Source organism: Lycium barbarum, chromosome 12 (assembly GCF_019175385.1).
Source record: "Lycium barbarum isolate Lr01 chromosome 12, ASM1917538v2, whole genome shotgun sequence".
Lineage (NCBI taxonomy): Eukaryota > Viridiplantae > Streptophyta > Magnoliopsida > Solanales > Solanaceae > Lycium > Lycium barbarum.
The window spans coordinates 74,026,283-74,087,452 of NC_083348.1; the positions used below are offsets into that span (position 1 = coordinate 74,026,283).

Here is a 61,170-nt window from a genome sequence, read left to right on the forward strand (position 1 = left end):
ATTAGTAAAGCATAAAGCAGAGGTATCTGAGGGCAGACGACTCGCATTAGAATCACAGGAACCTGGCAGAAATTTGTATGTGTTAGATAATACTTATATATGAGTATTACAAGTGAAAAGACAAAAAGGAGGACAAAATATCTGTAGTAACCCCATCATATAACTGGAATTTAGCAGCACCCTTTTTGTGTAAAATCATCTATCAAGATTCTAATTTGCTCAAAGAGAGGTGTGTGATATAACTTGAAACTACATGTTACGAGAATAACAGAAACAGAATCTTTACATTTTCAAAGATATAGCAATTCAAAAGCTCCATTAGATCAACTGAAATCAAGTATTGGCAGTTAGGGAGCTTCCATCACACATAAGCATGTCCTTCTAACCCCTCAAACGTGGAGGGGAGTGGTTAAGAACCTAAAGCAAAAAAGCTAAAACAAGAAGAAAGGATAGCATTACAACAAATAAGCAGCAAAAAGGGTTACTTACACTGAGAGATAAGCTTGCTGTAAAAAGCCGAAACATACGTGAGGACTCTTCTAGATCTCTGGAAGCCATTCTTGTATAAGGGTTCTTGACAAGTAACTTAAACTTGCCACTGCTTCCTCCTTCAATGCCATCAACCAAAGATCTTGAGCCGAGAACTTCAGGATCAAAGACAACTTCAAGCTCACTTGATACTCGATCAAAATAAAATTGTTTAACCCCATGCAACTTTGAAAGAATTCCTTCTAACAACTGAGCATCCATCTCACCAGAAATACCAACCACCCCAAGTACAATCTTGTCCTGCTCACTGCTCTGCACAAAGGAAGCCTCAAAACCGGCATCTTCAATTGCATTTGCTATATCATCCTTACTGATTATGGATGAATCATATTCAACCTCTCCTAGTGACGTAGCCAAAGCAACTACAGCCTTTCTTACACCTGGGAGCTTTTTCAGGATACCTTCAACAGAATTTACACAAGCTGCACACGTCATACCACCTATTATGAACTGGCCTACTACAGTTCCATGTGGATTTGTACGAGATGCAGTCGGTTCTGAAAGAAGCTCTGCCTCAAACCCAGCATCTTCTATAGCACTTGTAATCTCTTCATCCTGAAAATGAATGCAGACAGGTAAAGTTAATTTGTCATATTTTTAAATCAGGCTGTTTCATTAAGAACATTATACCAGATTGGACAACATTAACGGTATTAGCAAACACTACAACAACATCAGCAAGGACCAGCCAACATCAGTAACTCATGTTTGGTAATGACAGTTTTTGGCAGAAGAGACTTCGTCAAGCCTATCCTTATTGGATTAACTAGAGCATGTACGTTGTTTCCTAACTATGTCGCTTCCCTCTTTTTCATATTTAAGATGAAGTACAGACAAGATGTTGACATGAACCTGATGTTGTCAGTCCAACCATTTTAACTGCCTACTGATGTTCAAAAACGAATATTTTATGCTCAGTAAGAGGACCAAATCATTCGAAGTGTTTGTTGTGCCATGTTCTGGTTAAAACAAATGCTACATTTGCTTGACCAGTTAGAAATCTTGATCTTAAACGTACTAACAGTACGTAGCTTCATATTGCACAGGGTATGCACATCAATGTTTAATCTAAGCGCCAACAGTAAGTCCTAAAAGAGAGAATTCATCACATCAGACCCTTTATCATCTCCCAGTAGGGCGATGGAAGGAAGTATGCCTACCTATTAGCCTCAAGCACTTTCTGTTCTCAACTAGCAGAACTACCTCATACACTTTTTGCACATCGTAATCTAAGGACTAAGAACTTCAGTGATTATCAAACCTTTATCAATCAAGACACAAATCCCCCCAAAAGTTGGACATATCCATTTTGGTTTTGATCACAACTGCATCACAAGTCCATGAAACATAGTTTAATATCATCTAGCAAAAGAAGCGCATAGGAAGTAATTTCCAAAAAAAGGAAGCATCCGAAAGCTGATTTAGATCAGTTCAAGGGTGTGACATTAAATAAATACAATAAAGTTAGGTAGAATAACCATGTCCAGAAATTTCCAAATCCAGAAAACGAAAAAACTAGAAAAGGTAAAGAAATCATCAATATAACACGGTTATCAGATTTGGGACATGAAGTTCTTTAGATAAGCAAGCAGACCAATAAATACAACTAAATTTCCCAACACCCAAAACGAAAGTAGACAAATATCAAGCAGTTAGTGCCAACCCATTTATCCCAAACAGCTCAAAACATAATAATCAAAATTTAGCAAAACTTCCAAAATCATCAAAACCCCAGGATTATCTAGAAACTAAGCAGTACAACTAAATTGTTATTAAATGAAAGCCAACCCATTTAACCAAATACCTCAAAAACCTCAGCAAGATCACAATTTAACTTAGAACTATACTAAAACCAATAAAAACCAAACTAAAAAAGCTCACTAAACATCATAATCCAAACTTGGCATAACTTCCAAAAATCATCAAAAAAACCCCAAGATTATATAGAAACCAAGAAGTACAACTAAATTTTCATCAAATGAAAGCCAACCCATTTCACCAAATAACTCAAAAACCTCAACAAGATCAAAAATTTAACTTAGAACCAACAACACCCCAACTAAACAAGCTCAATAAGCACTCTGTTTCAATTTGTTTGTCTTACTTTCCTTTTTATTCCGTCTTTTGGTAACTTTTTAATTACAACTTTCCACACGACATGTTTAAGATCACTAGATTAAAGCGGGTTTAAGACCACATGATTCAAAAAGTCTTCTTCACTTTTCTTAAACTATGTAAGTCAAAACCAGACAAACATTTCGAAATAGAGGGATTAGAAGACAAAAAAAAAAAATCCTCTACCTTGACCAAGGTAGGATCAAAGACAACATCAGCTTTATTCTGTAACAAAGCAACAGAAGCTTTAACAACACCATTTACAGCCATTAAAGCTCCTTCAACTGATGCAGAACAAGCTGCACATGTCATCCCTGTAACTCTAACTTGAATTCTCTTCAAATTCTCATCCAAATTACCTTCTTTGTCAAACGAATCCAATAACCTCACTTCTTCTCCAACACCATCTATGTCAATCTCTGTTAACTGCACGTCCCTCATGTTCAATCCCATATCAAATTTGGAGTTTAACCCAATTCTTGATATTCCCCGGTGTGTGTATATATATGTGTGTGTGTGTGTGTGTGTATTTATAGGTTTGACCGGAGAAATAGATATATGGGTTGGAATATGTATAGATTTGTTTTGGCTTTTATTAACATTTAGAAAGAGAAAGAGGAGAAGGAAGAAAATATGGAGAGGGAAAGTGGGAACGACAGCCAATTTGTAAGTAAACAAAGGGGAGGGGAGACGGAAAGTAAAATGACTTAAATGCCCTTCAATAATCTGTACTGGATTTCTTGGGGGTAGGTGTACTGCAAAAATTGTTTTTTTTTGGGGGGGGTGGGGCGGGGGGATTAGTGGGACCATGATGACTTATTGAGGAACTTTGTTTTTTTGGCTTTAATATATAGGCAGCCTATTAAACTTGTTGGATAAATTTTATTTAAATATTCGAATTACGGCTTATTTTAATTTAACGTATGAACACATGATAGAGTATTCAAATTAGATGTTTCGGATTCGAATTTTGAAAAACTTTTGTGTGTGTTTTCATTCGTCTATCAGGTAGTTAAGTTAACTGCATAAAATATGTTACCTATTTTAATTATACGCATCAAACTCAATAGAAATTGTCTGGATTTTACGACTTATTAAGGCGAATGTGTATAACTAAAAGAGATGATATGTTTTATGTGGATAAATGAGAACACACGCAAAAAAAAAAAAAAAAAACTAAAAGTGTTTAATTAAATTACTGTGATATATTTAGATGCTCAATTGAAATAAGTACTAATTCAAATGTCCCAATAAAATTTGGACGCTGCCATGTATTAAGCTTTTTCATTTTTTTATAGGGACTCGGATTCAATTGGTTATTTTCTCTTTTGGGCAACTAGGGGACCCAAGAAAGATTTAAGGGTAATGAGAACCAAATTAGGAGTGATTAATTGGTCAATGATTTGAAATGGTACCAAGAAAGACAATTTTTTCATGAAAGAATTTTTTAAAAAGGTATTCAAGGGTTTTGACTTATCGGTTAATATGGTACTACTAGAAGATTTTGGTAGCAATTGACACTCTCCTTTTTCTTTCCAAAAAGGAAAAAAAAAAATAGAATTAGCACTTCCCTATTTTATTTTTCTTTATTTTTTCTCTTTTGTGAGAAAGGGGTTAGATTTGTCCAAGGAAATGCACTTTCTTTCTGCTTTTTCTTTAATTATTTAAAACATCATAGTTTAGTTGCTTTCTAAAATTTGGAAATTGGATTTATGTTTAAATATTTTAAATTATTCTTTGCAGAGAAGGATGGTTGAATGTCAAATGAAATGTAAAGCGCACATATTATCATACAATTTTTGTTGCTTTCCTCTTCATTAAATATAACATTTTACTGAATTGTTGCAAGAGCTTATAACAATTACTCGTATTTTAACGAACTATGTTGCCCTACATAACTATAAGAAGCCAATTCTTTTTGAAATCATAAAGTAAAACGGCAATCTCGCAAGCTGATCTGCACATTACGGTCATTAAAAAATATCAATATTCTACTTATTAAGAATTATGTGGGGAGGGTTGGTTAATAAAAATTGTTTATTTACCCCCCAAAAAAGAAAAGAGTCATGTTGTGTAGTAACATAAGAATTATTTTGCACCATGTGGCCCCTTGGGGGTAGGTGAATATTTTGCATTTCCTTTATTGCTTACCGAGTCCCAAATACCTTTCTAGATTTATTAGTAGTTCTTAGTACTGTACATTTTGGATTCCTTTCCGGGAAATGATTAGTGTTTAGACATTTAAGTGCACAGAAAAATATTGCAGACGATTTTTCTCCCATTCTTTTTCTACATTAAATATTTCATTCGAGTCGCACAAAAAAAAAAAAGTTCACGAAACATCATATTTTTAATAATATATAACATTGGGTATACTCTAGTTTGTTGTATCAATTAATACTTCAAAAGTGGTTATACTACCTAGCTCGCCTTAACATTATATTTTGATTTTGACGACATCGTAATATTCCTCCTGCTATTATATATTATACTTATCACTTATCGCCATATATAGAATGAGGTTAAATGTAGAAAAAGTTAGTTACATAATTAATGTTAAAAAAAACACACTAAATTAATGTCATGTTGAAACTAGGAAAAGAAATTCCTTCCACTTTCGAAAGATGGACATAATTAAATATTGGATGAAATAAGAGATAAGGGTTAAAAACACACTTTAACTGTCACTTTTTTTTTAATTTCATATTTAAACTATCATAAGGTTGAGAAAACTATCTAAACTATCACTATCTAGTTTGCAAAACACAACTGAACTAAATTTGTGAACTCACTCTCCAAAAGGCAAGCGAAGCTGAAATTTTCTCAAAAAGATGGTTCACATGGCATAAGTAATGCTATGGTGGCACCTATATGAAAATTAAACAATAACATTTTTTTTATTAAAAAAACTTTTTTTAAAAATTGTATTATTTTTTTTTTAAATCTGGATTTTTTAAAAAAATATTAAAAATTAAGAAAATCATAAAAAATGATTTTAAAAATGGAAAAATTGATATTTTTTTAACAAAAAAATGTGAAACTAATTAATCAGTTTCTTCTTTTAAAAAAATAACTTTTCCATTTTTTAAACTATTTTTTTTATTTTCTATAATTTTTGATATTTTCTTAGAAATATTATTTTTCAGTTTTTTTTTAAATAAATAGTTTTTTTATTTTTAATTTCCCTTTAGGTGTCATTGTGGCATTATTTATCCACGTGGACAACACTTGGCAACATTTTTATATAAAATGGAGAGTGTAGATCACATGTCATTCAAGAATAATTTGAGATGTGTTTTGAAAACTAGATAGTGATAGTTTAGGTAATTTCTCAAGCTTCTGATAGTTTAAGTATGAAACTAAAAAAAAAATGATAGTTAAAGTGTGTTTTTACCCTTATCTCATAAAATAATTGAGATATGTGTAAATTGATCTAAACATTACTGTTATAAAATACGTAATACTTAAAATAAAAAGTATGTACTAGCTAGTAGTACTACAGTAAAAGAAAAAAAAATCATTGCTCCTATATCCACATTACCACATGATCCTCGTCTGCTAAGGTGGCTTTCTTTTGATCATGACTTGGTCGATTATTTTTGGGTCCCATATATATCATCTTAAATTGCCTAGAAGAAGGGTGCTTTGGGAATTTCAAACAATTCATAGTTGAAATGTTAGAATAGTTTACATCGCACTGTTGCGGCGTGTTCATTTTTGGTCATGGCAGACGGCAGTCGTCGAAAGCCTTGACCCATCTACGTTTACTTACAATAAAAATTAAGAACTTTCCAATATTTTCTCTCTGTTCTTTTTTCTTTTTATTTACATCCAACTAGTTTTGAAATTGAATCGTAATTATTGTTAATGATATTTTGTTAGAAAAGTGATTGTACTGTTGGAGTAAAGTCAACCAATCCAATGGGTCGTATAATATTCATAGTGCATAAATTGATCGAGCAATTAATTAAAATTACAACATTTATTAATGATTTATCTTTTTCGAGCTACTCCTTTTTTTTTTTTTGGCTTCAAAATAACATATACATTGTAGTGCGTTTTGCATCTCAAAATCAATTTAAAGCAAGAGCATTAATCAAGTTGAGATTAATAAGACTACAATTCTTATGAGGTAAGGGGAATCTTATAATTAAGATCACTCATTTGCAAACTATGATGGTTGACTATCTCATCTATCCAATTCTCAAGTATTGATTCGTGCCATTTTTGTATTTTATTAATGAACATGTGTATTATTATGGAATTGTAATATATAAGTTGTATTGTATCGTAACAAGATATATCGTCATCAATGAAGAGAAGCATTTGATATTCAATTGACTTATTCTATAATATTATTAAGATTGAGTTTAACTCTTATACATTGACATGAACAAGATATAAAAAAACTTTACACTACCAAATTATATAAAAGATTATTATAGATCAGTGTATTTATAATAAGTGAAGTAAGATACCTAGAAAATAAAGTAAACAACATGCTACAACCAATTAAATTACATAGTATAAGTTTTTTATTGTAAATTAAAATTGAGATTTAAGCTAGGTTATTTACCCCTACATTTTGTTTATCTTCTTCTAATTAAGTTGAAGTTTTACTACTTCCAGAAGTCATGGCTCTCAGGGTATGTTGGGATGTCATGTTTGACCTGCCTGCTGCTGCTGTCTTTCTTGTACTACAATAGTACTTCCAATTTGGAAATTTTCAAAATAACGACTTCTCCAATTCTTATCTTCAAGCTAAGTCGTTGAACCTAATAACACCAAAAAAAATTGATATTGTTCAGTAGGCTTTCATTACAAGATTTTTTTTTTCTTTCTTAGAAGTACCAATTCGTTGTTGGTTCTTAACTGCGATTAATTAACCTACTTAAAGGGGCACTGCAAGAAAAAATATATGTGGCAACAAAAATAACCTACTTAAAGGGGCACTACAAGAATAAATATACAAAATTATTTTTGTTGCCATAGATTGATTATTGTTGCAAAAAAATATTTTTGACAATAATATTTTTTTGTTGCATAGACTTTTCCCAACGGCTGTTATTGCAACAATGTGCAATAACTTTTTTTTTTTTTGTCAAAGGTACTTTTTGCAACAATAATCAATACTATGACAATAAATTAAATTCTTTGGCAACAATAAAATTAAGTTGTTGCCAAATATTAAATTTTTTGTTGTCATTTCTATACTTTCTTGTAGTGGGGGAATAATTTGACTGTGACTTGCCATGAACAATAGTAACAAATTAACAATATTACAAGCCAACTGCATCCAGATATTCTCGACGGCAACCAGCTATGTTTGTTTCTGCATCACTTGTTGGGGAATTAGAAAGTAATTGAAATCACAATAGTATTGACTAGTGCAACATACTATAGTGTTGATGGGATGACATTGTTAAATTTTGGCTACCTCTTGTAGCCAAAATTTCACCCTGGTTTCTTTTTTATGCAACTCTTTTACCTTATTAATTTCTTTTAGTACCGCAAAGCTTGAAGTGAATCCGAGCCATTAGATTGATTGGACATGTGGTAAAAATCCAATGGGTCATTGAATAAAATTGGATTATAGCTAGCTAATCCCAACCCTGTATAGCGCGGGGTCCAACTTTGAGAATTTTAATTTTTGATTTTTTTTTGGTGTCCGGTAACCGCATCAGAGTCCGACTATATCCGGATTTACGCTGTGTAGGACCCATTTCTGGGGGAAATCAATGTCTACCGAGGATTTTTTTCATACCCAGAGCTCGAATCCGAGACCTCTAGTTAAAGCAGGAGCAACCCTATCCGCTGCACCACATTCTTTGATGATCAACTTTCAGAATTAAATAGTTGAACTAATTAATTAATTATGTGATATAAAAAAACAAAAGTGCAGGACTATGGGACTAATAAGTTATATTGAAATAGATTTTGGATAACTCGACGGCTTAAAAGACCCATTCCCATGCATCTATTGGATAAAGAAAAGGCGTTTGTAGATCCTCCAAGCTTGGTACAACTATTACAACACGCAGTACAAAAGTTATTAAACACGTCTCTCTCTCTCTCTCTCTACATGTGTAACCTATATCACGCGCTTAGCATGGCAAAATTAGCTTGACAATATAATCAATCATGAAAGTGATGTTAGCATCCATTAAATAAAAATAATTATACACGAGGCAACTATAAAAGTTTAACAAAAAATATATCAGCCATGACATGTTATTATTATTAAAGGACAAGTAAAATATTTAGTCTAACTAAACAAACTCATCCACTGTGTCAGTAGTGTTTTCACTTTTCTGAGTACTCACCGGCCATACTTAAGCAAACTATATATGCTTTACAATATCTATGCAATTTAAATTTGATGAAATAGTGATATTGTACTTTTTTTGCTCATTATCATGAAGATTAATGTGAATGAAAAACATATTCTTACTTAACGTTTGTATCAAATCACGTCAATTTTAATTCGGCTAGCTAACAAGCTAAGTGATAGCATAATTCATGTGAAACATGCTAATTGTAAGTGATTTATATATCAAAAAACATATATCATGTAAACCTAGTACAAGTAATATATTGTCAATTCTCATCCCACCAAATCGAAAAGTGATGCGAATGAAAATAAATCAATATTATTGCTCGTATTGACAAATATAATAAAAGGCAAACATATCTACTGTTTATTTGGAAAGCATTGATTCATTTTCCAATTGGAAACATGACTTTGTTTCCATTCAATAAAGGATATAAGAAACAAAGATAATAGAGGAGCATATATCATATGCCAATCCATCATCCACTAAGGATGTGCAATTGCGTATTTATTTATCATACAGCAATCTCTAGCAGTGCCAGTCTGATGTGTAACTCGTATTTTTTTGTAGTAAAAAAAGAATCTCAGAAAAGCAAATTTTGAAAAATAGTTGAAATAATTGCTAATTAAAATGAGACATCGAATGTTTAGTGAAACCTAATTTAAGGCATGCGTTTGTGCTAATTTAAGAGGGAAAGTTGTGCTAAACTGCTCATGCATGCTTAGGTTCTTTTAAATGACGATGGTATTTGGATCAACTTGAGTGCACCTCAACTAATTTCATCGAGTACATGTTCAAGGTTAATAACATGCTTGAGAAAATAACTTGTATAATATTTAACTTATAATTAAACTTGGACCCAGAAAAACAGATCCTTGTGATTTAGACTGTAATTACTGATTATATATGTGGAGTGAAAATGGCAAATGGTATCTACAATTTATTTGTACAATTGTACTATATACTTCAAAACTGGGCAAAGGGTAAGCTAGTCCTTTTACCATGAAAGTGATTAGTTGATCCAGATATCTAACAAAAAGTTAAACTAGTTTATTTATTTCCTTTGGTTACGGAAATAAGCCAACCATTTACCACATTACCATTTAGAAAATTAAAAATTGGGAAATATCAAAATCAATAACCTTTTAAATTGTTGGAAAGATGGGCACAGGTGACCTAAGACACCATATAAAGAGCAGTTAGTTGGTGCAACGTCAGCAACCTAATTTTAGTTATGTCTGTAACAAAAAGACTTCTCACCAATAATAAGACAAATTAGGCCAAGGGATTGCTGACCAGATTTTCCTTATAGTGAAATTGTTTAGAGAATTAAACCGAAACCACATAGGGTTATTATAGTAATAAGTCACTCTCAATGATTGGTAAAACTTTGCTGTCTATTTCTACTGAAAGCTTTTGTTAAGGTTGGAGTCGTAACGTCTGTTGCTAGCTAATTTTACTTACTTTATTGTTTGTGACCGGAAAGATGTGTATCTTATATGCTTTGGTGAGTCCGAAACGAAAAGGAGGGAGAGAGAGAAGAGGGGGGAGGGGGGGGGGGGGGGGGGGGGAGAGCAAGTTTTAGGGTGTGATTGGTAGGAAGGAAAATGTTATAACTTACTTATTTTTGTAGTGTTTGATAAATATATAGCTTAAATTATTTCAAAAACATTTGTATATAGTTTATACAAACACTAACCGCAATGGGTGTTGTTGTGATCGAAATAATCAGGGCGTCATGCGAAAGCTTATAATTGCAAACCTTAAACGACGATAAATCAGACGACAAAGAAAACTATATTAAAAGAAGCATATTAATCTAATATGGTTTGGCCAATTGGCCTACTTATGAGAAAAATAATATAAAAGCATAAAATTCTATTGAGAGAATAATCTCTCCCATAAATAAGATTTTTTTAATGACTACACTGTGGATGCTATTGTGTTTTTAATTGCAATAAAATGATGTTTTTAATTTATAGATGCCCAAAATTTTTCCTCTAACAGCAGATTATTCAAATATGGAAGAGTTCTTTTCCACCAAGGAAACTTTTCCATCAAGTAAATCTTTTTGAAATAAAACACAATTATGATAAAATCTAAATAAGGTACGAAATTCAGGGCAAACCCTAACAAATCTCCCCTTGACCTGAATTTTCTAGCAAAATTTTTTTGATTCTTCTTGTACACATAATCTTCATCAATGTTGCTTGTCATGTTTAAGAATAAGATTAAAAATATTATGGGTTAAAAATAATTTAAAATATTTTTGCTCTATTTTTAAAAATGCAGCAGCAGCCAGCAGGGATGTTGAAAATATGGTTGAAAATTCATCTCCACATTTAATAGTCAGACAAAATCTTCTTTATCGTCAATAGACCGCAACTTGATCTGAACCACTGAACTTGTCTTCAACCAACGAACCATCGGCGCTGATACCACTTGTTGGGATCGAAATAATCAAGGCGTCATACGGAAGATAATAATGTGCAACCTTGAGCTACGATAAATCAGACGACAAAGAAAACTATATTAAAAGAAACGTATTAATCTAATTGGCCTACACAGGGGCGGACCTATGCCCAATATAATGGTGCTCTAGCACCCGTTAAACCCGACACAGACTAGATATAGTTATATAAAAAATATATGAAAATTGGGTATAAAAACTCAAAAAGCACCCTAGAAACCAAAAACATGGTTGGGTGCTTTCGTTTCCATGTGGAACTTTAAAGATTTGGGTGGCCGGGAACCTGGGTTCAAACCTCTACTCAGGATTTTATTTTTCTTAATTTTAATAAGGCACCCACGACCCTTAAATCCTGGGTCCGCCATTGGGCCTACATATGAGAAAACTAATATAAAAGCATAAAATTCTATTGAAAGAATAATCTCCCACTAAACAAGATGCTATTGTGTTTTTAGTTGTGAAAGGATGTTTTAAATTTTTATATGTCAAAACCTTTTCCTCCGAGAAAAGATTGCTCAAATATGGAAGAGTTCTTTTCCACTAAGAAAATCTTTTCCATCAAGAAAACCTTTTTGAGATAAAACACAATTATGATAGAATCCAAATAAGATAAGAAGGCAAACCTTAACAGGTGCGAGGGGTGCGAGTGAAGTGAGAGGAGTGGGAAGGAGACAAATAGCTAGCATGCAATAACACTTATAATTATTATTTTTTGGTTCTCACATGAAAGCCATTTTCCCAGAAAAAATTATTTTACGACTCAAACATGAAAATCTCCATTCCAAATACACCCGAAAACAAAAGGACTAGTAGGAATTTAGGAGCTCAGTTGGTTGGCTACTGAACTGTTGTCTTGTTGGTGAGGGTTCAAATTCTCATATTGTAATCCCTCCATCATTTCCCCTTCCCCTACCACCCCTATGTAATAAAAAATAATTAAAAAAAAAGGACTACACTTAAGAAAAATATAAGATGTGAAACCTTTTAAATCCATTTCCTAAAATGTATTTAATCCTCTTCCCCAGTTAAAAGATTTCATCGCTCTATGATATTTTTGTCGTTTTCTTCCTCGTTTCGCTTTCATGTATTTTTAACGACATTACTTTAATCTGATTGTTCTTGACAATCATCCACCCAGCACTGATTAACATAAAAATCGAGTTTAGTTCCCTTTCATTTATATTCGTTACTTTACTTTTGCATCTTTGTAATTATCATTTGTTTATGAGTGTTTTTTATCACGTTCTCTTTTATTTTATTGTTATCACATTTCTTCATACAATAATAATTACTACGCCTAGATCCTAAAAAAGTTGGGATCGTTTATATAAGTGTTCATTGCCATATTTCATCATTTAAATTCAACTATTGTCATCATCATACCAAATAAAATAAAAATAAAAATAAAAATAAGTTAAGTATATATAAAATAATACTCCTAATAATTATAATAATAACAATACTAATAATAATATTAAAAGCTTTGTTCACCAATTATCTCTTGTATTCTTTAAAGGCTTTTCTGTCTTCCTTTATGGCAACTTCCAATAACACTCTTTTTTTTGTCTTTAATAATTATTTGTACCTCCTCATTATACTACCAGAAATTTCCTTCATAATAATTCTAAATTTGTATTTTTCAATGTATTCGAACCAAATGAAGCACGGCTTTTAGAGAGGGGTTCTGCTTTCTTTTGGTATATGATTGATATCTTTGAAACGGAACTTAATGCAACTTTTCTAAAGTTATCTTTTAGTGCTCTTAAACACAAGGGAGCTTGTAGGGGACTCTTGTGGTGCATCATTCTAACTTTTTCTTTCATATTGTTACTGGAAAAAAAAAAAACAATCAGAAGAAAAAGTTAGTGCATTCCTAATTAAGTTGCAACAAAATGATTCTGTTAAAAAGTTTAAATAATCTTTTAATCGAAAGATCACAAGTTCCTACTATGAAAAAAGAAAATACAACATACGCAATAAAATTTGTCATATCCAATTCTCGTGAGCTAATATACTGATAATTCCGTTAAATGAGATTAGCCTCAGTAAATTTGTGACTTAGAGATGATGCATTCGGATATGTAAGCATGCATAAGAAATCAGTGCGTGCAATTAATGACACAAGAATAATTCTACTCTTTTTGAGTCCACAATAAATCTCGATAATTTTCTAGGATCCACTAATTAGTTCATATACCCAGTGCGTTAGAAACAAACCCCCTGAGGTGTTAGCCATCTTTGCACAAGTCTTATGCATATGTGAAAAGTATTAGAATAATTAACATTAATTGATTGCTGTTATAAAATAAAAACTATAAAGTAAATACACAGAAGAAATATGTAGAGAGAATATGTAGAGAGATATCAGATTATCTTACTTCTACTCTTTCAACATTGCATCTGAGCATCCTATTTATAGGAGCAACAGGACATGAGATATTTTGGGATATTTATGGGATATTTTGAGATATTTCCAAATAATGGATATCCACTAATATTGGGATATTTATAACACTCCCCCTTGGATGTCCATTAATAGATGATGCACCTCGTTAAAACCTTATTAAAAAAAAAAACCTGTGGGAAAAAATCTTAATGAAGGAAAAAGAGTGCACATATCTAGAAATACGCTTTGAGAGCTGCCTCATTAAAAACCTTACCAAGAAAACCCAATGGGACAAAACTTGGTTAAGGAAAAAAGAGTACAACGCGTATTTCACTCCCCCTGACGAAGACCAAGATTCAGATGTCGGAGTCTTCGCATTCCAATCTTGAATATCATCTTCTCAAGAGTTGAAGTTGGCAAAGATTTAGTGAACAAATCTGCAGGATTGTCACTTGAACGGATTTGTTGCACATCAATATCACCATTCTTCTGGAGATCATGTGTGAAAAATAACTTTGGTGAAATGTGTTTTGTTCTATCTCCTTTTATAAAACCTCCTTTTAATTGAGCTATGCATGCAGCATTATCTTCATATAATAATGTGGGTATTGTTGTATCACACTTCAAGCCACATCTTTCTCTGATGAAATGTATCACTGATCTCAACCACATACATTCTCTACTTGCTTCATGAATAGCGATTATCTCAGCATGATTTGAAGAAGTAGCAACAATTGACTGCTTGGTCGATCGCCATGACATAGCAGTACCTCCGCATGTAAACAGATAGCCCGTTTGAGATCGAGCTTTATGTGGATCAGATAAATAACCTGCATCTGCATAACCAACAAGATCTGTACTACCTTTGTTAGTATAAAACAGACCCATATCGCTAGTTCCCTTCAGATATCGCAATCTATGCTTAATCCCGTTCCAATGCCTCCGTGTAGGAAAAGAGCTATATCTTGCTAGCAAATTAACAGAAAATGCTATGTCTGGTCTTGTAGCATTAGCAAGATACATAAGTGCGCCTATTGCACTAAGATATGGTACTTCAAGACCAAGTAGCTCTTCGTTTTCTTCCTGAGGTCGGAACGGATCTTTGCTCACTTCAAGTGAGCGAACAACCATAGGAGTACTTAAAGGATGAGAATTGTCCATGTAAAACCGATTTAAAACTTTCTCAATATAGGCAGATTGATGGATAAAGACCCCTTTTGCGAAATGTTCAATTTGCAGACCAAGACAGAGTTTTGTCTTTCCTAGAGATCTTTCATCTCAAATTCTTTCTTCAAATATTCAATCGCCTTTTGGAGCTCTTCTGGAGTTCCAATGAGGTTTATGTCATCAACATAAACAGCAAGTATTATGAACCCTGATTTTGTTTTCTTAATAAAAACACATGGACAAATGGCATCATTTATATATCCTTCATTTATCAAGTACTCACTTAGGCGATTATACCACATACGCCCTGATTGTTTTAAACCATATAATGATCTTTGTAATCTGATTGAATACATTTCCCGAGACTTTAAACCAAATGCTTCAGGCATTTTATATCCTTCAGGAATTTTCATATAAATTTCATCAAGTAAGCCACATAGGCCGTGACAGCATCCATCAGTATAAATAATGTGACATCTTCTGTTGTTTGGACTGCTGGCCCAATAAACATTACATCTACCATAATGATCTTTGTAATCTGATTGAATACATTTCCCGAGACTTTAAACCAAATGCTTCAGGCATTTTATATCCTTCAGGAATTTTCATATAAATTTCATCAAGTAAGCCACATAGGCCGTGACAGCATCCATCAGTATAAATAATGTGACATCTTCTGTTGTTTGGACTGCTGGCCCAATAAACATTACGTCTACCAAGATGCATCATTTTACTTGGTAATTATTCTACGTCAACATGCTTTAAGAGACATAGAAATCAAATCCTCACAACCTTATACAATATTGCGCGCTATATTGTATATTGTCGAGAAGATATCATGTTGTATCGGTTCGCAATTCGACATAACTTACTGAGATCTCATCACTTCATTATTTTCAGGTACCTGAACCTCCCATAAGGTTTATGAAGTGTTATGTCGTAGCTCTTCAAGAGCACATTGCCTCCTTATTATGATCATTTGCTCCTCCCTTTTTCAAGGATTATTATATTTGGAACCGATTGGTCTACCATGCTCCATGCACGCTGTAGACTTTGTCCTTCAGGGACATTAAGAGCATATTTTGCAGATGAAATATGAAATAGTTGGGTCAGGAGGCATCCAATGCCAAACCAACTTAGATATAAACCATCATTATCAAGATGATTGTCTTGATTACATATTCTGAAAATTGTGCTTCCAACTCAATTATTTTGAGCAAGCAACTTTGTAAATGTCAAACTGCCAGTTGACAATAAACATACATGTGACCGTCTCATAGATGCATCTATTTAAGACATCACATTGCAGGTGAAGGGGCCCACACTCACCTTTTATATTTTTCAGAATTTTGGGGATTCAGTCCCAACATTAGCTGGTGTAATCAACTTATCATGAGAACAAGCAACACAAACAAATTCTTGAAGAATCTTCTAGTTCTTCAATATGTTTTTAATACTCAATTAGCACATCAGATTTAAATCAGGACGATCAAAATGGTCTTGTCAACTGATAAAATTATCTGTACCCGTAAACTTCAAGTTTACTATGACGAGTGCTATTTCTTTTAATAAACTTCTGGTTTACTATTGCATGAAATTTTATGTCAAAACTTCTGGTTTATTGTGACATGCGATCTCATCATGCTCGGGTAACGCTTTACACACGTGACCCTACCCGTAATAAGTTGGAGATATTCAATCTTCCAATCATCTGTAGTCTCAATATGATGACCATTTTTCTCGCTAGTAAACTTCAGGTTTACTATAATTTATTTTCCGATCGAAATAATTATGATCTGAGATGAATGGTACTATCATATATAAGCTCTTCGAGAGACATTAATTTGTTCACCATAATCATATATTATTTGGACACTGCTAGTGTCATGATACTTGTAAATAAATAATTAGCTCTTCTGGAGCCTTTGATCATTAATTTCTATTACCAAAAATTGTATTAATATTTCCCCTTTTTCTACGCAAGTAAGAAAAGTATTTCTCATTTTTGAATATAGCATGCGTTGTTCTACTATCAATTACACAAATATCTTCATGATTGGTCATTGATCCAAATAATATTTGAGGATTTTCCATATATTCTTCAAAACGAAAGAATAGGCAAAGTAAACATCGAAGTAGATATTTTGATTAGACAAAGTATTACACACACTTTATTACATATATATGGAAACATAACCACAATAGCTAATACAAACGACATGTATGAAATATCTAAGTTAATACAGATCCATCACCGATCAGATGATCTATTTTCCTTCAGGGAATTCAAAGAAATCTGCCACATCTAGATGCATAGGCTCAACATTATCTTCAGAAATAAAATTTGCTTCGGCATCCTTTTCTGCCCTTTTGAGGGAGGCTTGATATAGCTCAACAAGGTGCTTTGGCGTACGACAGGTACGTGACCAGTGCCCTTTTCCTCCACATCGGAAGCAATTATTTTCTGAATTTTTCTTTTGCACAACTTCATGCTTTTCATCCTTCCTTTTACACTGCTGGTGGTCAAGGGTATTATATGGTGCAAAACGAGAATCATGATTAAAATCCCTTCCTCGACCACGACCATGACCACGACTGGGGCCACGACCTCTTCCACGCCTAGAATGGCCAAAATTTGCCTCATTCACTTCAGGGAATGGGGCAGTACCAGTGGGTCGGCTTTCATGATTTTTCATCAGTAATTCATTATGTTGTTCAGCCACTAGAAGATGTGAGATTAGATCAGAATATTTTTTGAACTTCATCTCTCGGTATTGCTGCTGCAGGAGCATACTCGAGGCAGGAAAAGTGGAGAATGTTTTCTCCAGCATATCAAGATCAGTAATATTTTCACCACATAATTTTAATTGAGAAATAATTTTAAACATAGTAGAATTGTATGCCTTAACAGATTTAAAATCTTGGAAACTTAAATGGAGCCAATCAAAACGTGCTTGTGGAAGTATGACCATCTTCAGGTGATCATATCTATCTTTCAGATCATTCCACAACGTAAGAGGATCTTTAACCGTGAGATATTCCATTTTCAAATTCTCATCAAGATGATGGCGGAGGAATATCATTGCCTTAGCACGGTTTTGGCTTGATGCCTCATTTTTATCTTTGATGGTGTCTTCCAGACCCATCGCATTAAGGTGAATCTCGGCATCAAGAATCCAAGACATATAGCTATTGCTGGATATATCTAAGGCTACAAATTCACGTCTAGAAAGATTTGCCATTAGTAATGGAAAACAAAGAAATCAATACCTTCGAGGCTTGTAAAGTATTTGCTCGAGATGACAGAGTCTCGTGCTGATAACGTGTTATAAAATAAAAACTATAAAGTAAATACACAGAAGAAATATGTAGAGAGAATATGTAGAGAGATATCAGATTATCTTACTTCTACTCTTTCAACATTGCATCTGAGCATCCTATTTATAGGAGCAACAGGACATGGGATATTTTGGGATATTTATGGGATATTTTGAGATATTTCCAAATAATGAATATCCACTAATATTGGGATATTTATAACAATTGCAGATTTATTAGCCTGGTGCCCTGGTCTTATATAAATATCTAGAGTCGTCAAAATAAATTTGCTTCCCGGGGCTCGTCCAACCTTAACCTAACCTTCTAATTAGTAGCTCAAATATTTTAAATAAATAATTAGGCTACTGGCTAGCCTCACTTAGCCCTGATCCCAGTTGGGTTGGGTTGGGCTAAAGAATAAAAGGAAAATTTCATAACTACCTAATATAGAAGAATTAATTATTATGTGCAACCAGGTCTCTCTGTTCTAGATTCCTTTTCAATGAATTTCTTATTTTTCTGAGCAGCTTGAGTTTTTGCTTTGCATGCATCTTTATAATGACCTGTTTGACAACAATGAGTGCATAGCCAATTTTCAGAAGTAGTAACATACTTGCCATGTGGATTATAGGGAGATTTAGCTTTTTGAAATCCACACATGACTAAAGTATAGCCAATTTTTTTTCATGACTAAAGTATAGCTAAATTTTTTTTCATGCACTTAAAATGTGTGTGTTTGAAGTGTTTGAAGTGCAGAGAAAAATAAACGCATTTCAGTCATATGCTGTGATTTGTGAATTGTCAATTTCGGACAAAATTTGTTACTCCAAACATTGATTTTGCTACTTCAGTCACGTTGTATGAAATGAAAAATTTACGATTTTTTTTTTTAATTTAGGACACAACTTTTTAAATAATGGTCCTAAAATCAGATACTTGTGCACTTCCGCCTCTTCCTTGCCATTGATAGCTTGTTTATTGGGACAGAAATAAAAGAAAAAAATTGTCCGATTTCTTCAAATGGGTCAGTCTTTAACTCCGGCTCTTCAAATGGCTAGTCTTTTATTTTTGTTCTTTAGCAATTGAATTTATACTTAGCGGGACACAAGTTCTTTAAGGACAAAAGTCAGGCGGAGCATAACTTCTAAGATATTATGACGAAGTATAAATTTATGCTCCGCAAAAAAATTATTTGTTATGGGGGACAAAAATTAAAAGGAATTTTTACTGGTTGTAACTTCTTTTAAGACCTAATTATTAATAATAACTACCCTTTTATTTAATTATCACTAGTAGCTAATTTACTTTTCTAAATTACAATTGGTAGCTATATAAAAAAACATACACAAATACATATATCTTTCTCTATTCCCACTCATTACCCATTTCATATTTTTCATTCTCAAAACCCTAAAAAACTTTCTCTCTCTCCTTCTCTCATCTGCGCCGCCATAACCACCACCACGGCGTGCGCCGCCGCTGCCCCTGCCCCCACTTGATAGGCTACGGAAACCCTCAGATCTTGAGGTTAAGGGATTTATGAACAAACAGATCTTCGCCACCATCGTCATCAGATGATTCCAACCGTAGTAGACGTTATCGACCATACTAGAACGGTCAAATATTGTAGTCGATGGTACTTGTTTCTTGAATTGAACGCCCGACCAGTAACCCAGGACATATGTTTCCTACTTCCTCTTTATTTACAAAAAAAAAAAAAAAAAATGTTAGACCAATCTCAACAACTTAGTGTGCATCGTAACTAAACAAGGATGTTTGAGATGCATTGGGCATTCCATAATCTTTTTTTCTGCTGGACTTTTAGTTCATAAATTGCTTCTCTAGTGTTAGGGTGAATGTTCGTGAAATGTTTGAACAGTGTTCTCAAATACACAGAAATTTGAATGTATTTGGCTTTATATGTAATTTGAATGTACACAATGTATTTGAAATTTTGTTAAAATTCATTCAAATAAGTGAATATATGAACAGTGCTCTCAAATACACAGAAATTTGAATGCATTTGGCTTCATATGTAGTTTGAAAGTACACAATGTTTTTTATTGTTATTGATTAGATATGTATCTGAAGCCCTTCAAATACACGCGTCCAAATATATAAAATCATTGTTACTGATTAGTCATGTATTTGAAGGCCATCAAATACACGCAAAAAAATACATAATTTTAGCAAAGCATTGTTATAAATGATAATATTTAAAAGGATAGCTACAAATTGTAGAAAGCTACAATAAAGTAGTCATTTGAGTAATTTTACCAAATTAAAATCCAGCACAAAATCCCTTAAGTGCCAATGACCCAAATAAAAGCTTTGCAAATGAGTCTAGGCCGCTGGATCAGCTCTATAATTGCAAGCCCAACAAAATAAACGCTGTATCCCCAACCCTATCTTTTGCCATGAAATCTTGTTTAAGGATGGCGTATTGACAAAAATAATGGGTCATTTGCACGATTGGCCGTCAAAGGCACTGATCTTTAATTTTCGTCCCTCAAATTGGTGGTCTTTAATTTTTATCATCCGCTAATTTTTTTTTTATTTCGTGTTCGAATCCCCGCTCAGTCAATTTTTTTTTTTAAAATCGCAAAGTAGAATTTGAATTCGCAAAGCAAGATTTTGCATATAAAATTTTATCTACCTCATGCAGAGTTTCAAAGGTAGAGTTTTGCCTTCACTTGCCTTAAGGCATAAGATAAAACTCGCTTTAAGGCATTTATTTATTTAGTTAGTTGTAATTTTACAAATCTCTGCCTTAAGGTCTAACTTTTGTCCGAATAGGCCTAACTTTGCTACAAACCTCTGCCATGTGATTTTTTTTTACTGAGCTGAGTTCAAACTCAGAACCTCAACGTATTAGACGAAAGACAAAAATTAAAGACCACCAATTTGAGGGACAAAAATTAAAGACCAGTGCCTTTGAAGTCAATCCGCACCAAAAAAAAAAAAATTGAAATTAAGTCCATACAGTCAGAAGCCCATAGAACAAAATCGTCTTCACAATTGACCCCAATATTTCCTCTCTCTCACCATTTCACTCCCCATTTTAATACTTCTTCCAAACTCATCCTCAAAAATTCCAAAAACCCTGTGGTAAAAACCAAAACCCTTCAAAAAATTTCAACAAGCACCACAATCCGTAAAGATGAGAGGATTCTCAGTGATGCTACGTCGTTTGATTGGTTGCAGACCATCCATATCATCAGGACGACGTTCTTCTGAATTAGGTCAAACATTAATGGTTTCATCAGCAGCCACAGTATCATACTCTACAGTTACTCTATTTGAGAAGCCTAATTTACTTTCCGGATCCCCAATTGCTGCAACCCTTTTGCCTGATTTGCAATCTCTTCACGTTCTCAATCATTCTAGGAATTACTCCACTCCATCTTCCTCAGGTTTGTTAATGAAATGATTGCCCTGATTGTCAAAACAATCTAACTTTCCGTTTATTTTCCCATTAATTTGTAGAGTGTTCAAGGGTTGTTACACAATTGTTTCATAATGTATCGTATTATATTTCTTGGGCCGAGGGTTTATCGAAAACAGTCTCTCTACCTCCCAAGTTATGGGTAAGGTCTGCATACACTCAAACCCTCCCCAGACCCCACTCTGTGGGATTTCACAGGCTATGTTGTTGTTGTGGGTGTTAGATGGTATTGTGTAGTATTGTATCGTACTATATTGTTTTGATGGATACAAGTTTGGATAGATGGTATCGTTTCCCGTCGTTATATAAAGGGACACATCAACAATTTGAAGGATAAACCTACAAGTAAAAATAGGATACGGGTTAGAGTTAGTATAAATCAGTAGGGTAAATGATAAACTAAGATTCTTAGATAGTAAAATTAAATACAAAATGAGAAAAAGGATAACGTAATGACGCGATCACACCAAATCGGTCGTTACATAAATTGAGACTTTTCGTCGTTACATAACGATGGATTTAAGGATACGATACAATAAAATTTAAGTAACAACCAAAACAAACATTATATTTAAACTAACAACACAGTACATTACAATAGGTAACAACCATCCAAACACACTGATAACATAATAGTTCTAATTAGAAAATAGTTAATCATATCATAATACTATTCTAAAAGTGGGAAGACTCTAAGTTGTAAAGTTGAATTTACCAGAATGTCCATTAAAAGTTAAACTAATCTAAACACTACTTCTATACTATTTTTATACCAAGTAGTAAATTTACCTACCAATAAATGATAAATAAATCAATTAAATGGGAAGTAAATTAATTAGTAAATGGCAAGTTCCATGCATGTATCTGCCAAAGCAGCTTATTTATTTATATTATAAAAAACTTTAGTTAGCAATTTGACATCTTCTTCGTTGCTAGAATTTAAGGACTTGAATTGATCAATTAAATGTATAACATTTCAATTAATAAATCCGTGAATGGAAAGATCAAAACTCACCAATTAAGGAATTAGAGAGCGATTTTAACTTGCGAACATTTTCTCTTTCCTTGTGCTCTCGGCGTACGATAGCTAATCCTGCGCCGACGTGTCCGGCATGAAGAAGGGAGCCAAAAGAGGCCGTGGCCAGCCAAGGAAAACGACGACGGACACTGTGGAAGCGACTTTGGGACTTCAATTGGCCTCTGGGGGATCAAAGGGCAAACAAGTCCCTAGGGTTTCATCGGCGGAAGGTCCAAAGGAGATGAGTAAATGGATTTAACCAGTTGAATCTGTGATTCAGCGCCCCACGCCCATGAAGAAGCTGGATTTGAGTTCCCCTTCCTCCTCTGCTCCTCTCAGCACCTTGGAAACCCCAATTACTGAATGAGGAGCTGCTACACTGAGTAACTAAACAGTGACCATAAATGAGGAAGATGCTGCTCGTGATGAGGAACCTGTGCGCATTAAAGCTCCTTGGAACTCCCTGTTCAAGAATAACAGATCTGCAATGTGTGGTATGGCTTTTTCTTACATTCCTCCTCAGATAGTTGATGGTAAGGTTCTGGTACAACTTGAGAAAGCTGATGTTGATAAGGAAATAGAGAAATGGAATTGTGCCTTGATTGCCTATCTTATTGGTACTAAACCAGGTTATAATGCTATACTACATTATATAGCTCAGAATTGGTCAAGTGTCGCTGAACCTGAACTTTACTTGCATGATGAGGGATACTATATCATAAAATTTCAATGTCTTGACAATAAGAATGAAATACTTTACTCTGGCCCATATTCCATTAACAATAGACCAATCTTTTTGAAACAGTGGACACCTACATTTGACTTTTCTGTTGAATTTCCTACTGAAATCGCTCTGTGGGTAACTTTTCCGCATTTACCTATGAGTTGCTGGGGTGAGGAATCACTTAGCCGTATTGGTAGTGCTGCGGGGAAAGCTATTTATGTTGACGAATGCACTACTAAACAAACCAGAGTCTCATATGCTCGAATGCTAATTCAAGTAAATATTATTCAACCCCTGCCTGATGAGATCATGGTAATGGATCCTAGTGGATGGCAATTCCCACAAGATGTTGATTTTGATTGGCCTGATTATTATGCCCTCCTCAATCAAAACCTAAACCTCCACCTCCAAAGAAGCAGGTAGGGAAGAACATACCTCAAGAGTGGAAATCTAAGGGACCTGTTATTGTTGAAAATCCGGAGCAGAATGTGACTGTAGTTGGTGATCATGTGGTAGCAGTTGTGTCAACTGCACCTCTAGTTACCAAACCACCTATAGCCAATACTCCTACCCCTATACACAGACCAGAAAGTGGCACCAATGTGACCCAACTATCCCAAAAGTGATAAAACTGCACTTGAATACAATTTACAGAATTTTCCTACCTTAACTCCTGCTTCTAGTAGAATGGGATTTGGGACACAAACCAAGAGGACTTGTGAGGTCATTCATCCCCCTGATAAAGGGGGACTCTCTCACCCTTCTCAATGAACTGGTTATTTTGGAACATTAGTGGAATCAATAAGAGGTATAAGCAAAAGGAGCTCAGACTATTACCCTAGGAATAAAGCCATTAAGTTGGCTGGGCTTATAGAAACAAGAGTTAAAGATCATAATGCTAAGAGGGTTCTGAACAACTTTGCTTCAGGCTGGAGCTACTTGCATAACTATCATCAGGCAAGCAATGGGAGTGTGGATAATGTGGGATCCCAATTGGTACCAGTCGAATATGGTTAATACTGGAGCGCAATTCATTCATAGCAACGTCAAAGACAGAACTGGTAAGATTGACTGTTTTCTAACCGTGATACATGGTTTTAATGTTCTGGAGCATAGAAAGGCACTTTGGAATTCACTTGAAGCTGCAGGTGCTAATGTAATGAAACCTTGGTTAGTGTGTGGGATTTCAATGCCATACTCTACCCAAAGGATAGGCTCAGAGGCAACCCTGTTAGCTATAATGAGATGCAAGACTTTGCTGATTGTATACATAATCTTCTCCTCAATGAACTTCCTTGGAGAGGTGAGTACTGCACATGGAGCAATAAACAACAAGGTGACAGTAGAATTTGTAGCAGGTTGGATAGAGCTTTTTGGGAACTGTGAATGGATGCTTCAACGAGGTCATGGCACTCTGGAATATGACATGCCATTTATGTAAGACCATGCCCCTATGATGCTAAACGTGAGCACTATCATCTGGCAGAAACTTAAAGCTTTGAAGCCACATCTGAAGAACCTCAATAACCAAGAGGTCAAAGAAAATCAATGTTCATTGTACTGCAACACTCATGGATCAGAAAAGTTCTTATTGCAAGACTTGGAGAAATGCTCTCTATTAGAGGAAAGTGCACTTAAACAGAAATCTAGAGCTACTTGGATGAAACTAGGAGACTCCAATTCTAAATATTTTGCTGTAGTGGTCAAAGAGAGGAGTCAAAGGAAGATGATTGCTGAACTAAATTCTTTGGCAGGGGTTAAACTTATATCTATTTGAGGATATTCATGAAGAAATAATCCAGTTCTACCAGGGTCTTATGGTAACTGCTGCCCAGGTCCTTCCTGCTATTAACAAAGTCATTATGAGCAGTGGCCTTGTTCTATCTCATCAGCAAAGGGTGGATTTGTGTTCAGGTGTTACTGAGCAAGAGGTGATTGATGCTTTGCAAGCCATAGGGGATGACAAAGCACCTATCATTGATGGTTTCAATGCTAACTTTTTCAAAAAAGCTTGGCTCATTATCAGGACTGAAGTAATTGAGGCTATAAAAGATTTCTTCAACACTGGGATTTTAGATAAGTCAATCAACTGTACTGCAATAACCTTGGTTCCTAAAGTACCCTCACCTGATACCATAAAAGATTTTAGACCAATTACTTGTTGCACTGTTCTATGTAAATTGATTGCTGAAGTGTTGTCTACCAGACTACAGAAGGTCATGTTAGCTATCATAAGTGAATCCCAAGCTGGGTTCATACCAGGGAGGAAGATTGCAGATAATATCATCCGAGCTCAAGGACTAGTTAAAGCTTACACAAGGAAAAATACTTCTGGAAGGTGCATGATCAAGATTGATCTCTAAAAGGCATACGACTCTGTGGAGTGGCCTTTCATGGAACAAGTAATGCTGGAAAATTGGATTTCCTACTCAGTTTATTCATTGGATAACGCAATGTGTCCAATCAGTTAATTATACTATATTGTTCAATGGGGAATCTTCCAAGCCATTTAAAGTTGCTAATGGACTGAGGCGGGCAGATCCTGTCTCACTTTTCCTTTTTGCCATCAGTATGGAATGCCTGAGTAGATGTCTTGCGGGATTGAAAAATGTAAAGGAGTTCAAGTATCATCCTAGGTGTGCCAAACTAGGTATTACACACTTGTGTTTTGCTGATGATCTTGTGCTTTTTGCAAGGGGTGATTTGCAGTCAGTTGCTGCAATTCATGACTACTTTCAAGTATTTTCTAAGGCTTCTGGATTGCAACCAAACCTAGGGAAAAGCTCAGCTTATTTTGGGGGTGTTTCAGCTGGTGAAAAGGACAAAATCCTTCATCATCTAGGATTTTTCCTTGGGGAACTTCCATTCAAGTACTTAGGCATCCTTCTCTCTACAAAGAAACTTTCTTACTTGGGCAGAGTTCAATTGGTGCAGTCAGTACTGTTTGGCATGCAAGCTTATTGGGCCCAGCTTTTCACCCTGCCTACAAAGGTAATAAAAGTGGTATTAATACAATCACTAAAAAGACCTTGGTAGCTTTGGGATAGAGTTTTTTTGCCAGTATCAATGGGGGGTCTTAACCTGATTAATTTGAAGCTATGGAACAAGGCAGCTATAGCTAACATTACTTGGATGTGGTTCACAAGCAAGATAAATTGTGGATCAGATGGATCCATACTTACTATTTGAAGGGCAAACAGGTTGAAGAAGTGCCAATCCCTCAGCAAGCAGCATGGATGATCAGGCAAATCTTAGCTGCTAGGGATGTAGTGACATTAGTGGAGAGTCGTTTGAATCCCTCAAAGAGCTTAATCAGACAAATTTAGATAGCTTAGCTTTGCTACCTGAAGAATCAAGGTTATAGTGGAAATATGTTTTGTTTCAAAATGATGCCAGACCTAAGGCTAGATTTACTATGTGATTTCATTTTCATGGTAATTTGCTCACAGTGGATAGGCTTATTAAACGGGGTATGCATGTGAATCCCATCTATTCTTTATGCCAGTTACATGATGAAAATAAACTCAATTGTGACAGAACTCTCACTTGGATTCAAAGAGATCCATTCTCAGTTTCTTCTTGATCACTATGTTACTTGGGCTGTTACAAACTCCAAAGGGAAATCATAAGCAGCTCGAATTTTCAGATTGATATTAGCTGAATGTGTACATGCCATATGGTTGGAAAGGAATCAACGAGCTTTTGAGGACAAGAGCAGATCATGTGAAAGAATTGCCAGAGATATTGCTTACTGTTGTTCTGTTAGAGCCAAAGCTGGGATTAGTACCCTCTTGCATAGTTATGTTTTCTAGTTCTGGTAGGTGTTAAACTTGTTTACTTAGTTTCTGTGTTTGTGAGTTCCGACTTGAATGTTTGAGATAGCCAGCTGAGATCAAGCTTGGCTATGGTCCTTGTAACGTTTCATTTGGTGTAATGAAAGTGTTAGTTAACCAAAAAAAAAAAAAAAAGGGACTTAAGAGCAAATCAATACATTGAAGAAACTTTATTAAGCCACTTTCCAACCTCTTCATTACTAGAATATATATGAGGAATTGCATTGGATAGTTAAATGTATATTATAATAACTGTGTGAATGGAAAGCTCAAAAGACACCAACCATGAAATTACATTAATTATTCAGCAAAAAAAAAAAAGAAATTACATTAATTGAAGAATTATATAAAGGGTACCCATTTCCCTCAAGCCTTCCTCACTGATCACCATCTTTATGGGCTCTAAAGCTATCAAATATTCTCAGGGAGTATATCCATAATTACTAAGTAGTTCTTTCTATCAAGTGGGTATATGTCAAAGTTGTTGCATTGAAACAAGCTCTTAGAATTTTGTCGGATACATGCAAAGATTTGTTCTCTTACTGCAGTGTAGCATTTTCTATTTAGCTAAAGCAGATATGCTCATGGCACATGTTTCTTATTCTTCTTGCTTCTACTATACCTTCAAATGATTTTTTAAAAAAAAAAAAAAGAAAAAGAAAGAAGAGGGCATAGAACGATGGCTTGTAAAAGGACCAAAATTATACCTTATTCCATAAATAGCAAGCAATGTGACATTTTAAAGTTTTTTGCCTCAAAACTATATTGATCCTTTAACAGGCCAGTGTTTGAAAGATTGTCTGATATAGTTAGTACCAATTTAAAGTTGGTGATGCCGAGCCCACAGAACATTCAGTCGGTGGAAAAAGTAGACAGGTTGTACAACAAGGGATATGTTGTAGACGTACACCACAAGTTCAGATCTTGCTGTGGACCAAGCTTCGTATTTATGTGGAGAAGGGTAGATGGATAGGCTCATTGTCGACTGCAAAGCTGCAACGGGCCAACTTCTCGGCTTTTTCGAAAAATAAGTAGAAGATTTCATAGGACAGAGTTGACTATGACAAATTGCAGAAATATTGGTCCATTTTTTGACCTTCAATTATCGCATTAGTCTGAAAAGTCATAAGATGTTCTGATTAGTTGTTGATACACTTACCTGCTGAGAAAGAAAACGTTACTCCCTCCGGATCAAAAAAAAGTGTCAACTTACACTTTTTTTTTGGTTCAAAAAGAGTGTCTACTTACCAAATCAAGAAACAATTAACCTTATTCTTCCAAAATTTCCCTTATTAAGAGCCTGTTTGGATGGGCTTAAAAAAAGCAGCTTATAAGTTGCTTTAGATAAGCTAAGCCAAACGGATCCAATTAATTTTTTGGGCTTATTTTAAGCACAAAATGACTTTAAGCTGGCCAGCCAAACACTCAAAAAAGCTGAAAACAGCTTATAGGCAACTTATAAGCCAATCCAAATGGGCTCTAAGTATTAAATGATCAAATCACAATTCCTGGGGTAGTTTAGTCAAATTACCAATTTTTGCCGAGGAGTTAGTATTTTCTTAAGGGGTGTGTAAATGGCTAAATGGACACTCTTTTTGATCCGGAGGGAATACCATTTCAAATTAAAAAAAAAAAAAGAAGAAGAAGAAAGAAAGAAAGAAAGCAAGAGGAGAAAGAGAAAATAGCTCCAAACATATGCGATCCGTGACTGATTGTTCGACTGAATTACCTACTTGTGGATGTGCTGAAGAATTGGTGATATTATTGTGAGAGCTATGTTATTTTAGGCGTCGAAGTTGATATAGCAATTAGCAATAAACCTTGTCATTTAAGGATATAGTAGAGGGTGTATGTTTATACTCTTAGAGACTGAAGGATATTTGAGAAGTAACTAAATATATACTGGTTGTATCTAGGGTTACTAATAGAGATATGTGCTTAGCATAGAATGGCTCACATTAGGATCATGCAAAAGTTTCCTAGTGTACTTTGCTCCGACTATGACCAATTTTGTCCAGAAAATATAGACGTATCATCCTTTTTGGAGTCAGGATAAGCTTGTAAGAATCACGTGAAGTTTAGGCTCATAGGGAGGAGCTAGAGTTATCAGCCGATTATTGTACTGATGAATACAATGTGTATCAAGAACACTGGGCAGATGTAAAGGTGCACCTTTTCTTGCAGAGTAACAGGTGTAGTATGGGTGGATTAGATCAGTGAGGATCCGCAGTTACTGATGTATGAGTTCTCTAGCCTCATTTTAAACCCAAGGAGAGCTTGATAGTTTTAATATTAGATAATAATGTTTTATGGCCCCCCCCCCCAAAAAAAAAAAAAAAAAGGGGGAAGAAAGAATTCCATAGGAGTTTGATTCTTTTTCCACACATTTTCTCTTCTATTACATAAGGAAAATACTTTATATGCAACACGGAGGCCCTTGCTGCTTGTTGACCATTTTAGAGTTGGTTAATTATAGGTCCATCGAATATTGTATCAATTGAGTCCGAAGAGCAGTTCAATACTTCACTTCGCAAAGTGCAAGGTATTTCCTTGTCTCCATAAAATTCCTGTTTAATTTTGTGTAAGTTATGACTTGTGGCTCCCTCACTTGCTCAACATCTGTTCATATGTTGCAGATGAGTCTTTGCCTGCAATATTCTACTTTACTGCTGTCTGGTGTGGGCCCTGTAAGCTTGTTAATCCTTTTTATCAATGCATATATTTTTGATAATTGTCTTTTTATCGGTGCATAATTTGAAGAAAGGAATAGTCTGCATACATTTCTCTGCTCTTCATTTACGTTTCCTTGAAGACCGCTCATTGTGCATGTGTCAAAGCAATTAAAAGGACAATGCCTTGCTTTTCAATTAGCTTTTCTTTAATAAGTAATTCACTGAAAAAGCATCTCCTGGGTGCTGTTAATTATTACTAATCTGCTCTATTTTTTTTTTCAGGTAGGCTGCTATCTCCTGTAATTGGCCAATTGAGTGAGAAATATCCTCATGTGACCACATATAAAGTTGACATTGACAAGGTAAAGAAACGTCTTCCTGTTGTATTGTCTCTTAGATTCCTTTCAGGAACCCTTATTACTGCATCATGAATCACTTTTTTGCGGTGCTGATATGTGTCAATTCTCCCTTTCTTCCCTTCCCCCTTTTTGGGTAAGTTATAATTATGTTTTTATTAAGAATGCACCAAATTGGTGGTCATACACAAAAGAAGCTACATCAGACCGCTCAGATGTATCTATATACTAAAGTACAATATCAGACCATCTATAGAGTAGTGTAATCCTCCGTTCGCCAAATAGCAACAAAAACAGAGATTTGGGTCTCCATTTGCTGATGCGGTGATTGTCCAGATCTCTACAGGGGGAGAAGCAAAGCTTCGTAGACAGCTTCGCTTTGATGCCCCTACTCCCAAGAAGTTGCTGGTCGGGATCGTGGAACTATCGCTCGAGAAGTAAGAAGCTGATCCTTGTTAGGTTCAGCACTGTTTCAATTGTTTTCAACAAAAAAAAACTCTAACGAAAAGCATAACTATATATTTGCTGTTAACATGTTCGAATCCTGCAACCCTTCCTTTCAAAGCTGGCCAACCCATATTCTGTTATAGACGAAACCTGGAATTGCCACCTACCCTAATCCCCCGCCTACACCATCACCTTCTTCTTATTCAGTAAGGTTTACTTGACAACTACCTCTCTCGTCTTTATGCTCCATATTCGGTCATAATTCACCAGGATGTCAATCTCTTTATTTCCAACATGTTCCTCCCTTTCCTTTCAGATTTCTGATCAACAAAGGATTACAATACTTGGTCTGCTGCGTGGCCTGAAATATTTAGCTTGATATCCATAACGTTAACTTTGACATGTTGTCTGTCTGGGATTCCAGTTTATCAATGTTGCTTTATTGTCGTATATATGTCACTTACAGTTATTCCAAGGTTTTGAGTCTTTTGGTATTCTTCCTACATTGGAATTGGATAAAATAAAAAGAAAAATAATAATACGAGACACAGATAGTTATGTTAGATTCTTAATAATGTAACTCGTAAGAAATCTTTTATTTTTCTACTCTTTGTGCCTGTAGAACTCTTTTTAGTTTATTTCTATCCTTTTTGGTCTTCTGGTCAATGTTAAAATTAGAAGTTAGCGTATGATACTATGTTCACAGATTAAAAATGGGTCTTGATTCCTGATTGTGGCTGTTTAGCAAACTGTGGAAGATCACGGAGAAACTCTTGTGGAGATTTTTGCGAAATGGATAATGGACCTTCTTGAAATTGATAATAAGTTGCATATGGCTTGGGTTTAATATCTAATTTCTTTAGATTGTTCCAACCATGGGTCCTGATTATATGACATTAGACAATGGAAAAGCAACTACCCAAACCAAATAGAAGAAACCCTGTTTCTTGGACAAGTCAAAAACAGAATTTCTGAACTACTGGTTTGATTGGGAAAAACAGCTCTTTATTGTTGCTTTCGCATTGAATTCGGGTAATATTTGAAGGTTAGGGTGGGTTTTTAGTTACTCTCATGATGCTCTCTAGCACACCTAAGTCACTAAAGTTGTAGGCTCATGGCCAGCAGTGAGTCATGTCTACTGATCTTATTTGATCACAAAGATCCCCTGAACCTGTTGGACGTATGTTGTTCCGCCTATATTTGTATAGCTGCTTCTTGAAAATAATGCTAGGGTAATCAAGTGATCGGCTCCAACAATTATTCTTGTGGATGCTGATTTTACTTTGATATGCTGACACGTTGAAGTGCTGAATAGTAGCTGGCATATTTCCATATTAAGACTTGCATTTGAAGGAACATCAGTTGATGGTGGTCTTTGTTTGAATAAGCGAGGTATCTTGGAGTTTGTAGCTTGCCATCCCTTTCCTGTGGGTTCATTTGGCATGTTTAGTTCGGGCATTTATAAGTTTGTCTGCAGATAGCAATTGAAGTACTTTTGTTTATGTTTAATTTGGACATGAGTTTATCTGCAGATAGCAAGTGATGAATTTATATTCATATTTCGAAGAAAAAGGACGAATTGAGAGAAAGAACATCATATGCATAATTCTTTTAGATCGTGGGTTTGCCTTTTGATAAAAAGATGAAGTCTATGCATAATTATTTAAGATCTTGGAAGAGGTTGTGTGCAGGGGTATGAAGTGAATGGATCCTCAGATTTTGTGCTTTCTCAGAAGCTCAGAATGTTCAAAAAGGACCTGGTCACTTGGAACAAGGAAGTATTTGGTAGCGTCAACACAAAGATCAACAAGGCTTTGGAGGAGCTGCAAATGTTGGATCAGGCTGCTGAAAATAGAGTGTTGACTCAAGACGAGACTAACAAATCCTTGTCACTAAAATTGGAACTTCAACAACTAGCCAAGGCTGAGGAAATCTCATGGAGGCAGAAATCTAGATGTTTGTGGTTGAAGGAAGGGGATAGAAATACTAAGTACTTTCAGAGAATTGCCAACTCTCATAGGAGGCACAATTGTATTGACAAGCTGCAAGTGGCAGATGACATTATTGAGGATAAAGAACATATTAAGCAAGTGATCTTGGACTTCTACCAAGAACTACCAAGAACTATACTCTGAGAATGAAGAATGGAGGCCTACTGCTGATTTTGAAGGTTTGAATTGTCTTGACAATGAAGACAAAGAAACCTTAGAATGCTCTTTTGAAGAAGATGAAGTCCTCAATGCCATCAATTCTGGTGCTCCAGATAAGAGTCCTGGACCAGATAGATTTACTATGGCTTTTTTCCAGAAATGCTGGTCCACTATTAAGCAGGATGTCATGAACACCTTCAACCATTTTCACACCAACTGTCATATGGTGAAATCTTTTAATGCCTCTTTCATAGCCCTTATCCCTAAAAGGAAAGGGGCAATTGCACTAAAAGACTTCAGACCCATTAGCTTGATAGGCAGTGTGTACAAGATAGTGGCTAAAGTGCTCTCTGAAAGACTCAAAAGGGTAATTTGGAAGTTGGTCTCAGGCTATCAAAATGCATTTATAAAAGGTAGACAGATCACTGATGCTTCCCTTATTGCCAATGGAGTATTAGATTGGAGACTGAAAAGTGGTGATCCTGGTCTGCTTTTCAAACTGGAAATAGAAAAGGCTTTTGACAAACTTAACTAGAAATATCTAATCTCTATTTTGAGGCAAATGGGATTTGGAGATTGGTGGATCAGATGCATCAGGTTCTCCTTTTCTACTGTCAAATACTCTGTTCTTGTTAACAAGAGCCCAGTTGGATTTTTTTCTCCCAAAAGAGGAATGAGGCAAGGGGATCCTCTGTCCCCTTTCCTCTTTATCTTAGCAATGGAGGGATTCAGCAGGATGCTTGACAAGGCAAAAGAACTTCACTGGTTGGAGGGATTTGATGTGGGCAACAGGATTGGTCAATTAATCTCTATCTACCACCTACTACTATTTGCTGATGATAGTCTTATATTTTGTGGTGCTGAGAGGTCCCAGGCTCAATATCTTAATATTACCTTAATGATCTTTGAGGCTATATCTTGCCTCCACATCAATATGTCTAAGAGTGTAATCTATCCGGTGAATATGGTTAATGGTTTGGAAGATCTGGCTGAGATAATGTGTTGTAGTACAGGGACTTTTCCAACTACCTATTTGGGACTCCCTTTGGGTGCTAGCTACAAATCTGTTGAAGCTTGGAATGAGGTGGTTGAAAAGTTTGAAAAAGATTGGCCTCTTGGCAACAACAATACCTCTCTCTCGGAGGCAGAATTACATTGATCAACAGTGTATTGGACATCATTCCAACTTATTTCATGTCCTTATTTCCTTTACCAGGTGAAGTCTTGCAGCAGCTTGATAGGCTTAGGTGCTTATTCTTATGGGATGACAAAAATGAGAACCACAAACTCCATTTGGTGAATTGGGACAAGGTCACCATCCCAAAATCTCTTGGTGCGTTAGGAGTGAAGGATTTGGCACTTCATAGCAAAAACATGCTCATGAAATGGCATGGGAGGTACAACCAAGAGAACATGGGATTGTGGAAGGAAGTGGTCCAAGCTAAATATGGAAATGATAGCCATTGGGTCTCCAATCTTAGCAGATTACCTCATGGCTGTGGATTGTGGAAAGAAATTAGGAAGTTGTGGACTGACTTCTCTTCTAACTCATCTTTACATGTAGGCAATGGGAACCACATCCTCTTCTGGGAAGACAACTGGCGAGGGCAGAATCCCTTGAAGGAGCTCTACCCTATGATCTTTTCCATTGCCTCTAATCCTAACTCTACTGTCTCTCAAAATTGGGAGGGGCATACTTGGTGCCCCATCTTGAGAAGGAACTTGAATGATTGGGAATTTGATGAACTTGCAGCGCTTCTGGGAAGACTGCAGTCCAGTGTGGTTAACCCACTGAGAAATGACATGCTCAAATGGGGCAATAGCATGGATTGATCATACTCAGTTAAGGCTAATTATCAGCTCTTGAGTTCCAACAAAATTCTAATTGATCAGTGGCCATGAAGCTGATATGGAAGGTCAAATTGCCCCCCAAGATCAGTGCTTTTTGCTGGATAGCTTTGAACAACTCTTGTTCCACTATAGATAATCTTAACAGAAAAGGCTTCAGTACAGTCAACAGATGCTATATGTGTTTAAACAGGCTTGAAACAGTCAACCACCTTTTTTTGGACTCCCTATTGCTAGAGACATTTGGTCAATGTTCTGTTCCCTTTTTGGTCTCCAATGGGTTATGCCAAATAGTCTTAGAGAAGTTTTTGTCAGTTGGGGCAATTGGAAAGTTGAGAAGTCCATCAGAAGAATCTGGTCTACGGTTCCCGCTGTTGTTGTGTGGGGTTTATGGACAGAAAGGAACCAAAGATGTTTTGATGGCATTGCAACTAGCAGCTCCAATTTTAAAGGCAGATGCCTAGTCTTACTCTTTAGTTGGGTTAACCATACCCCTGTGTATAACCCTGATCAATTCTTGGATTTTGTCAGCTCTCTAGTTTTATGATAGGTCTTTATTTTTGCCTTTTCTAGAGCTGACTTTCCTACTTTTGTAAATCTCGCATCCCATGCATGCTTTGTTATTAATATACCACTTAATTAAAGGAACCTAAAAAACAGAAAAAACCTTCAAACAGGAAGATAGAGAGATAAAAATGCTCCCAGGCACATTTACCAAGGATTTTCTCTCTACTTTTTAGGATTGCAGAAGCTCACTTTTTTGGCAAGGAATACCGGAATTAGACCTTTTCTTTCAAGCCAACAATAGTCACCCACTATGATTATTGCCAAAATCCCTATTTTTTTTAGTCATCTTTTTCAGTTCTGATTTGGAAGTAGCATGGAGGAGAACAGAATTTATTTCAATGCTGGTTTCAAGTCATTTGACATCACTAGGTGTATATCAGGCAATAACATCTGGTTCGATTGGGTGGAAAGAAGCAGGAACAGGTTGAGAAGGATAACTTTGAGCAAAAAGATCATGGAGTGGATATGCTTCACTTTCAAGGAAGCTTCAAATGACCAAAAAAAGTTGGTGAGAAGATGGAGGACAAAAGGTCAGGTGGCTGACTTCTTTGCTACTAGGAAGTACAATGAACATGGCAGATACATGAGCATTTTGTCCCTCAAAGGTGAAGCAAGATCAGTTATTATTGTACCTGAACTAGCCATCAATGCAGGCTGCAGAGATATAGCTTATAAGATTGAAAGATTCATTAATTTCTCTTCTCAACCAACAGTCAGGCATCCCCCCAAACTGACTAACAAAGATTTTCCGTATGCAAAGGTTGTTGAAGACAGTAAATGGCAACCCCAATCAACAACAAAGGATAGCATAGTTAATGAAGAGGGTATATTGGGAAGATGCATAACTGGTTTCTTTGGGGAAAAGGAAACCCCCACCCTTTCAGATATTAGAAGGTGGGCATCTTCCACATGGAAGAAAGCTTTCGGGGTTAATATTTACCAGATGGCTGGACATTTGTTCCTTTTCGAGTTCCCAAATAGGAACATGGCCGAGCAGATTTTACAAGGGCAATGGATTTGGAAAAATTTCAAGATCAAGCTAGAGTGGTGGAACCCTTTTGTTGGCTGTATACCAGTCCAACAGAAGAAATTTTCGGCTTGGATCAGAGCAGTAGGGCTGCCACTCCATTTATGGTCACACGACACATTCAAAGAAATTGGCGACAAGTGTGAAGGGTGGAAGAAGACAGAAGAAGAAACTGAAATGAAAAACCACCTAAAATGGGCTCGAATTGAAGTCGTAGGCGAGGCTCGATGCGTACCCAGTGAGGTCACCCGGCCAAAGAACCGGCTAGGGTTCAAGAAGCTGCTGTAGAGATCTTTGATCAAAGAAGAGTACAAGAGCAGGTTAATATCCCGAGGTCCAAAGCCTCATACGAGGTTATTAACCAAGTCTGCTCTATGACAGTTGTTGACTGGAGAACCTGCAGTCACATGGATGTTGAAAATTTTTTAAACAATGCTGAAGAAGCACGTGAGAGGCAGGTGACCTATTCAGAAAACATTAATAAGCAGTTGGGTCAGTCCAGCAACTTCAGGGCCAGATTCGGCCCAAGTCATCTTTAATGACTTAAATTACCAGCCCAATCTGAAAATAACAAGAGACATTATTTTTGAGGAATTAGCTGCACACAGAACATCCTCTTCAAAAAACCCACAAGGCTTATTACTTACGGCTGAAACGGAGGGTACATGCATGCAAAGACTCCTAACTTTTTAGGAGTTTCAGAAAGAGAGAAGGAAGCAGACATACAATTGACAAGGGCAGAGGGGGAAAATATGGTGGAAGAGGAGGAGGGGGTTCTTGATTTCCCCAAAGAACAGCAGTTGGAAAATCTCGATTCAAGCATTATTGGGGAGTTATGGGATGTGGAAGAGGCCGTACCTATTCTAACAGAGCAGGAAATTCTTGCTATTGACAAGGAGAGAGTTACGACTGTTTGGGTTCGCCAAAATATTATCAAGCTAGGCAAGATTTTTGGCGCTGACTTCAAGGGACATGAAGAAGCCCGAGAACTTCTTATGCAAATTGATGCGTGCAGGCAAGCTAGAAGGATGGAACCTGCCATGGAAATTTAAAAATCCAGAGCCAGAGGATCACAGGAGTTAAAGAATTTAATTGATTTTGATGTTAAATTCAAAAGTAACGGGAGCAGGAACAAGGGGAAAGGGAAAACATAGTCTAAGTAATGAAGCTCAATCTTGTGTCATGGAATGTAAGGGGATTAAACAATGTGGGGAAAAGAAGGAGGGTAAAGAGCCTTGTAGATCATTGGAGAGCAGACATTCTTTGTTTTAAGGAAACCAAGCTAGAGGGGAACATTCAAGATTTAGTGAAACAAATTTGGGGGGGGGGGGGGGGGGGGGGAAGATGGGTAAGATATGCTTGCCTAGAAGCAAGTGGTACTAGAGGGGGAATTATTATGCTATGGGATGGTAGAGTTTGGAAGGGGGAGGTTCTACAAACGGGTGTTTACACTTTAACTTGCAAGTTTGAGGCCATGCTTCAGAATTTTAATTGCAATATATCTGGGGTCTATGCTCCAAACTGTAAGGTGGAAAGAAGAGGTGTATGGGATGAATTGGGGGCTGTTAGAGGACTTACAGAGGGGCCTTGGGCAGTTTGTGGTGATTTTAATATTTGTAGGTTTCTTTCTGAAAAGAGGAATTGTCAGAGGAGATCTTCAGCCATGGTAGAATTTTCAGATCTCATAGAAGACTTGGAGCTTATTGATTTACACCTAGAAGGGGGTACTTACACCTGGTTCAGAGGTGATACTCACACCACAGCCTCTAGAATAGACAGGATCTTATTCTTATCTGATTGGAATGATCATTTCAGTAAGATGAAGCAAGCAACTCTTCAAAGGCTGACCTCTGACCATGTTCCTATTGCTCTCTTTTGTGGAGCTTGGGAACACAAAAAATCATATTTCAAGTTCAAAAATTGGTGGCTAAATACTGAAGGTTTTGTTGATAGAACCAGTGCTTGGTGGAATTCTTTTGTGTTCTATGGGAGATCGGATTACATTTTAGCGTGCAAACTGAAAGCTCTCAAAGGCAAGCTAAAAGAATGGAGCAGAAATGAACAAGGGAACCTGAACATTCAAAGGTCTAAATTGCTAAGTCAAATGGCAAGTTTGGACTCATTATTGGATAGTAGAGCATTGACAGAAGAGGAATCAATCAGGAAGGCAGCAATAGTTATGGAGTATGAGGAACTTCTCAAAAATGAGGAAATTGCATGGAGACAAAGATCCAGGACCCTATGGTTGAAAGAAGGGGACAACAATACAAAGTTTTTTCACAATTCAGCCAATGCTCATAAGAGAAACAATTATATTGACCATCTGGAAGTGCAAGGGGAAACCATTGTGGAGCCTGAAAGAGTTAAGGAGGAGATCATTCTATATTACAAGAAGCTCTACACTGAGACAGAGAACTGGATGCCTGCAGGGAATCTGATTAACTGTCCCTCAATAACAGAATCAGAAAACAACAATTTACAAGCCAAATTTGAGGAACAAGAAATGTATAATTGCTTGAAAAAGTGTGCTGCTGATAAAGCTCCTGGCACTGATGGATACACCATGAGATTCTTTATCAAATGTTGGGAAATCCTGAAACAAGACATCATGGAGGCTTTTCACAATTTTCATGACCAATACATGTTTGAGAAGAGCTTCAATGCTACTTATATTGTATTAATTCCCAAGAAGACAGGGGCAAAGGAACTGAAAGATTTCAGACCTATAAGCTTGATAGGTAGTTTCTACAAGCTTTTGTCTAAGGTACTCACTGAGAGGTTGAAAGGGGTGGTGGATAAGCTTATAGATTCTCAACAGATGGCTTTCATCAGAGGAAGACAAATCATGGATGCAGTATTGATTGCTAATGAAGCAGTAGATTCAAAAATATCACAAAATAAGCCTGGCATTTTGTGTAAGTTGGATATTGAGAAAGCATATGATCATGTTAACTGGGAGTTTCTACTTAGAATCCTTAGGCAAATGGGTTTTGGGGAGAAATGGATCAAATGGATCAGGTTCTGTATATCTACTGTGAAATTCTCTGTCCTAGTTAATGGAGCCCCTGAAGGCTTCTTTGATGCTCAAAGAGGAATTAGACAAGGGGATCCCCTATCCCCGTTTCTATTCATTCTAGCTATGGAGGGTTTAAATAACATGATCAAGACGGCAAAAGTAAATGGATGGATCACAGGTTTTGAGGTTTCCACAAACAATGAGAGGAGTTTGGAGGTGACTCATCTCCAATATGCGGATGACACTCTGATTTTTTGTGATGCAAATGAGGAACAACTAAAATATCTGAGTAATTCTGGTACTCTTTGAAGGCATCTCAGGGCTTCACATCAACTGGGGGAAAAGCCATATATATCCCATCAATTCAGTCCCTAATATAGAGCTTCTAGCCACAATCTTGGGAGGTGAAGTAGGTTCTTTACCCACTGTCTATCTTGGGATGCCATTGGGTGCTAAATCAAGGTCAAAGAACATTTGGGATGCAGTTCTGGAAAAGTGTGAGAAGAAGTTGTCTAGATGGAAAGCACAATATTTGTCTTTGGGAGGCAGGCTCACTCTGATCAATGCAGTTTTTGATGCTCTTCCAACATATATGTTATCCTTATTTCCTATTCCCTCAAGTGTAGTCCAAAGACTGGACAAGCTCAGAAGGTCCTCCTTCTGGCAAGGAAACAAGGAAAGAATAGTTATCATTTGGTTAAGTGGAAAGTTCTGATCAGCAGTAAAAAACAAGGTGGTCTTGGTATCAAAAATTTGAAGAATCAAAGTAAGGCTTTAAAATTGAAGTGGCTGTGGATCTTTATGGGGAAAAGTGATCAAATTGAAGTATGGGGAGCTCGATTTTTGGGCTACTAAGGAGGTAAATAAACCATATGGTGTAACTGTCTGGAGATCGATCAGAGCATGGTGGCCTTTCTTAAAGAGCCACTCTGTTATCAGAGTATATAATGGCAACAAAACAATTTTCTGGAAGGATAGGTGGTTGGGAAACAGAAGTTTGGAGGAGCTATTTCCTGATATGTTTGCTTTGGCAAAACATCAGAACAAAACAGTGGCTGAAATGTGGTCACCTCAAGGCTGGGAGTTGATCTTAAGAAGAATGTTGAATGACTGGGAAATACCTAGACTAGTTGAGCTTTATAAACATTTGGAGTCTTTCCAAAGGCTGAAGGATGGGGTGGACTGTTTGTGGTGGACTGAGCATAACAAGGGGCACTACAAAGTGAGTTCAGGCTATAAGATCATGAACATGACTGGGCCACAAAACTCTAACTGGCCATGGAGACAAATCTGGAAAGTTAAGATACCTCTTAAGGTTGCATGCTTTACATGTTTGCTAGCCAAAGAAGCTGTTTTGACACTTGAAAACCTGAGAAAGAGAAGGATTATATTAGTTTCAAATTGTTGCTTATGTGGGGTAGCAGCCGAGACAGTAGGGCATCTGTTTTTGCATTGCAGAATTACTGATCAGCTATGGAAGATTTTTATCAATCTCAGAGGCATATCTTGGACAATGCCTAGCAAGATTGTTGACACTCTTTCTAGCCGGGAGGAGGCTGGGATTGGGGCCAGGAATAGAAGCTACTGGAGGATCATTCCAGCTTGCATATGGTGGACAATCTGGAAAGAAAGGAACTCCAGATGTTTTGAGGATAGAAGTAGCACTCTACAGAAGATCAAGCAAGACTGTATGTTGCTTTTTTGTTTTTGGTGTACAAAGAATTCCTCTGTAGATGCAGAATCAATCTTAGAAGTTCTTGACTCATGTTAGGATTTTACTTTCTTAGCTTCTTAATTATCTTTTCTCTTTTCTTTTGTAAAGGGGTTTTCAGTACTACCTAAGTACTGGTCTATAATACAAAGTTGTTACCTGTTCAAAAAAAAATATACCACTTAATTCATCAAAAAAAAAAAAAAAAGATGAAGTCTATGCTACGGGCCCTAGTCCAAACACTTTTCGTAATCTGTAATGATGCTGAAATTTATTAGTTTCTCCTAGCCATTAGTTTCAAAAATTCCTTGAAGAGATTAAATCTTTGCGAGTCTTTCGAACTCACTTGGTGCATTTTGTGTCTCCACTTGCATTCAATCAATACCTATCCACATGTATACTGAGCATATTTCCACATGCAGGAGGGGCTTGGAAATGCATTGAGCAAGTTGGACATTCACTCTGTGGTAAACATCAACTTCCTCCTCCTCCTCCTCATCTTTTCTGAAAGCAGACACATGAATATGCAAAGTGATTAAATTAATTTCAATACTCTTGATAAAACAGTTAAACTTTATTACCGATTAAAATCTAAACTTTATTACCGATTAAAATCTCAAGTACATGATATTGTTAATACTTTGGCCAGGATAATATAAACATTTTTCTTATATCTATCACAAGGTCTCTAAGAGCATATTCTTTTTATCCATAACATATACTTGACGAATTCTTGTTCTTGATATTCTCACTCTGCTTTGCTGGTAAGATATGTTCAGCAAGAAGTATATAGTATTTTTCTCTTGTTCAAGGTGATTTGGTCTTGGAATTAGACATTTATGCTTTCCTACATTTATATAATAATGATATAGCAAAATATGAAGTTTATTCCCAAGTAGCTGAGTGATTGAGTAGGAATACAATTTTGAGATCCTAGGTTCAAATCCCAGCTACAAAACTAGGCATTAGTCCATCCATTCTAACCTTGTGAGTGGGTTCACCCTACAACTGTGCTTGCGGGTTGTCCGAGACTGCTCGGTGGTTTATGTACGTAAAGCTGTCCCAACCACCATAATTTTTTAATAAGGGAAGGGGAAATGGGGGAGGGGATTACAAGGTGGGGAATCGAATCCCTCACCAACAAGGTGAAAGTTCAAGTAGCCAACCAACTGAGCTACTAATATCCCCGTCCCAACCACCATCGTTATATAGAAGAGGAAAAAAAAATAGATGCTAAGTTCAAATTAGCTCGGAAAAATCTCTGGGAAAATATAATAATAAGATTTTAGGAACTTCTAATGATGGAATTCAACTAATGTAGTATGATATTGTGCAAAGTCAGTCAACTGTTACCTTCTCAAAAAAAATATTGTGCAAAGTCAACTCCACTGTTACCTTCTCAAAAAAATATTGTGCAAAGTCAGTCAGGGGTAGAGATTCAAGGCATGTCATTCCAAATTAAGAGCCTGTTTGGATGGGCTTAAAAAAGCAGCTTATTTTCCAGCTTATAAGCTGCTTTAGATAAGCTAAGCCAAACGGGTCCAATTAATTTTTTGGGCTTATTTTAAGCACAAAATGACTTTAAGCTGGCCAGCCAAACACTAAAAAAAAACTGAAAACAGCTTATAAGCAACTTATAAGCCAATCCAAACGGACTCTAAGATGTTCTTATTTGCCAACAAAAAGGGCATCTTACAGAGCATGATACTTTAGGAGACGCTGTCGGCAGCTTGCCCTATCTTGGTTATTAGGTTCATACACTATCGGGAAGAGCAGGTAATGCTAGGTTAGACACGCCTTTCCTGAGGTCCACTATCAGTATATTAGTTCATGATCAGATCGTTTAACAGAAATGTTAAAGCTGGTTAGTTTACATGGTTTATCTGTAGTCAACTACCCTGTATAAACTGGAACAATTCATTGCTATGCAGCCTACATTGCACTTCTTTCAAAATGGAAAAAAAACATCTGAAGTTATCGGTGCTGATGTCCAGCGCTTGAAAGATACCATGGAGGAGCTCTACAAGTGATACTTTAACCTTCCAGCATTTCATGTCTGGTTGGAAGTTGACATCCGTTCAGGTTCTACAAACAGCATTGCAAACTTTTATCGCTTCAGTGATCATTCGTAGATTTTAAGTATGCTCAAATGTAATGCTATCGAGTGCTGAATAAAGTTCTCTCTCTTCCTGCTGTAACATTTCCTGTCACCTTGATTGTTATTTTTTCTTCCTTTGTTGCCCATTTTGTTGCACCCGTCGATGGGAGGATCATTCTGATACTGTACAGTCTAAAAAATAGTCCGCTAGTTCATAGTTTTAAAACTTGAGCTCAAACAAATTAAAATATCAAATCGGGACGAGTACAATGAGGATACTACAAGGTTGTCCTGTGCTATAACCCAACTTTCACCTGGTAAGTCACTAACATGAAATTTAAGTCATAACCTGGTCAATTCTTTTCTAATTACTGGTTTTTTTTTTTGGTTTAATTTAGTTACACTGACATTGCAAAGACTTTCACTATGAATGTAATACAATCTATTGTAGTAGGTTATCTGTCTATCTTACCGGTCGTGATTAATTTCACTTATTATGAAAAGTTATTTGTAACTATCTTTTAGGTAACGTGTAAAAGCGCAAAATTTCTTTTTGTTGGTTTATTCCTGCGAAATAACCTAGTTTTCTTTCGTTTTGTTTTTAGTGTCATTCCTCTAACTAACGGCCCAAGGACCGAAAATACATAGTGTAACGTGTTCCTGAATAATGACTTTCAACTGTTAGGTATGAAAAAAGCATATTTTTGTTAGGCCTTGTTTGAAGACTTGTTGCCGCAGAGACTTCTGAGATATATAGGAAGTAATCTTTCAAAAGATATATGTTTTTGAATCACGAATTGAAGAAAATCAGTATTTAGAACTTTATGTATTTGACCTTCTGTTTCCTCAGTAAACCTCAGAAAGCCCAAGTGACGGAGCACAAATTTTTGTTTTTCAAAGGGAGAGAGATTGATACTTTGGCAGAAAAAAGTTACTAAAACTGAAATTCCATTGAACTTATTTTAGTTCTAAAATTAATACGTATTTGTTTAGATTTTTATGTGTTCTTATATTGGATTTGAATGAGACCACCGCCTAAGAGGTGCATCCACCACTATTAGGTGCCGTTTGGCCATAAATACCAAAAATAAATTCACTTTTTTTGGAATTTTTGAAGTTGGAGTTGGAGTTGTGTTTGGCCATAGTTTTTGAAATTCTAGTTTTTGGTGAAATGTAGTGTAAAAAAGTGAAAAAATTTTGAAAAACAAGTTTTTTTTTTTTTTTGGTATTCCGGAATACAACTCCGGAGTTGTATTCCGAATATTTATGGCCAAACGCCTAAAAGTAAACAAAGTGAAAAAAAATTTCGGAAAAAAGTGAATAATTTTTATGGCCAAACGGCTACTTAGTATTCGCGAGTATAATACTTTGTACAATATTGAAAAAGTTGTTGTAAGGATCATTTTGAAAGAAATAATATTTTCTCACTCAAATCTCCAAGTCTTTTTCCAAATTAAATTCATCTCCGATAGAATTATCTGTTTTTTGGAAGTACTAGTGCCGTTTGTTTTAACATTAGGGGATAACATTAAAATGCCTTAAATTCGTAGGTACTAGTAAGGGCCCGTTTGGTTTAGCTTAAAAAAAACATCTTATAAGCTGAAAACAGCTTATAAGCCCCCGACTTCTTTAGAATCCCGACTATCTTGAACTTATACCAAAAGGATTATTAAAGGGGCAAATGTTTTCTATTAGGATTTTTTATTCTCAAAACTTAATTCTAAGACCTGTAGTTAACAGTAGAGTTATCCTATCTATCCCACCACAAGCGTTGGTGGTAAAAAAAATAGGTTCTCATAAGGATAAGCTAGCAATTCAAAAACCAAGACAGAAAATTGACAACCTTAACAATCAAAAATCCATCTATAAACTCCAATATAACCTCAAGTTTCATCCCTTTTACTTACACTTTATATGTAAAGTTGAAATTTACAAAAGAAAAAGAAAAGTAGAAGACCAAAAGAAGTTAGTAAGTTTTGAAGGAAGGTTATAAAGTGTAAGGCCAATTTGATGCTTCTACTGTCCCATCATCACTTGTAACAAACATTATAGTAGTCCATAGGATACTTCAACATTAGCCTTCCATTTCAGTGAAAAGAAAACTCTCTATTTGGTGTAGGAAACCCTATTGGAAACAATAAGAGAAAGTGAAACAAAGTAGAGTTATAGACCTTGCTATTATAGGGTCAAAAGGGGTAGGGGTAAAGTTAAAAATTGGTCAAAGGATTCAGGCAATGATAGGGGTCTGTAACATCTGAACGTTGGGTCCATTCTATTCACAGTTTCTCATGTTTTTTGTTACTACAGAATGCAATCGTACAAACAAGAAGGGCCCCTGATAGATAAGGATGCCGATCTGTTTTATTTTACTTGTAGTAATATGAGGTGATAAAATAGTACTCCCTTTGTCCCAATTATGTGTCGACATTTGATTTGAGACGAAATTAAAAAAAAAAAAAAAACTTTTAAAATGTGTGATCCAAAACAAGCTTTATATAAATGTGTGGCTGTAAATTATCTCATAAAGTTAAATTATTTCTAAATATAGAAATGTGACATTCTTTTTAGGACAGACCAAAAAGAAAATGATGCCACATAAATTAGGACAGTGAGAGTATAGTGCAAAAAATCAAAACAAATATTACAAGAAATTTTTCGTAGACTTTTGAAGTTGATTCTTTTTTTTTTTTTAATTTCATTTGAACTTGTTATTGTTCACGAACACGAGTATCAAATAATTTTGCCTGATGAGAGGAAATCATCAAGTGGTCTTTTATCGTTATTGCAATTCGAACTCAGGTAAATTTCTCTGATTTTCGCTCTCCTCGTCATTAGGCTATACGCTTGAGTACTGGATATTTTATTTTGAAACGCTGCAATTGGGCTTCAAATTATGTGACTCATAAGCCCTCCGTATCTAAAGATAGATGGCTAAAGGACGGGTATCACAGTTAACTAAGAAGGCGATCGATTGGCTATCAGGAACGCTCTGTCATTTTCAATCCCGGCGTATTTCGAATGCTTCAAGGCCCCACCTCGTCATTAGGCTATACGCTTGAGTACTGGATATTTTATTTTGAAATGCTGCAACAATTGAGAACATAATTGAAAAGATGCATTTATTTGAATCTTGCTTCATGCATGACTAGCAGAATTTCCTGTTGTCGTAGACTCGTAGTCACCTTTAGTTATGAGATCATATTATACCTTGTGATGTTTTGTCATCCTAGCATCTTTTAACTAGCAAACTTCTATCTTGAAACTCATAAGTTAATTCGTTGAATTCGTTTACTAATACTAGATCTTTAGTTTTACCCACGCAAGAGATCACCATAAGTACTTTATTCTTCTTCTCATACTTCAATGTCTGAATTTGCCTACAATTTAAGATGTTTCTCATCTCCACCTTGTGAGATTACACTGAGTTTGTTGTTATTGTTAGGATGCTTCTGATAATATCCTTTCCCTTCAGTTTAACCATTATGTAGCCAAATTTAACATGTCTACTTAATTTGAAATCACGCCGCATAGGGTTGACTAAAGGGAAAATATTAGGGAGTTTCTTCATTTTCAGAATTCGAAGCTGACCTCATATTAAGGGTGACAAAATTTCATCAATCCATCACGCTTTTTGCTGGTGAAATAATATTTATGAAATGGCGAAATCGCAAAAAAGCTCTAAATTCTGTCGGGGCTTTAAGCGCAGGGCACAATAAAACGTAGGTTTTAATGAAGAATGCCGCAAATGGAGAAAAAATATGTATATGTAGTCTAAGACTAATAATTATAAGCACGAATAATAAGTATACGGGCAAAGAAATTGAAAAATTACGATAAAGTGAAATATTAATTTTTTAGTGTCGCCTCTTCAAGATTACAGGAAAAGTATGCCATAGAGCACGAGTGATGACACTGAAACACCTGCTACGCGAGGCGAAACACTCAACATGATTCGTGCCTCGTTTTAGAGCTTAAGCGCGTCTTTGACAATATAGTTTTGAACGTGTATGATACAATGATTCGAGCTTAAACTGTCTAAAAGTGTAGAAAAGGTTGTCTTGTTAATACTATTCCCTCCATCCCATAATAAGTGTCACTTTAGCAAAAAAAGAAATTGTCCTATAATAAGTGTCACCTTAGGAAATCAATGCATACATTGACTAGCTTTTTTCAACTTTGCCCTTGGACAAAAGAAGTAGTAGTACTCTAAATGATGATTGTGGGATTTCCAATGTCAAAACATGGACTACTTATGCATGCTTTAATCATCAAGAGGAAAAAGTAATTTTTTTTACATAACAGTAATTTGGTAAACTTCACACTGCATCATTGATTTCTTAACATGCGTATTTTTTGCTAAAATAACACTTATTATGGAACGGAGGAAGTATTATATATACCCCCATCGCTCTGTGTTATTCCAATTACTAGATGAGCCTGTGGTCAATATTAAAAGGCATGCAGAAGAAGCCGCCAAAGAGAGAAAAAAATGGAAGAAAAGGTGAGAATCCTTGCCAGCTGCAGAATAGAAAAGCCTGCAGGCTAGCTATGTATTGGAAGTATATGACAAAGATGAGACATTACTCTCTCTAGATCTTTCTTCTTCTCATCTTAAAGTCTCATTCATTCATTAGATAATAGCATTACATATAACACAAAGTATTAGGCATGTCCCTCTAAATTGTCTACTGGTCCCAACTCTTTTTTTCATGTGCAATAACATACATGCAATTAATAGGGATGTTACTTTTCAAGCTCTAGCAGACATGTCAATCATTGGGAACTTGAATCAAATACTCCTACCTGTTGTGCTTGCTGCTATTCTTTTTACAGCTACTCCCCTAGTCCCAGTATCTTGTGACTGCACTCCCCCCCCCACCAACCACTTAACTCATAGGTTTAATGTCGAAGAAGTAAAATATCCGTTATTTAGGCAAATACAACAATCTAAAGTATGCTCCTGACTAATTGGGAATGTCCAAATATACTTGTGCGAGGGGTATATTTGGACATTATTAATTACTTATAAGTATATTCGAGATGGAAAATAACGTTGGTGGGCTTTTATGAACCGATAAGTTAACGAATAACACATACAGAGAAATGTGTAGTGCATGTCAGACAAAATAGGGTGGCTCCGTACAGGGGATTGGGGGGTTCTTATAAGTGCATTAACTTAAAATTGGTGGAATTGGTAATTGTTTGTTGGAGCGGAGTTGATAAATAAATTTAAGAATCTAAAATGAGGTTTTTAAAAAAGTTTCTACGACAAAGGTTGAGAGCATTTTGATCCTTTTCCATGTGTTTTATTTAAGAGGCAATGCTTAAGATAGGTTAATTGAGCATTCAATCTCTCATAAGCAACTTCTGGATCCATCACCGTGCTTAGAAATCAAGAAAAAGGTAATTATTAGCAAGAAAAATAAAAATACTCAATTTTGAGAGTGCATTGATGCAGAGACGAATTCAGAATTTCAAGAGGATGGGTTCACCATTGCTTTTAAGATAAGATAAAAAAATTTATAGTAACATTAACTTGGAGACCAAACTGTTAAAGGCTGCTTAGAAATTTAAACAAAAAAAAAAGACTTAAGCGTTTAAACTCAACACTTATCCAGCTCCATTTAGTCTTGTTTGACCATGTGTTCCTTTAGTTAATATTCAATATATTTAAAAAAATATATACTCCCTCTGTTTCAATTTATGTGAACCTATTTTCTTATTAGTCCGTGCAAAAAAGAATGACCACTTTCTATATTTGGAAACAATTTACCTTTAGCAATGATTTATAGCCACACAAAATATGTGGGACGCATTTTACACCACAAGTTTAAAAGTCTTTGCTACTTTCTTAAACTTCGTGCCCAGTCAAATGGGTTCACATAAATTGAAACGGAGGGAGTACATAATATATCGAGTTTAGCCGGGTGACCATGGGTTCACGTGATTCATTAGCCCCGCATTGATGTGATGATCATGAAGACTAGAGAAAGATTGAAGACCTTACTTCATTTGAAGAAAGCAAGGGGCCTACGAAGAAAAAATCTTTGAAAGGTATCAATTGAAAAAATGGCATAAAAATATAGGGACCCAACAATGAAATAATTGTTGGGTTCACAACTTAGAAGGGCCCCTTAATTTGCATATAAACTCAATTATGGAAAGTTCTTCAGTTTCTTTGTTTTGACCATAGAGGTTTTGATTCATCAATTTCTCATTTTTCCATTTTGGTGAAGGGAAAAAAACATATCACGTGAATACTATTTTCTTTCCTTAATTAGGGGATTTAAACGACTTTTTGACATATGCTCCTCTTCTTTGATTGTCATTGTAATCGCTAATTAATTACATAGATTCACTCTGGTGTTTTATTAGATATTTAGATTATATCCCTCTAACTAGCAATGAGCTTAAGAGGCTAAACTAGCGTTTGGCCTGAGATTTTGGATAGGATTTTGAAAGCTATCTTCAAATATCTATTAGGTCATGAAATTTAATCGGATTTTGAATTATTTTCAAACTATTTTCAAGTTCCAAAAACTGCCTCAGACCAGTTTTTGGGAGAAATATCATTTCTACTCGCAAAACTTCAAAAAAATTCAAGTAAAATGCATGTCCAAACACAAATTCAAGTTTCAAAAATCAACTTCAAAATCTATAGCCAAAAGGGAGCCTAGTGTCATAGAAAAGAATATGAAATTCTGATAAATTATGTCATTTTGTGTTTTGATAATTTGACAAACACTTGAGGGACCATGTACTCGATTAGGTCTCCTGAGTGTCGCACAGTCAACGCGTTACAACTGTAAAGCTGCAGTACTGTTACTGTGCCGACTGGCAGAACCACAGCAGCAGTTTGTTAGAAGCCAAACCTGCAGCTAAAGGCCAATACCAAAAGAATGTCCCTATCCATAGTCACATGCTCCCCAATATATACACAACATGTTACAATGCTTAACCTAACACTTCAAATCTGAAAAATCACATTCTTCCAAGTGTAGCCACCACTGCTCTCAAGGTGCTCTAAAAAATAAAGCTTCAATAAATTCAAGGACCAGATCCCAACAACTGAAGATGTCTTAAGTCTTATGTTTGTTAAGTCTTCGTCATTTTGTTCTCCACTTGTAATCCTACTCTACTTTCGAGAAGTGTTATTGTAGGAAGGTTTCAGCCTTTGTTTATTTTGATTTTTTGGCTAGAGTTAGTCAAGGTGTATTTGGGTGCTTTGGCTAAATTTAGTCAAGGTTAGTTTGGATGCTTGACCAGAGTTAGTCAAGGGTTGTAGCTTACAATAGAGTTATTATAAGGGGTGAGGGATTAAGAGTTTAATTCCTACGTTGCAAAAGATTGTAATATGAAAATTGCTCATTTTAGTGAAGTTGAAATCCTACTCCGGTGGGTCGTGATTTTTAATCCCTTGAGCAAAGAGTTTTCCACGTAATATCTTGTCTTATTTACTTTCTGTTTTTTACTTGAGGGAACAGATAGAGAACCTGATTCTCTATACTGTTTGGGGGACTCTTAGTTTCTATCGAATTCTAAGATAATATGGTGATAGATTTGAGTATAATTCTAAAGTTAATATGGGTAAAGGCAGTTTAGAATAAGAACCCCGGATGATAGGGGTAGAGTCAATAATTTCGAGTTAACAAGATTAATGAACTTGAAAATATGAAACTATATAACTATAAGCTATACATGCTGAAGTCGAGCTTTGAGTTTTTAAAGAACGTGAGTTATAAGTTTCTAATATTTGAACGCTAAGTTACTACAAGATTATAAACCGAGTTCTACAAGACGATGTTTACGAATATAAAATAAAATTATACAGTATTTATACGTAGAGTTGAGTGTTTATGTGTTTCCGATCCATTGAGTATTGTATATGAAAATGTATATTGTCCAAGTGATGTAAAGTTATTAGTCATTGATTATATTGACTAGATCTACTTACACATTTATAAGTATGCAAACGTACATATGAGCTGACGTTGAGCCAGGGAGCTATGTCTTGAGTTGATATGTTGAGTTAGAATTGTGATGACCCCTGCACTAATTTCGTGGGGAGCTACATATGAGTTGTTTTCAGTACTTTAGATCGATACTCCTTCGGTCTCAAATATTTTTCTTTTTAATTTGTCTTAAAAAGATTATCATCTTTTTATATTTAGAAATAATTTAATTTTATAAGATGATTTACAGTCACATAAATATCTAACGTTTTTTTGGATCATACATTTTAAAAGTCTTCTTTTATTTCTTAAAATTTTGTGTCAAATTAAAAGAGGATAATTTTTTTAGGACGAAAGGAGTATATATATAGCACTAGCTCCGTGAATGTTAGTATTAACATTAGGATTTCACTTTAATTGAGCATGCTGAAAGTTGAATTGAGTATTTACTTTATGAGTTGAGTTGATATGATGGAACATTGGATAAGTATTGAGAAATGAGATTTTTTCTCCTCTTACAATTTGAATATAAGAAAATGATTTTTTTCAGATCTCTTTTACTCTCTCTGTTTCAATTTATGTGAATTTATTTCCTTTTTAGTTCGTGCCAAAATGAATGATATCTTTCCTAATTTGAAAACAAATTTACTTTATGAAATGATTTACAGCCACATAAATACTCAATACTTATTTTGAAACATAAGTTTCAAAAGTCTTCACTCTTTTTAAATGTCGTGCCCAATCAAATGGGTTCACATAAATTGAAACGGGTGAAATATATAAAACATGAAGATCTCTCATAAAAAAGTCATAAAACAAAAAAAAATTGTAAAGGACTACAAAACCATTTCTCTCGATAGAACATGTGTGATAAGGGAATTTGCGACGGGGTTATAAGGTAGAGTTGTGCAATACCATAGGAAAATCTCTAATTTCAATTAATTTATTACGCTTCCTAAGATGATCGTCATGTCACATGTATGGGTGAAAAAATCATTCTATACAATCATGACCCGCCCAATCTGTTGAGGTTTGGACTGGTTAATAGTTCACTTATTTATTAGCACAGCGTATTTTAACTCGCTTAATTCAACTCTTTTAAAAATTAGGTTTATATGTAATTCATATTTATCCATTGGAAACTTTGTCTAAATATTTTTAAAAAGATATTTTTTATTTGATATGTAAGAAAAAACATTATTAGGTACTCACACAAATTATAAAAAAAATAAACAAAGGATTTAAAATTTAGTAAAAATTGGATGAGTTGGGTTATGATCCGTTTTTTAGCCCAATTCAGCTCAATCCGTTTCACCCGAAGTAACTTTTGGGTGAGGTCAATGACCACTTTTTTATTAACTCAACTCATTCTGACACGTCCAATTTCAGCACAACCCGCTCATTTGACACCCCTCCCATGCATCGATCATGACAGTAAGAGAAGATGCATGTTATCGTATTATCAAGCATATAATTCAAGGAAATAAGATAAATTTAATTTCTTTATACTAAAACACATCATCATAAAAAAATAATAGGTCTAAAGTTTTACAACTAATTGAGGCTAATGCGTATAATTGAGATGACATATTTTAAATTGTTAATGTGCTCTTGAGAGCACGTACAAAAAAATTTCCAAAATTTGAGTAGTAAGTGTCTGATAAAAATATCATATATTCATGTGTGTTCAATCGAAAAATGTCGTAATTTAAATATCTAAAATAAAATGGCTAATACATTGACAACCCTTAAACTTGCCAGAATACTTTATTTGGACACTCGAACAACAGCTTATTCTTATTGAACACCTGAACACATGATAAAGTGTTCCTTAGATACATCACTTCAAATTTGGAAAAAACGGTTGCATGTGTTCTCAAGTCTCCATTACATAGATAAATTAACAACTTAAAATATGCACCTCCTTTAATTATACACATTTGCCTCAATAAGCCATAAACTCTAGGCGTTTTCTACTTGAGGTTGAAGTATTGTAATTAAATTTTATGTAATTAACTTAGCTATCCGATAGGCATTTGAGAATATATGCGAAAGTTTTTTCAAGTACTCAATTGAAACAAATCGTAGTTAGAGTGTCAAAACAAAATTTGCTAAGTTTAAAGGGGTGTCAATATATTATTACCAAAAAATTGAAGAAGTTGTTATGTACTACTCCCTCCGTCCCATAATAAGTCACGTTAATAGAAAACACGTACATTAAAAAATCAATAATGCAATGTAAAATTTATCAAATTACCCTATATAATAAAAATAAATTATTTTTTCCTCTTGATTAGAGCATGCATAAGTAGTAAACATTTTGACATTGAGAATTCAATAATATCAAATTATTATGTGGCTTTTTCAATCATCATTTAGATGTTACTTTATCTTGTTAGTTTTTGTCTAAGGGTAGAATTGAAAAAAGCTAGCCAATATATGTTTTGATTTTTTAAGGTGATACTTATTATGAGATAATTTTTTTTTATTAAGATGACACTTATTATGAGACGGATGAAATATTCATTTAAACCTTTTTAGGGGAACATGACCTCATATCTAGTCTAGTATCTACAATTGGGTACAAAAGGGTAAGGCAATGGAAGAGGCTAACAGCTTGACCTATATGATCACACTCTAGTGAGTAGGCTGGTGATAATGGATCTGCTGCAGACCAAAACATTTGGTAGGATGGTCCCCCATTGCCCATAGGTCCCTTTGCAGCAGTCCTCAGTTATTGTGTCAATTAGAGTTTCAAAGTGAAATTTGATTTGAGAGCACTTCATGACAAGCCATCCACACAGTTCATTGGCTCTGCTCCCTCTGCCTCCTCCTTACATTTATCCAGCCCCTTTTCTTCACTTTTTTTTTTCTTTTCTTTCTTCAGTTATATTTTATCGGAAATGAAGCAAATTCTAGTCAGAAAACTTATGAGTTTTCTCCTTACGCGGATTGTTTGTAGCAACCACGACTCTAAATTACTGATCATCGGAAATTCCTTATATTTTCACAGCTTAAAAATCCTCTCTAGGAAATTGCATAGATTCTTTTTTGGTGTATTTATATGTTACTCCTGAATTAGAGTTTAAGAGAAAGACAGGCTAATTAGCACTCTGTATGAGTGGATCTGACCCCATAGCTATTTCCAACGGGAGATCAATTGGCCTGAGTAACTTGAATTCAAGTCAAGTAAAATATAGCACTAAAGGGCGTAGAGCACATTCTATAAGAAATTTTTTGTTCTCAAGATTGAGTACAAGACGTTTGACGAAGGGCTGAGAATCCCAACTACTTCACCACATTCTTCGTTGGTCAATTGTGATAGTACATATGGTAAATTGTAAAATTTTAAATTTAAATATAGAAAGATATTATTATTATAATTTTTTTTTTAAAACAAACAATGCATGAAGGAATGTCATATAAAATGAAACACAAAAGAGTGCCTAAATTACCTAATGCATTGCAAAGTTATTCCACTAAGAAGGAATTTAAATACGATTGAGAATTTGAGACTGACTTATACCCGACAAGACTACAATCCAAAAGATAAAACGAAATGTTTAACACTTCAACTGTTCAATCTTGCAAAATTTCATTATCTTTTCCGGTCATTTGTAATTTCTTAAAAAAGATGTTTATGTGAGTAAATTTTGTAAATACTGACTTGGCTAGATGTTAAATTGGTAAATTTCGAAAAGAATTTAGATACTTAGCAGCTTAAGTAACAAATCTTTTCTTTTCCCACCCTTTTTATTCCCTCTCTTGGTGATGACATAAGCCAAAGACAACAAAGAAACCTAATATGCATTAAACAATATTCTACCTTGTGATACATTTCCTTTTAGGTTCCTCGAACTTATCCCCCCTTGAGAGAGGTGCTCTCTCACCCCACCCCCTCGCCCCACAGCACATCCACCCCCTCTAGAAAAGAGAAAATATTAAATGGTGGTTCACATTTTCATACAATCTAATTTCTTTTCTTAAAATCGTATTATAAGATCCGAAAGTCGGTAGATATAGATTTGTCTTTCTATCCTTTTTTATTAAAGTATAGAACTTGCACTTAGAGCCTGTTTGGATGGGCTTATGCCTATAAGCTGTTTGTAAAATAAGTTAGGATAGTCTAACTTATTTTTTCTGGCTTATAAGTTGTTTTTAGCTTATAAGCTGTTTTAGATAAGCTAAGTCAAATGAGCCCAATTATTTTTTTGAGCTTATTTTAAGTACAAAATGACTTTAAACTGACCAGCAAACACTCAAAAAAACTTAAAACAACTTATAAGTCAATTCAAACGGGCTCTTAATTCACAGATCACATGCTATACTTTTGTAAGTCATAACACTAGAGCTAAATGACACAACTCCCAATTTGATATAACTCCCAATTTTTGTCTCAAATATTATTCGTTCACATGAAAAAAAACAGGGATATTAGACTTTTTCGGAGAATATCTAATCAATCGTTTTCAATTGCTCTTTGACCGGATGAGGCTCCCCTCCAAATAGGGAAGTAGGGTTATTAATTTTTTTTTTATACGTGTCTCATTAAAATATTAATGGTGCAGCTGAAACCGACCACTTTATCATGGGAAATAGTTCTCTCTCATCCCCATCATAGCCTCCCAACTTGAGAGAAAAAATGGGAGAAGAGGAAAAGCATCCATGGAGTTGAAAATTGGCCTTATAAAATAAATCTGGACCATTAATCTTTTAACGAGACACGTGTAAAAAAATTAATACCCCAAAGGAAATGGACAGATCCCCTACAGGAGCCTGGAGGGGAGCCTCATCGATCCTTTTCCATGGAAAAGTGGATAGATGCTCTCCAAAAATAAAATTATCAACTTAACAATTAAATCCTAGGTCCGTTAATATTAACACTAATTAAGAAATCTAAAAGTGGCCTTTGATTAGTACCTTGGAATACTCATAGAAGCCCATAATATGCTTCTGCGTTCTGCAATATGTGTATGGCAAGGTTATGGAGCTCATGACTTGGAGGACCATTTACCCATCTAGTATTTTCCCCATTTTTCCCTGGGGAAGTTACATAAATATAAATAAATAAGTTAAATATTTCGTAATCTATAACTATTAACTAAATTACATAATCTACAATATATACTTGATATTTAGGGTATATGTATGATTTTATACCATAAATAAAAAAATGTTGCTATGAATTTGGCTAATAATAAGGAGTTTTCTATATTAGTGATAACCAAATTAAATACATATCAGAACCTATTAATTACTTTTCTCAACATCCCAATATATTCAGCTAGCATTTTGATATTTGGCACAAATATCATGTTTTGTGTCATTTTACATCCTACTCTTATGACTTTTATCGCTTAATTCATGATTGCAATCGTCGTATTTGAACTTATGTCGTTATATTTCATGTGTACAGGTACGATGATGACAAATGATGGAAGATTGTGCTTAAAGTGATTGATTTTGGAGCATATGACGAGTAGACAAGGTGACGAGCCGAAGACCACAAAGGACAAACTAAAAGGAAAATAATTCGATTGAAGGGTCCGCTTTTCTTCCGCATCGCGTGAAGAAAGCGGACAAGACCAACCAGGCAATACCATCAGGCGATCCTTCCGCGATGCGGAAGGAAAGCGAGAGGCCTCAGTACTTTGCGCGATCGTTCCGCGATGCGGAAGGAAAGCGGGGTTCTGCGCAAGCTGTCCCGGTTCGACTAGGATTTGGTTTACTTATTTTTTATTTTTACCCTAGCCTATATATAGACGTTTTATTAGTTGAGAACGTGGCGCTGGGATTATTCAAAGACTTGCAAGCCATCGTTCTCTTTTCTCTCTCTCGGTTTATTTTATTTTTCATCTTTTTTAACCCTAGATTATTCATGGATTCTTTTGTCTATGATCGAATCATGAGTAGCTAAACTCCTTAATTCTAGGGTTGTGGCGAAAGACTTGAAAGTTGGTTTGATGACAATTATTATCTATTGATTTTTCATATTTTGGGTTGCTTATTTATTCTTGATCTTAACTGTTTGATTATCTGGCCAATAGTTAGACACTATCTGTGATGCGCGAATTGGACTTGAGAAAGGGAATTCACGTACGTAATAAGAATAAACAGAGTTTGTTCGATTTAATCGTTTCGCTACTGAGGATAGAGATATACCCTTTAGCCCTACTTAGTTGAATACGGAGAAATAAATGCGTTCTTGTTACCTCTGATGACTATAGAGATATAGGCGTTATAGTAACATCTACAGGCTTGTGAGTAGTTCGAGAGAATATCATAAAGTATAATTAACCCGTCAACTAGTAACCTAGGAAATAAAATAGGTAAAATTGTCCGCAGATCAACTGGATTGTCGAAAGCCATGACCCTAGATCTTTCTCTCATCTGATAATTCTTACAATCCTTGTCAAGATAGTCCCAGTCACAAAAACACCCATCACAAATTGTTTACTTTTCAGTTTTAATTTAGTACAACAAACATCTTGGTTTTCACTTTCTTGAATAGTTTCATTCGAATTTGAATTAGCTTAACAGTAGAATCTAAGTCTCTGTGGGATCGATATCTGGACTTAACAGTCTATATTACTTGTACGACCACGTATACTTGCGTGTGCGTTTGGGAGCAACACATTTTAATCCATAAAATAGTATACTACTGTTTATATGACATATATTATACAATTCCTTGAATAAGTATATATATATATATATATATATATATATTCTTGTACTTATATATTACGTATATTTCACTATTATATACTATATATAATATTATGTTTTATGTATATTAACTAGTATATACTTATATATAAAATAATTTCTTATGTATAGTAAACAAAAAGTATTATATATATATATATATATATATATATATATTATTGTATATATTAGCCATATATTGCTTATAATATTAAATATATACAAATATAAATTTAATTGAGTTAATTTTCCTATTTCATGGAAGAGAGAGAGAAAAAAAATTGAATAATTAATATGTGATGGCAGACAGGAAGCCAAGTTTTATGGATGGGGTGTCAATTATTAATTAAGATCCTATTTTAGTGGTAATTCATAAGTAATTATATTATTCTTTTTATATATTGTATATTGTATATTTTATATTTCTTATGTTATTGTAGAGTACAATTGGTTGACACATAGAGTAATATATTCATATATTAGGTATATCGTAATATTATATTATATACTATATACAAAAATAATATTATTATATTATATACTATATATTATACAAACTTAAATATACTAATTTCTACTATTATATTCACAAATATTTTGTTATCATCTTTTCAGTTAAATATACCAATTTGAATATACCATATACTTTTTAAGGTATATTTTCAAGTACATTTCTTATACCATATTTCCATATACCATATTTTTTCATGTTATTTTATTAATATTAATATATTCAAATAATTTCTTTTAGTCACAAAAAAATAATTGAATCATAATCAAGTGAAATTAAAAAAAAAAGAATAAAAAGGAGGAAATGAAGGAAAAAAAGTTTTTTTAAAAGGGTAGATGTTGTTGAGAAGTGATTCAAAAATATTTGACCAAGTCTTCAGGAGTTTTTTAGTTAGTTTCCTTTATTTAAGCAAGTTTCGATATTGCTGCAGATAATTAGCAAATTAGTGGGTTAGTGGACCTAGATTTTAGTATTTTCGGTTTCATTGTAAGCCTATTTATAGGCAGTCTTGTTCGCTTAAGTAATGTATCATAAATGCAAAGAATTGCAGTAGTTTTTCATCTCTTTTTGCTCTATTTTTTGTTCACTTTCTCCTTCGATTTCCTTTTCCTATCCAACAAATCTGGTATTTTGAAGTTGATTTTGTTATATTTATTTGGAAAATTACATTCTAATTATTTTGAAAGAAAGACAAAGTAAAAAGTGTATATGCATTAATGGTAGTAACTCCTAAAATTAAGTATTATTAATATTTTAGGAATGTAAAAAGTTGTATTTTTGTAATTAAAAAGTTAAAATTTTGAATAAGTTGTAATTATGTAATTTTTTGAAATTAGTTGTAATCTTTTTCATTACCATTTGAAAAAGTTGTATTTGTGTGACTTTTCCTTTTTCCTTCCCTCTTCTTTTTCTCATTTATTTTTCTTTTTCTTTCTTTTTTTGCGCTGATTGCCCTTTATTTGTGGTGGTCTTTAATTTTTGCCCTTCAAATTGGTGGTTTTTAAATTTTACCCCTCGCCTAACACTCCAAGGTTGTTGGTTTGAACCCCAGCTCAGTTAAAAAAAAATCGCAAGACAGAATTTTACAAATATACCCAATAAAATTCTGCCTTAAGGCAGAATTTGGGCTGCACAGGCAGAATTTCTGCCCATGTAAATTCTGCCTGAAGAAAGAATTTCTGCCTTAAGGCAAAATTTGCACGGGCAAAAATTCTGCCTGTGCAGGCCAAATTCTGCTTGAAGGGCAGGATTTAAAGACCACCATTTTGAGGGGTAAAAATTAAAGACCACCCCCGCGAAAGGCAATCCTGCAAATTGCCCTTTCTTTTTTCTCTTTGAAACCTTTGACTAAAAATGTTGATGACCACCCATATAGTGATGATATGATATTATGGATTTTTCCCTTTTCGAAGAGTTATGCGTTTGTTTTCAATACTTCTTACGTGTATATATATATATATATATATATATATATATACTAGTAAACTATATTCGTGCGATGTACGGGGCTCAATATGATTAATTTGGTTACTCACTTTAGTTAATTTTTATAGTTTACATATTTTGCAAAGGATACCGTGATTCTCCTTAGTAAGTATCTATATTTTGTTTCTTTTCCTCTTATTTTCCCCTTAATTTTTCAATTGTTATTAAAATTTGTCTTATTTTGGTTATGTCCGCCTCTTTTTATATTTAGTAAGTTGATAATTCAAATATCATACATGTCAAGTTTATAATCACAAGATTCAAAGGATATTTTATTATTATACACATTTTTAATTTAGAACCATAAGATTCAAAAGTCTATCTTTATTTCTGAAACTCCGTCACTTTAATTAGCCAGTCTTTAAGGTTTGTAGTTTGTAAATAACTTTTAAAAACATTCTAATTGTTATTATACATAGCAACATATACAAAATGTATTTTATGTACCATCACTTTAGTTATAATTAAAAAATGATGGAATTAAGTCTTTGAGATGGAAAGAGTCAGATTTTTTTCTCGTTATCATGACAATGAAAGTTGTTCATCGATGTGAAAAAGAAAATTAGTAAGAATATGAGGGGAAATTAATATTTTGATTCTAGATTTTTTCTTTTAAATTCTTTAATATCTTATATGTATACCGACAGATTGATATCCATCTCAATTAACTAACTGTTCAGATCCAAACATAAGAATCATTGTCGTATATATTGGATTTTTTAAAAGCAAAACTAATAAAATATTTTTATTAAATTAATTAAAAAATATGTTAATAAGTGGTAAATTAGTTACATTATAATTTTTTATATTCACAGTTATAGATAAAAATAATTGTTACAAAGAAATCAAAATTAAGATTTAATTAATTTTATCTTGGTTTTGTAAATGAACAAGAAATTTGGACATATATTTTTAGTAATGTGGCCAAGTAATATGGGACGGAGGGAGTACTTCATTTATTAATTTTTAAAGAACGTGAAAAGTCAAAAGTGAATAAGTAAAAGTGCACGGAGGAAATAAATATGTGTCGGAGAATTAAATTGAAGTGCATATGTGTATACACGAGAAGAGAATAAATATTCAGTACCATGACATATGTCCACGTGGGATAAAAAAATAGTTTAGTAATATGGCCAAGTAGTATGGGAGGGGCGCATTACTTCATTTATTAATTCTTAAAGAACGTGAAAAGTCAAAAGTGAACAAGTAAAAGTGCACGGAGGAAATAAATGTGTCGGAGAATTAAAATTGAAGTGTATACGTGT

General features: G+C 34.8%; 2 protein-coding genes across 4 annotated transcripts in view; one reads left to right on the forward strand and one right to left on the reverse strand.

The window, feature by feature from the left end:
- Window positions 1-3,306, reverse strand: part of LOC132625248 (copper-transporting ATPase RAN1) — a 7,795-nt gene extending 4,489 nt beyond the window's left edge. The window contains exons 1-3 of one of the 2 annotated variants that reach the window (XM_060340115.1): window positions 2,851-3,306; window positions 490-1,104; window positions 1-62 (exon numbers count right to left, since the gene is read on the reverse strand). The exon at window positions 1-62 is cut by the window's left edge and continues 368 nt beyond it. In XM_060340115.1, the coding sequence (XP_060196098.1) occupies window positions 1-62; window positions 490-1,104; window positions 2,851-3,117 (944 nt within the window). In that variant the 5' untranslated portion in view covers window positions 3,118-3,306. The remainder of the gene's footprint in view (window positions 63-489; window positions 1,105-2,850) is intronic. The other variant, XM_060340116.1, reaches the window with a different exon arrangement.
- An 18,070-nt stretch (window positions 3,307-21,376) lies between these two features.
- LOC132621426 (thioredoxin O2, mitochondrial-like) lies at window positions 21,377-43,393 on the forward strand. Of its 2 annotated transcripts, XM_060335690.1 has the most exons (6): window positions 21,384-21,750; window positions 29,834-29,899; window positions 29,994-30,044; window positions 30,312-30,391; window positions 41,574-41,618; window positions 43,083-43,393. In XM_060335690.1, the coding sequence occupies exons 1-6, from the start codon at window positions 21,498-21,500 to the stop codon at window positions 43,179-43,181; spliced, it is 594 nt and encodes a 197-aa protein (XP_060191673.1). In that variant the 5' UTR covers window positions 21,384-21,497; the 3' UTR covers window positions 43,182-43,393. The 2 variants fall into 2 exon arrangements, with proteins under 2 accessions (XP_060191674.1, XP_060191673.1); XM_060335691.1 differs by lacking the exons at window positions 29,834-29,899; window positions 29,994-30,044 and having other exon boundaries at window positions 21,377-21,750.
- The last annotated feature ends 17,777 nt before the right edge of the window (window positions 43,394-61,170 follow it).

What these genes read in the sequence shown, in the direction of transcription:
- LOC132621426 (XM_060335690.1), top strand. Translation starts at nt 21,498, where the DNA reads ATGAGAGGATTCTCAGTGATGCTACGTCGTTTGATTGGTTGCAGACCA. An exon ending in TGCTGTCTGGTGTGGGCCCT is followed by an intron (nt 30,045 to 30,311) that starts GTAAGCTTGTTA and finishes TTTTTTTTTCAG; the next exon opens with GTAGGCTGCTATCTCCTGTA. An exon ending in AGTTGGACATTCACTCTGTG is followed by an intron (nt 41,619 to 43,082) that starts GTAAACATCAAC and finishes ATTGCTATGCAG; the next exon opens with CCTACATTGCACTTCTTTCA.